General features: G+C 41.3%; 1 protein-coding gene across 1 annotated transcript; it reads left to right on the forward strand.

Annotated features, from left to right (window-relative positions):
• The first annotated feature begins 27,323 nt into the window (after positions 1 to 27,323).
• Positions 27,324 to 44,414, forward strand: sdc4 (syndecan 4). The gene is made up of 4 exons (XM_072684929.1): positions 27,324 to 27,542; positions 40,979 to 41,197; positions 41,706 to 41,871; positions 42,352 to 44,414. Exons 1-4 carry the CDS (start codon positions 27,486 to 27,488, stop codon positions 42,501 to 42,503), a joined length of 594 nt encoding a protein of 197 aa, XP_072541030.1. The 5' UTR covers positions 27,324 to 27,485; the 3' UTR covers positions 42,504 to 44,414.
• The last annotated feature ends 19,170 nt before the right edge of the window (positions 44,415 to 63,584 follow it).

Genomic DNA, 63,584 nt, shown 5'->3' on the forward strand with positions numbered 1-63,584 from the left:
ACACCATTGCACGTTGCAACTATCTAGCAGGCCCAACATTTTGCATATGACTACATTTAGTACAGGAAATCTTTAGGGAAATTAGCTGTTATTTCCATTGTGGCACTTTAATGACGAATTGACCAACAGGTGCTGTACGATCATTAGTACTACAGTGTGTGCAGAATTATTAGGTAAGTTATATTTGAGAGGATTCTTTTTATTATTGAACAACTACGTTCTCAATCAACCCAAAAGACTCAAATATCAAAGCTTAATATTTTTGGAAGTTGGAGTGGATTTTTTAGATTTGGCTATCTTAGGAGGATATCGGTTTGTGCAGGTAACCATTACTGTGCAGAATTATTAGGCAACTTAATAAAAAACAAATATATACCCATCTCACTTGTTTATTTTCACCAGGTAAACCAATATAACACAAAAATTAGAAATAAACATTTCTGACATTCAAAAACAAAACCAAAAACAAATCAGTGATCAATACAGCCACCTTTCTTTGTGTGTGCAGCAGACACCACAGCCTCCCAGACACTGTTCAGAGAGGTGTCCTGTTTTCCCTCCCTGTAGATCTCACATTTCATGAGGGACCACAGGTTCTCTATGGGGTTCAGATCAGGTGAACAAGGGGGCCATGTCATCATTACCCTTACTGGCCAGCCACGCTGTGGAGTATTTGGATGCATGTGATGAAGCATTGTCCTGCATGAAAATCATGTTTTTCTAGACCGATACCGACTTCTTTCTGTATCACTGCTTGAAGAAGGTGTCTTTCAGAAACTGGCAGTACATCTGGGAGTTGAGCTTCACTCCATCCTCAACCCGAAAAGGTCCCACAAGTTCATCTTTGATGATACCAGCCCATACCAGTACCCCACCTGCACCTTGCTGGCGTCTAAGTCGGAGTGGAGCTCTCTGCCCTTTACTGATCCAGCCTCTGGCCCGTCCATCTGGCCCATCAAGAGTCAGTCGCATTTCATCAGTCCATAAAACCTTAAATCAGTCTGAAGATATTTCTTGGCCCAGTCTGGACGTTTTATCTCGTTTCTTGTTCAAAGGTGGTCGTTTTTCAGCCTTCCTTACCTTGGCCATGTCCCTGAGTATCGCACACCTTGTGCTTTTTGATACTCCAGTAACGTTGCAGCTCTGAAATATGGCAAAACTGGTGGCAAACGGCATCTTGGCAGCTTCACGCTTGATTTTCCTCAATTCATGGGCAGTTATTTTGAGCCTTTTTTTCCAACACGTTTCTTGCGACCCTGTTGGCTATTTGCCATGAATTTGGCAATTTCAAGACTGCTGCATCCCTCTGAAAGGGACTTTTCAGAGTCCGTCAAATCTCTCTTCTGACCCATTTTGCCAAAGGAAAGGAAGTTGCCTAATAATTAAGCACACCTTATATAGGGTGTTGATGTCATTAGACCACACCCCTTCTCATTACAGAGATGTACATCAGCTGATTTACTTGATTGGTATTTGGCTTTCAAGCCTGTAGAGCTTGGAGTAGGACAACATGTATAAAAAGGATGATGTGATCAAAATACTCATTAGCCTAATAATTCTGCACACAGTGTATAATTACATTGATTTTATTTTATTTATTGTAAGAAAATCACTTATTTTACATCAAATTAACTTTAAAAGTTTAAAAACTTGTCAATGGATATTAATGTAAAAGCATTTATTTTAAGTAATTTTGGAGCATTTCTATTGGTCATAGTGAAGTATATATCTTATGTAAAGTCGGCCACTGTCAAACACATAGAAATATATTTTAGAAACCATTTGGTGAATGTGTACATATATGTGACACAGACAATATATGATAGCTCTAAACTGGAAACTTAGGATCTGAGAAAATATGACAAAATGAAAATATTTTATTTCTATTGGTCCATTCATCATAAAACTTTGACACAATATAAATATAAACAACTGCCAGATTCACATATGGAGAAAAGTAAAAGTCTGCAAAAATGGAGACAGCAATGCTATATATATATATATTACTTTTCAATGGATATCAATGTAAAACCATTTATCTAAAGTATTTTTGGAGCATTTCTATTGGTCCATTCTTCATAAAAGTCTGGTACAATATATAAATATAAAGAAGAACTGTCAGACTCACATTCTGTCCAAAAAATGTAAAAACAGCAAAAATGGAGAAAAAAAAAAGGTTTTGTAAAAGCATCAGTATATTGTCACTGTCACGCAAAAACCTTCTGAACTTTCAATAATAGATAGATTTAACTTTATAGTCATTCCTCTGTACAAGTACAAGACAACAAAATGCAGTTAGCATCTACTGGAAGTGCAACAGTAGCATTGTGCAAATATATACATATAAATATATAAATATAAATATAAATATATCAATATAAAGATATATATAGAACAGATGCACAGATGGCAGTATTGTGCATATATAGATCAAAGTGCAAGAGTAACTGATGTAAATGTGAAATAATTGTGAAGTCATTTTGGAGCATTTCTATTGGTCCATTCATCATAAAAGTCTGGTTCAATATAAAGTAGAACTTTTTTTCCACATTCTGTCAAAAAATAAAAAAACAACAGAAGTGGAGATAATTTTTTTTTGTGTGACAGCACTGAAAAGTATATACTGTAAATATATATATATTTTTTTTTTGGGGGGGGGGGTGGTTTGCTCCTATAAAGTCTTTCTAACACTTTTCTTTCTTTAGTTTATGAACTCAACTTAACAACCCTGTCAGAGATATGATCAGAACTTTCTGAACCAAACTCCAGGAGTTAAAGAGCAGAATGCCCCTCGAGTCTGAGATCAGCAGCAGGCATTAAGATTTCTAGCTTTGATTTTTGATGATTCGATTGGCTTTTCTGTTCTGTGGCAACAGGTCATCCTGTGCCGTACACACGTCTTCCCCTCAGCAGGAAATTCCAGCCATTCCTCAGAAACGTTCCCCTCTAACAGAGCAGCTCTCTCCAGTTGGCACTCCAGTTTCCTGCCCCCCCCCCCCCCCCCCCCCCCACACACACACACTGACTCACACATCTGACCCTGCTTCAGCCCTCGACCCCCTGTGAAGTTCCTGCTGAATCCTTCAGTGTTTGGGAAGTCGTGACGTCATCTTCAGACGTTTGACGAGGAGAAGGAAGCCAGCACTATCTGCCTTATACGGTCGGCCTTCCAGTAAACAGCCGCTGCAGTCGTGCTCCAGGCTGTTCTCATGGCTCGCAGCCACGGCCGCCTGAACCTCTGGGGAGATGTTTGTGTAAGGGCCAGGGAGAGGCAGGCCGAGTGAGAGGGGACGCTGAGCGCTTTTCAAAATCACTCCAAAGTTCAGCTCTCTGAGGGGTGTTGTGTTATCAGTGGGGAGTGAGTCATTCTGGAAAAGTGAAAGTGCTGTGTGTGAGTGTGTGTGTGTGTGTGTGTGTGTGTGTGTGTGTTGTCCTGGTGGGGAAAGCAAAAGTGCCGCAGGTCTATTTATTCCAGAAATGCTGTGGGTATGGAGCGCAGACTGCTTGAGAAGTCAGATCATTTGAGGATGATAACCTTTAAAGGGATTTCCTTTTTTACTGTTTTGTTTTCGAGATCACACTCTTCAGTGGTGACAGAAACCACGGTCGCCATGACTACAACAGAGATATAGACATTTCATTTACAATCCAAACAAACCAGTGAAGCTACACAAGTCTTCTGAGCTTTATTTGAGATGCAGATGATGGTAGAATAGCGGCTACTCTGCATGTATCCCTCCACCATTTTCATTATGTGATCTTAAAAACACAAAATCGTCTCAAAACTCTGGTAAAACTGTGTCTCAGGCGTCACCCTTATGGAAATCTGATATATGGCAACAAATAGATTTTAATTAAATAAATTAATTTAATAAAATTGATAAATATATTCCCTTATAACCCCCATATATGTGTCACATAGTGAAATATATATCTTATGTAAAGTCGGCCACTTTTAAACATGTGAAATATATTTTTAGACCATTTGGTGAATATGTACATATATGTGACACAGACAATATATGATAGCTCTAAAATGCCAACTTATGACAGACAATATGACAAAATAAGACAAAATGAAAATATTTTATTTCTATTAGTCCATTCATCATAAAACTTTGACACAATATAAATATAAACAACTGCCAGATTTACATATGGAGAAAAGTAAAAGTCTGCAAAAATGGAGATACAGGGTTTTTCAAGTGAGCAATGATTTATATATAAATCAATATATATCAATATATATACATATATATATATATATATATATATAACATTGGCTGCTGTTATCCAGTGTGAGAGATTCATACCTCAAAAAATTGCGTTAAAAGGTAGTTTAAAAGTGGGGGTTTGGTGTGAAATGCTCGGTTCTAGATAACTTTCCCCAGTCAGAGCTGTTCTGTTGACAGTGGAGGTGACTGGAAGCATATATATATATATATATATATATATATATATATATATATATATATATAGTATGTATGATTATGCCTTACAATATAATATAGTACACACACACACACATATTTATATATACCTCCACTGTCAACAGAACAGTTGCTCTGACTGGGGAAAGTTATCTAGAACCGAGCATTTTACACCAAACCAGACCTGAAGTATGTTGTTATATCCCATAGACCCCCCTCCCCCTCCTCCCCACTACATTTACCCTGACAGACTGCTGAAAGACACTGAGATGTAGAAGGCTGTAGAAGGGAAAAGACGAGATCTTATACTTTTCTTAAGTAAAGACATCCGGGTTGAGAAAACCATCAGTACATCAACATGTAGGTTCAACTGAGATCTCTGGGCTCAGGAGACTCCCACTGCTTTCAAACAGGGCTTACCCACGCCTGAGAGAAGGACGGAGTCAGAAGCTCTCTCTAATAAACTTTTGAGTAAACTGAGCTTTGAAACAGTGAGGCCTTCTTAACATTTTATTGCAGCAGAGTTACTTACATCAGTCTGTGTACAGTGCAGCCATTAAAGCTATTAAAACTGCATCTCTGTAGAGAATATTCTTCAGAAAATACAGGATTCGGTTACTCCTATTAAACTAAAGCTCAGCAGGTCTGTTTATTCTGAAAGAGTTGTGGGTGTGGAGTTAAGCTTTCATTAGACAGCTCATTTAAAGATCACAGTGATAACCTTTACAAGGGATTTCCATTTTTAATGTCAGTCATTTGGCATAAAATGATGAACACATTCAGAGCGGGATTTGGTGTGAAAATGGATTTCTTTACCAGTGACGGTAACAGAAACCAGAGGTCACAGTGAATACAGTACAAAAACACCATATATATACACACTGTATTCAAATGTTTGTGGACAGATTAACATAAACCTATTGACTCCATACTGCCTAATAATGCCAGGCGTGGGCTAGAGGGGTATAAAGCCCCCCAGCATTGTGGAGCAGTGGAAGAACTGTGTTCTCTGAAATGATGGTGGTGGAGCTCCATCCAGTACTTGTGATCTTCATCCAACATGATGAACGCAATCAAATCCTCACAACAATGCTTCTCCTCAAAAAAATTAGTCTTCTTCTCTGGACAGTAGAGATAGTTACTCCAACAAAAGCAGGATCAGCTCTTTTAATACCCCTGATTTCAGAGGAAACAGTTGAAAAAGCAGGTGTCCAAATACTTTGGTCCATAAATTGAAATGCATATACCTATTTAAAGGCCTTAGAAACAAAATGTATGTAGTGAATATATCAGAAAGTCCACGGTTGTAAAATTCCATTGTTTGACTGTTGGCATCCTGCAGCATTACAGGATTAAATCCTATGACATAATGGTAACTAATGGTAGGTGTATATTTGTTTAGCTGGTTTCATGTTGCTGTATGTAAATTACAGCCTGTCATAACTCGTTTCTCTTGCTTGTCAGACCATATTTACACCCATGCCTGCAGTGTGACGCATACGGATTACAAGGCTGACTCCAGTCCTGGTTTAGAGCTGGAGTTTCCACTGAAACCCTCTTGATTCGCCTCATTACTGCATGCCATTTCCAAGGCAGGGTATTCATCACCATGTAAAGCTGAACTTTCATACGAGGCAAACTTTTAGAGGCATTAAACTGTGACTCACTCTGAAGTGAGAATTCAACGAACAACCCCACGGCTCGGCAAGAGGCCGGGTCTGAACCTCTGAGCCATGTGCAAATGACCCTGCATGACCTCTGCTCGGACATGCCTATTTTAGCCTAATAAAGGACGTGTTAATGAGCTGGTAAGTTGATTCAGGTGTGTTGGGTGCAGAGAGCGCTGCAGTGTGTGTGCAGGATTGAGAAACACTGGTTTCGTAGGTGACTCAAACCATTAACTGTTCATGTTCAGCTCCTCATCTGCTGCGTTCTCTCTTCACTGGCTTCCTGTAGCTGCTGCCCAGGTCATCAGATTCAGAACCCTGACTCTGGCCTACAAAGACTGGACCAGCCAGCCCCTCCGTACTTGATGGCGATGGTCAAAAGCCGATCTGCACCAAGAGCCCTTCCAGCTTCAAGTACGGCTCAGCTCGACCCGCCATCCTTTAAGATCCACGGAAGACGAGCGTCCAGACTTTTTACTGTCCTGCACCGAAGTGGAGGAACGAACTTCCCCTGGGTGTCCGAACAGCAGAGTCCAACACTCGCTGTCCTCAAACCCAGACTGAAGACCCTCCTCTTCTGAGAGTGCTCAGGCGAAGAGAAGAGTATTATGGTCTCCATATTGACTTGTGTTTAATAGAGTCTAAGATTAGAGGCATCTTTGAATTTTAGTCTATTTAAACTAGCTGAGGTTTTTCTTGGGTAAATAATGAAGCTCTTTTGTAAGTCGCTCCGGATAAGAGTGTCTGCTAAATGCCTTAAATGTAAATGTAAACCAGAGTTGGGCCGAGTGTCAGGAAAATAATGCACTATGCAGGGCAGAGGTATGGGAAGGCTGAGCACAAACTAGTGTTGGGTAAATTTTGATGTGGTTCTAATAGAACCAGCTTTTTTGGACATCTACTCAGGCCCACGTAGCAACATCGTCCAGCAGTTTTCACAGAACTGGGACAGATACTGTATTTCTCCAGATTCCCCCTGAAGCATGTTGGATAATCACCACCTCACCTCATCATCCCCAACCCATCCCAAAAGTACTGAATGGAGCTCCACCACCATCATTCCAGAGAACACAGTTCTTCACTGCTCCACAGCTCCTCAATGCTGGGGGGCTTTAAACCCCTCTACTAGCCCACGCCTGGCATTATTAGGCAGCATGATGCCAATAGGTTAATGTCTATCTGCTCCAGACAGTCCTATTCTATTGGCAGTATTTTTCTAGACAAGGGCTAGACAAGCCATGTGCATATGTATGTATCTGTGTCAGCAATGGATGCGATTTAAAGTAGCTGAATGCATTCATTAGAAAAGGTGTCCATAAATATTTGGACATATAGCGTACCTCCAAAATGGTAACTTTAGCAAAGAAGTATATTAAATGTATTAAGCAAAAAACAAAAAGGGTGTTCCTCGCGGTCTCCAGGACCAGACTCAGAACCGCTGGGCTGGCACGTTCTATGAAAATGCCTTAGATGGCACTTGGCACAGCTGGGATTGTAACACCCGACTCTCTACAACTTTTGGGGTGTCCTCAGAAGTGTGAAGCCAGGCCTTTTGCTGCTGCGCCCTCTGAGTGATGGCCTATTTATCCTGAGTAATTAGCCATAACTGTTAAGATCAGTTCACCTTAACGAAGTTAGCTGATAACTCCATTAACACCATTAGGCTTTTGTCTTCTCTGAAGTAACGCAGTCATCAAATGGCACGAGCACCAGATCCGTCCTTCCACCCAAACACTTGCTTTGATGAGGGTCAGTGTTGAGTAATCTCCTCCAGCAGTCAACCTCTTCACTAGGCGTTAATGAGTGTTAATGAGGCCTGTCATTGTAGCTGTAGTTTCCATTTTATTCATATCCTGGAAAGTGAAAAAAACCTCTTAAATCCAATCAGTATGTAAATAGTTAAATGCAAAAGTTTGGGCACCCCTACTCAAATCACATGTATTTAAATAGGTCACATCCTCTACAGAGACACACTTACTGTGTATTTACTGAATTTAACAACTTGGAAAAATAATAAAACATAAAATGTGTATTTTTATATGGCATGCTTTATTTGTTTTAATATATTAAATTAAGTAAATAAACAGTAGCTGTACATATTTGATTGAATCTGTACACATTTTTAATACATTCTTTGGTTTGCTTATTTAAAACACATCTTTTGAACAGGGGCGTTAAAACTTCTGCCAAATTATAACATTTCTCATGATGAGATTTTTATAGAATTTTAAAATGTATTTAACTAATTGTTATATGTTTTTTACTTATTTACGCACAAAAACCTTGTATCTCCAAAACAGCAAGTTTACAACAGAAAGGAAAACTTCCTTAACTTTCAATGGAAGTCAATGTCAAAAGATTTTATTCCAGGTCATTTTGGAGCATTTCTATTGATCCATTCATCATAAACTTGGGTCACAATGTAAAGAACAACTGCCAGATTCAGATTATGATGATAAGAAAATGAGAAAAAATAAGCATCCAATGTTTTGTGTGACAGTAAAGATATTTTAAATAATTTTACATTGAGAAATGGTCTTATTCTATTGGCAGATCATTTTGCTTACTAATATTTCATTTAAACACCAAAACCTTTTCTTACCACAATCTCAAAATGAGGAACATAACATACCTCCACCAGATTTCTGATGATCTTATTTGCAGGGTAATGGTACCATGGTGGAACATTGTGTACGGTAGTGTAGGTTTATAGATTAGTGACTGGGCTGCCACATGGTCACGCATTTCGTAACAGGGTGGTACCTGTGGTATTAAGAAGTAAACAAAGACGGCGAGAAACAGAGATCAGTTCACAGCCCACAACGAGATGAAGATAAGAGCTGGCTGTGTAGACGGTGCCCCCTCCCCCATTAGCATATCCAGTACCGTTAACACCCGCTTTAGGTGATGGCTGAGTAGATAAGCAGAAAGCAGACGTGGAGCTGTCTGTCTGTCTATCTGTCTGTCCGTCTGTCTGTCTGTCTGTCTGTCTGTTTGTTTTCAGGAAAGACGCTACAGCGGAAGGTGGAGAATCTGAAAATCAGTTAGTGATACTGCGGTCTTAGACCACTTAGAGTTACGCAATTCTTAGGCCAGTACATTTGTTCGGACTCAGACTGGACATGTGAATATTAAATTCTTAAATATTCTTTTGGTCACATTTTGTTTTTAAAAGTCGGTAAAAGTGTTTCTTTCATCTCAAATAACTTTGAATTACTTTGAATTAAATGATGAAAAGCAATGTTTTAGTTTACACTCTTAAAAATCAACGTTCTTCAAAAGGCTCTTTGAGCGACGCTAAAGAAGAACCACTTTTCAGTTTGTAACCAAAGGAAAAGACAAGACAACCATATTTAATATTTGTTAATATTGGGCACATGTGCCCAGAGTGGTGGGCAGCTACCTCCAGCGCCCGGGGAGAAGAAAGGTTAAAAGGACCTTGCTCAAGGGCCCAACAGTGGCAGGAGCTTGCCGAGCCCGGGTATCGAACCCACAACCCTGTGATCAACAGCCCGGAGCTCTAACCACTGAGTCCCCACTACCGCAAAATTAGTTTACATCAAGTGGGCAGTGGCGGCTCAGCGGTCATTTAGATAGAGCACCAGGCTATTGATGACAGGGTTGTGGGTTCAAAACCCAGGCTTCTATACCGGGTGAAGGCCCTTCACCCTCTAAGCTCCCCGGCTGCCGCAGCAATGGCTGCCCACCGCTCTGTGTGTTTATTGTTACTGTGTGTGTTTGATCACTAGTGTGTGTATGGGGATGCTGAGGTGAGGTGGGGTGGTGGTGAACATACACTAATAAGAGTCCTTGGGCAAGACTCCTAACACTACATTGGCCCGACTCTGTAATACGAGTAACCTTGTAAGTCGCTCTGGATAAGAGCGTCAGCTAAATGCCATGAATGTCTTGTTGCAGAATGCAATCAAATCCTCACAGCAATGCTCCTCCAAAATCCAGTAGAAAAGCCTCCTTCTTCTCTGGCCAGTAGAGACTATATTAACCCCAACACAAGCAGGATCAGCTCTTTTTCATAGCTTTGATTGATCAGGTGTCCAAATACTTTCTAAATCAGTTATGTTACTGTAGGTTCATTTTGGGTCATTTTCATTGGTCGGTTCATTGTTTAAATCATCACAGTGTAAAAGGTAGCTGTTTTATATGCACAGAGATAAAAGAACAATACTGGAGATCCACGGTTTGGTTTTGACAGCAGCGACACATTTCTCTTCTGACGCACATGAGCTGTTTGGTGGATTTCCATCTTTGGGTAATTTGAGAGCTTCCAAGGCACAAGGTCTGTTTGTGCCGTTGCTGCTCAGCTGCCTCGTGTGCTCAGTCAGTCAGCGCAGCCTTTATTTCGTAAGATGTCTGAATGCACGCCGGCTGATCACACGTTCATGGCTTGTGTTGCAATGCTTTCAGGTGGGATGAAGGTTGTCTCTGCTTGCCAGAGTTCTGGGCTTCCGCTGAAGTCTGGCCAGCTTTGTGCCTTGATCACTCAAACATGCGTCTGTAAGACCGCCCACTTTAGATAAACAGTCATTACTGAGTGCTTGACTGAGAGGACTAAATATAGACAGATAAACAAAGCCAAATGATTTCTGACACAGATAAAGTGACTAGTCTACTGTAATGGAGGAAACACGGTGTCTCTGCAGGCCTGTGGGCTCGGCCTTGTTATTTTAGTGGCAGGAGGAATTTACAGTAAACATTCGGCATAATTAAATCCCTGAAACAGCGGCAATCAGAGTGGGGGGCTGGTGTGAAACTGGGGTTCATTGTAGAGAACTCTGGGTGTAACTGGGAATGGGCATCACCATGACAACAACACAATTATAGCCTTTTTATTTCCCGTCCGAACCCAGAAGTTTGATGTTGGGTTGATAATAGCTATCTAAAGTGCTACACACGGGCAACAGGTAACACCACTACCTGCCAGTGAGCTGCCACACCACATGGGAGACTGGGGTTCGATTCCCAGTCTGGGTGACTGGGTGCTGCGCTACACCAATAAGAGTCCTTGGGCAAGACTCCTAACACTGCATTGGCCCTCCTCTGTAATACCAGTAAGCTTGTAAGTCTCTCTGCATAAGAACATTAGCTAAATGCCATCAATGTAAATATCAATAAAGGAATTGACCAACCATGAAACTAGTCAATATGCCCAATGTTATCGGAGTATTTACCCCATTTTTTACCCTAGTTATTGATTTGTACCCATTTTCTTACCAATTGCCAATTACCCAACCCATACATATTCTGCCCCCATCACATGCAGCACCCCCGACACTAGTGAGGGCAAGAACAACAAGGCGACATCACCAGAAAACCAGCGCACCTGGAGGGAAGCGCTGTATACCTGACTCTGACACACCTGGCTAGCAGACGCCACACTAGTCTGATGTGGGGGATAGCGCCATCTACCCATCCTAGAGAGAGCAAGGCCAAATGCGCTCTCTCGGGGCCCTGGCTGCCAATGAATATCTGCATTTAAGTCATATCAAGACAAATGGTCTTATTCTTTTGGCAGACAAAGACATTTGCTTGCTTTATTTGTTATCTCTCAAAACAAGCAAAGTTACCAGCCAGTGGCATTGGCAATACTGCCAATGCCACCGGCAGCAACACAACCCCAAAGCATGATACCTCCACCCCCAGGCTTCACAGTTGGTAAGGTGCTCTTGTCATGAAGTACAGTTCCTTTTCTTTTCTGCCAAACCTACATTTGCTGATTGCAGCCAAAAACTTATTATGACTTCATTAGTCCTCAGAACTCATCGGGCTTCTCTAGATGTTCTGTAGTCTTTCTATCAGGTTTGTAAGAAGGTCAGGAGTAAGGTTTCCTTCTAACGACTCTTCCATGAAGGTTATGTTAGTGGAAGCACAGAACCACCCTTTCCACTCTAAAGCTAAACCTGTCTGCACAGCCGTATCTCTCCAGTGAAAATGCCCACACTGGCCGTTTGTTATCGGCTGGTAAGACAAACCACTGCTACATTCAGACAAAACATGACCTCCAGAAGAAAAGTCCTCTCAGAGTCGAGTCACAAGTGAGAATCATCTCACAGCCAAGAGTCGACTCATCAAACCCAGCGCTGCTGTAGCCAAGTAAGAACTAAAAAATAAGTAATTTAAGACCTAAACCTAAACCATCACCTTAACCTAAACCTAATCTTAACCTACACCTTAATCTACACCTAAACATCACCTTAACCTAAACCTAATCTTAACCTACACCTTAATCTACACCTAAACATCACCTTAACCTAAACCTAATCTTAACCTACACCTAAACCTAATCTTAACCTACACCTAAACCTAATCTTAACCTACACCTTAATCTACACCTAAACCTAATCTTAACCTACACCTTAATCTGCACCTAAACCTAATCTTAACCTACACCTTAATCTACACCTAAACCTAATCTTAACCTACACTTTAATCTACACCTAAACCTAATCTTAACCTACACCTTAATCTACACCCAAACCTAATCTTAACCTACACTTTAATCTACACCTAAACCTAATCTTAACCTACACCTAAACCTAATCCTAACCTACACCTTAATCTACACCTAAACCTAATCTTAACCTACACCTAAACCTAATCTTAACCTACACCTAAACCTAATCTTAACCTACACTTTAATCTACACCTAAACCTAATCTTAACCTACACCTTAATCTACACCTAAACCTAATCTTAACCTACACCTTAATCTACACCCAAACCTAATCTTAACCTACACTTTAATCTACACCTAAACCTAATCTTAACCTACACCTAAACCTAATCCTAACCTACACCTTAATCTACACCTAAACCTAATCTTAACCTACACCTAAACCTAATCTTAACCTACACCTAAACCTAATCTTAACCTACACTTTAATCTACACCTAAACCTAATCTTAACCTACACCTTAATCTACACCTAAACCTAATCTTAACCTACACCTTAATCTGCACCTAAACCTAGTCTTAAGCTACACCTTAATTTACACCTTAAACTTACTTTTTACCTTATTTTAACCTACACCCTAATTTACACTAAAACCTATTCTTAACCTACACCTTAATCTGCACCTAAACCTAATCTTTACCTGATTTTAACCTACACCTTAATCTGCACGTAAACCTAATCTTAACCTACACTTTAATCTGCATCTAAACCTACACCTTAATTTATACCTAAACTTAATTTCTACCTAATCTTAACCTACACCCTAATTTACACTGAAACCTATTCTTCTACCTATTCTACGCCTAAACCTAATGTTAATCTACACCTTAATCTGCACCTAAACCTAATCTCAACCTACACATTAATTTACACCTAAATCAAATCTTAACCTACACCTTGATATACACTAAAACCTAATCTTAACCTACACCTAAACCTAATCTTAACCTACACCTTGATATACACTAAAACTTAATCTTAACCTATACCTAAACCTAATCTTAACCTACACCTTAATCTACATCTAAACCTAATATTTACCTGAATTTAACCTACACCTAACCTACACCTAAATCAAACCTTAACCTAACCCTTAATCTAAACTTAATGTTAACCTACAATCTTAATCTGCACCTAAATTTAAACTCAACCTAATCTTAATCCGGAGGTGAACTGTGGGCCTATATGGAAGTTTCTGTATAGGATCATGTTGTTCTGCAAGTTCCTGACCGTCTAACGGGGGTTTTGATTTGCCAACACTTACCAGCATACAAGTAGTTCCTGCCAAGGTTTTTCTTGGTCTTCCAGATCTCATCTTAACCTCCCCAGATTCCCAGAACTGATATTTCTGCATTCTAGAAACCACAGACTGAAATCTTCGTATTGTCTTCTCCCGCCTTCCAGGAATTGATTACTTTCAGTTTCTGATCTTGAGACAGTTGCTTAGAGGAGCTCATGTTTGCTGAGTGTTAGCGTAAGGACTGAGGGGATTTAGATATATGATTCAGCTGACAGTTCCTAACTATGATTGGTGACCCTGCCTTAGGCCTGATTTGTTAATCAAGGTCTGAGATCATTTTTAAATACAGAGTAACTGTGCCTTCACCACCACTGTAAACACGTCTGACTAGGCAAGTTTCTCTTAAACAAAGCATTTCACACCAAACCCAGTCTGAATGGAAATGTGTGAGCTCAGCAATCGCGTCCATGCAGCTCAGAGTTGAGTGGGGTGTACACCGGAGTTTCCCAATCCTGGTCCTACACACTTCAAGCGCTCTGCTCAAACACACCTATTTTAGCCTAATAAAGGACGTGTTAATGAGCTGGTAAGTTGATTCAGGTGTGCTGGGTGCAGAGAGAGCACTGTAGTGTGAAGTGCAGGGTTACTCCAGGACCAGGATTGAGAAACACTGGCTTCACACAATCCCAGATAGTGGCTTACTCAAAGCAATGAACTATGTGAGGCTATGCTGGCTTCTTAGTATGCTGGCTTCTCAGTAGTTCCCAAAATTCAGAAAACCTCAGCAGGGGGAGAAGCCTTTTCTTATAAAGCCCCCCAACTCTGGAATAACCTTCCAGATAATGTTGGGGACTCAGACACAGTCTCAATCTTCAAGTCAAGGCTGAAACTCATCTGTTCAGTTCAGCTTTTGGTCATTAATGTTTCACCTTAGATAAAGGTTGCAGGTCCAGGGGTTCGCGGAAACAGGGAATTGTAGTACACTGAGATGCTGGAGCTGTCGTCTCGCTGCTTACACGCGATCACTCAGGTTTGTGGACGGTGGAGCAGATGGACGCTAGAGTTTCAGGGCGCTTCTGTGTCTGTGTTACCTTCTGGCTCTCTCCTTTTAATTAGACTGTTATAGTCAGACCTGCCGGAGTCGTCAGACACACTCTGATACTGATCAACATTCTCTGATCTCTATAAAATCCTCTCAGAACTAACTCTGTCTCTTTACCTTCTCCCAGTAAATTATCACCCAGTCCAACATGCAGGCCACTGAGGTCTCCTCTACCTGCATCAGACCAGCTGCCACCTACCAGTCCAACCATCAGGCCCCCCCACCCAACACCACCCATACCAGAGCTGCACACCCTCCTACCACTGCTACCTGTTTGATGATCATGCTAAAACCTAAATGGACTCTTAACTATCTGCCACTGTTAATATCACCTCTATTAACTATCTACACCCTGATTATTATATTATGATTATGATCAGAGCAGTTTAACAGTATAGATGGTTTGGTAATTTTTATCAATAATTTATCAATAGTTCTGATCAGAGGAGGACGGGTCGGGTACCCCTTGTGAGTCTTGGTTCCTCCCAAGGTTTCTTCCTCCAGCTCTGAGGGAGGTTCTCCTTGCCACTGTCGCCGATGGGGCTCACTGGGGGTCTTAGATCCTTCATGTCTTACGTTATTTCTTTGTCTCTGTCTTTTACTGATTACTAATTATGTAAAGCTGCTTTTTGACAACAACAGTTATAAAAAGCTACACACATAAACTTGACTATGAGAGTAGAGTTCACGGGACACTCACATGCCAAGTGTCTACAAATGGTGTTCTCTGGAGTGATGGAACTCAGAACTTCAGCATCAACATCCAGCATGCTCTTGTAGAGCGAAACACAATCCTGACAATGCAAAGTTCTAACATCTAACACCTGGTGTAGCTTTCTCAGAAAAGTTTAAAGCTCACCAGTAGATAGACAAACAGAGAGACAGACAGACAGATAGATAGATCCGGTCCGTCCATGTGCCTGCCACTGAACTTGCTCCTTGGTGCATAATGATGGTGTGCAGTGGGTGACCATCATCGTCCATTATAAAGAGCAGTTTGAGCAGTATTGGGCTGCAGGGTTCTCAGGAGTGATGGAGCTCCGTCTAAACTAATCATCCAACATCAGCACCTGATCTCACTGATGATCTCAGTCTTGTGCGGCTGAATGCAATCAAATTCACTCAAACTCCTCACAGCAGTGTTTCAGTATCTAGTGTAAAGCCTTCCCAGCCAAGAATAAAGCCCCTCAAGCTTTGGGTTGAGGAGCAGTTGAAAACACTGGGTTCACACAATCCCAGAGCGTGGGCGACTCAAAGCAATGGACTACGTGAAGGTGCGAGAGTAGAGTTCATGGGACATTCAAATGCCAAGACTGTTAAATGTCCTTGCAAAACCGTGTCTGTTGTGACAATAAAGCCTTATCTGTTATTATAAGTACGTTTGTAGTGTGTTTGGACGCTTGAGGAGGACGCGGCCTTGTGCTACAGCGGCTACACTCTTAATCTTAAAACAGGCATAAACAACAAAAATCATGTGGCAACTGTGGGACGCCTCTGTTCAAACCACTACAGGTGCAACCTTGTGTGAGTGACCATGAGGAGGAAGTGTAAAGGACACACTTTGCAGTTTTCGTACACCAGATCTTAATGTTTCACCTGTGGTCAACAGGTGTCACAGATTCGTACGAGAGAAAAAAAATTAAATAGGAACATTAGAACACAGAGGCATCTGTATCAGTGACATGCTGGTTTTTCATCCATTCAGTGTATGTCCAAAAGTATCTGGACACCCCTTAAGATGAGTGACTTCAGCTACTTTGAAGTCCATCCATAGAAAAGTATTACCAATAGAACAGGAAGCTCTGAAGCAACCACACATGAGCCTAAGGTCATTGGGCTAGAGCAGTGGTTCCCAACAGTGGACCCCCCCCCACCCGTTCTGCACGTTTCAGTGGGTTGCTCTAACGTACCACCCTCAACTCAGGAAGGGCTTGTTGATTTGCTAATCTGCTTGATCAGGTGTGTTGGCAGCATGATAAACAATAAAATGCGCAGGGCAGAGGGCTGACCAGTATCAGGGGTGAATGCAATCAAATTCTCCTCACAGCAGTGTTTCATTATCTAGTGTAAAACCTTCCCAGACAGGAATAAAGCCCCCCCCCCCCCACACACACACACACACTCTTAACCCCATGCACTGTGCTGAGGAGCAGTGGGACGCCAGTTCAATACCCTTGGGATGAGTTGGATTGTCAGAACTAATCAGCCAACATCAGTGTCTGACAACCTTGTGCGGCTGAATGCAATCAAATTCTCCTCACAGCAATGTTCCAGCATTCAACGAGAAGAGTACAGGCTGTCACTCCAGCAAACAGGGATGAATTCTCTATAAATACTCTTGATGTCTGAAGAAACACTGGACAAGCAGGTGTCTACATACTTTTGGACATGTTATGTATCTCTAGAGAGATTGGTGGTGGGGTATTGGTGGTATATATATATATTCCAGGCTGTAATAAAAGGCACTGCAAAGCAAACACACGCCAGCATGCAGACAAAGGCCTTCATTGTTGTGCTGGAGGTGGAATGTCTGTCAGGCTGTGTCAGAGGTTGGGTGGAATTTGCTTTTTTTTTTCGCTTGGAGACAAAAGACAGACTATGGCTGGAGGAAAGTCAAGGCAGTGATGAGGAGAAGGGTAGTGTGTTTCGGCTTGGCAGGCTTCTCTAATGCAGAACATGTGGATCTGATTGCTTAACGGACCGAGCCAATATACAACACGCTGTTTACCGCTTCTCGAAAACAGTCTTCGAGGTCGATGGTCGCCATGGTGATGCAGAAACCAGAAGGTGTTTGGAAGGGCATTGGGCACCTTCACAGATCTGGGACCTTTAAACTGATTCATGAAGACCATGAGTGCTCTGAGGTGATTCCACCAGGGTTCTTGCGTAAAGGAACCAGTGGAATGCATAAAGTGTTCCTTGGCTGGTTGCATTTATCTTCACGTGAGTCATGAAGATGCTTTCATCAGTACTCTCAGGAACGCTTTTTGGAACTCCACCAGGCCTCTAAAAGTATCCTGTGGTATCTGGACACCTTCAGACATTAGCTGCAGATCCGTCAAGCCCTGTAAGTTCTCTGAGGTGGGACCTCCATAAGCATCGAGAAGCTTTGATGTTCTGATCCAGTTGTCTAGCCATCACAGTTTGGTTCTTGACTGTTTTCTTGCTGCCAAATACACTATATGGACAAAAGTATTGGGACACTTGCTCGTTCATTGTTTCTTCTGCAATCAAGGGTATTAAAAAGAGTAGAGAGTAACTGTCGCTACTGTCCAGGGGAGAAGACCTTCTTCTAGATTTTGGAGCTGTCTCCAGGTCTAGGATCAGAACCGCTGGGCTGGCACATTCCAGGAGATTCACGTAACCACCTGCCCCTCTCCACCAACTGCACCATCAAGGACCTTGTCATTGATGGCACTTGGCACAGCTGGGATTGTCCCCACACCCAGATGTCCCCAGAAGTGTGAAGCCAGGCCTTTTGTTGCTGCGCCCTCTGAGTGATGGCCTATTTATCATGAGTAATTAGCCATAACTGTTAGGATCAGTTCACCGCAATGAGGTTAGCTGAATGCATTCATAAAAGGGGTGTCCACAAACATTTGGACATACATTATATATGATATAGCACCTGAAATCAGGTGAGCTGCTGGAGTACACAGAGAAGATCAGCCAACTTAATAACTGTACTGACCAACAGCTCATTCTCCTCTAGTGTTTCTGATGGTATGTGGAGCGAAGTCCACTCACTGCTGGGTTAAATAGTTCCATGACTCTCTAAGACTGTGGAACCACACACTACTATATAACTGCTGTGTTCCAGCCAAACACTAACCACTGTTTCAGAAGTATCTGCTGTACTGAAGCAGAGGCCGAACGCTCGGTTATAAATTCTCTCAGATTCTGCTTCTGTTGCCAGCTTTCAGGTCCAATACATTAGTGAACAGTAAACAGGCTAAAAAACATTACTTAGGGTCCAGATGGCAAGACAACGCTCCTACTAACGTTCCAAGAGGAACAATTTCATAAACATATGGTAATAATACACTGGTTTTCTATATGTTTTCTACACCATACAAAACATGGGCTCTATATGCTACTGAAAAAGGCTTATGTGGCACATAACAATAGTGGGACCCTTTTTGGTGCTACATAAACCCTTTAAACCAGGAAAATCCTTTGAAGTGTTTTTTTCTTGTTGTGAATCCTTTAATCCAGTTTATCTTATTTCATAATTCACAGAGTTCCCCTATAGGAATAAATGGGTGCAGTCATGGTGATACAAATACACTAGTAATACCCAACCAACTGTAGGGGGTACCACATCAACCATTTGACAACTGGCTAGCTACCATCTAGCAACACCATAGCAAGCACTTGGCAACACCCTAACAACCACCTGGGACATTAAAGCAACCACGTTGAAACACTACAGAAAGAAATTAGCAACTATCACCTGGGATACTGTAAGGACCATGTAGCGACACCATAACAGCCACCTAGAAGCACCATAGAAACCACTTGACAACACCATAGAACCAACCTAGGATACCATAAAAATTGTGCAGTGACACAACTGTGACCACTTAGCAATTCCACAGCCACAACCTAGCAGCACCATAACAGCCACTTAGCAACAACATTGCAAACATATGGGATATTATACCAATCATGTAGAAACACCATATTAACCACCTAGCAACACCATAGCAAGCACTTGGCAACACCATAGAAACAACCTAGGATACAATAAAAACACTTTGTAGTGACACAATAGCAACCACTTAGCAATGCCAACGCAACCACCTAGCAACATCATAGCAGCCATTTAGCAACACCATTGCATACGTCTGGGATATCAGACCAATCATGTAGAAACACCTTAGTAACCACATAGCAACACCATTGCAAGCACCTGGCAACACCATAGCAACCACCTGGGATACTATACCAACCATGCAACCATGTTCCAACACCATAGAAAGCAACTAGCAACACCATAGCAACAATCTTGCAACATCACTGCAACCCTGTGGGATACTGTAGGAACTGTGTAGTAACACCATAACAACCATATAGCAACACTATAGCAATCACTTGGCAACACCATAAAAACAACCTAGGATACCATAAAAACTATGTAGTGACACAATAGCAACCACTTAGCAATGTAACACCAACCACCTAGCAGCACCATAGCAGCCACTTAGCAACACTATTGCAAACATATGGGATATCATATCATGTAGAAATGCCATAGTAACCACTTAGCAACACCATAGCAAGCACATGGCAACACCATAGAAACCACATGGGGTGATATAGCAACCTAGGATGTCATAAAAGTGACACAATAGCATCCTTCTGTAAAATACTGTAAGAACCATGTAGTGACACCATAGCAACCACCTCACAACACCATAGCAACAGCCTAGGATACCATAAAAAAACTATTATTGGACACAATAGCAACCACTTAGGATTGCCACAGCAACACCAGGCAGCCATATAGCAACAAGATCGCAAACATCTGGGGTAACATACCAATTGTTTAAATAAATACTACAGCAACCATGTTGCAACACCATAGAAACCACCTAGGATATCATAAAAAAGTAACACAGCCACTTTTGAGCAACACAGCCACGGCAACCACCTAGCAACACTGTAGCAAACACTTGGCAACAACATAGCAAACCACCTGGGATACTATAGCAACCATGTTGCAACACTATAAAAAAATTGCAACACCATAGCAACAATTATGCAACATTACAGCAACCCCCAGGAATACTGTAAGAACCACGTAGGGACACTATAACCACAACCTAGCAACATTGTAGCAGCCACTCCCACACAGCATCTGGGATACCATACCAATAATGTAGAAACACCACAGTGACCACCTAGCAACGCCATAGCAACAAGACTTTCATCCCAGTGACTATATTAACAGCCAAGCAGCAGCCTGGAAGATAGGAACCACTTTAGCTGTGGAACCGTTCTGTGGACCTTTAGATAGTGTACAGGTCTGGATTAACCCTGAACTCCGAACTGAAGGTAAATACAGTAACTCTATATTCTGGACCTGAAAAACTGATTTCAGATCAGTTCTCCTATTCATGAGTCGTATTCATAAATACAAATCGATCTCTTACTTTTAAAAGCCAGCCTGTTTTCAAACTGCTGCCTATGAGGCAAACTGCTCCTGTGCCGGCCAGCATTGCTTTAGGAATGATGAGCAATGAGTGATTTACCCACCTGGACAGAGCGCAGCAACTGTGCTCTATTAGACTCCGGCTGCTGATGGCAATGCGGCATGGCTCGGGATTTGATCTCATGACCCCTGGGCCGTAATGGCTGCATTATATTTCATATCAATTCTGCTGTTTTTTACATTGAAATAAATCTCATTTGAATTAAAGGAGGATGGAAGTCTCATGATGAACCTCTTGCCTTTTATAATAATAAAAAAGGTAAAGGTGCACGTATTTGTCACTGTACAGCAAAATGTGTTTTAATGTATTTAATCCATCTGTGGTAGTAAACACACACTAGTGAGCTAGGGGCAGTGAGAACACACACACCCAGAGCGGTGGGCAGCCAACTCCAGAGCCCGGGGAGCAGAGAGGGTTAAGGGCTTTGCTTAAGGGCCCAACAGTGGCAGCTTGCCGAGCCCAGGACTCGAACCCACAACCCTGTTATCGATAACCCGGCGCTCTAACCGCTGAGTCACCAATAATAATAACAATAATAATAATAATAATAATAATAATAATAATGAGAAGAAGACAAGGCTTAATGTAAATAGCATATTTCTCACATCCTAAATTGCTTAAAAGAAGCATTACTCCAAAAAAGAACTAAAACAAAAAGATTACCATTTTAACATAAGTTCCTTAATTCATTACAACCCCACTTCAAATCTGTTCATGTTTTTTTCCCGATTTAAATTCCTGTCAAATTTTTCTGTTTTCTGTATTTTATTGTACATCACAATGTAGCGCTGGGAATACAATTTCAGTTTCCGGGGGTTAAATAATGAATAAATAAATAAAAAAGTAAAAAAGTAAACAAATAATCTTGCTTGTGAAGGACAGTGTTTTACTAAAAAAACAAGTCTGGGATAAAAATAAATAATGCAATAAAAAACTGAAACATGGATCCAACCATTTCCCCCATAATATCACCATATTGTGTCGTATAGATTTTTTTTCCTGGCTGGATCACTGTCGTTCCCACCTGTGGAGCAGCATCAAGATCTTTAGGGCAGTCCTCGTCTGACCCTTACACACCAAGATTTATGTCTGCTGTGAGTTGCTTCACATCAGCTCCCCACCCACATGCCTATCCAATAAGAGAAACTGCTAAACTGGTGGAAAAACAACAGCCTTAAAACCACAAGGCTTCAGGCCAGGAAGCCTTGAGGATCTCAGAGAACAACTGACCTTTCATTTATCTCCATTTCACTACATGTCCAAAAATATGTGGACACCTGCTTGTCCAGCATTTCTTCTCAAATCAAGGGTATATGAAGTTTGTCCCATTCTACTGCAGTAACAGCCTTTACTCTTCTGGGATGCCTCTATACTAGCTGTAAGGACATTGCTGTAAGGACGGATTGATTGCACTCAGCCAAATGAGAGCATAGGTCATGTTGGGGGGGGGGGGGGATTTCTGATACTCCAAATCATCCCAAACATATTGAATGGAGCTCCATCACTCCAAAGCTCCACTGTTCCACAAACCAATACTGGTGGTTTTGGAGCCTACATTTGGCACTGAATAGAGCCCGATTTCCATGCTCTAACAGACCTACTTAACCTGGCAATTAACAGTTGAGTTGAATCAGGTGTGCTTGAGCAAGGAAAGAAAAAAAAACTATGCAGGAATCTGGTCCTGGAGAATTGCCCACCCCTGCCTTAGGCTCATGTGCTCAGGGCTGCTCCAGAGCGTCCCGTTCTATTGGTCATTGCTTTTCTATAGAGATTATACAAGCTGTTGTTATACACCATCAGTACAGCTTAGTACTAGAGTAGTAAAGCTTACTCCTTACATAGAGTGTCTGGATACTTTTGGACAGGTACATATTTACATCATCCGTCAAAGCTATTGTATAATAGGGGACCCTGTCCCATTAAAGCATTACTGCAGACTGTACCACTGTTGCTTTCTCTCTCCCTGACACGGTCATGTTTAGACATGTGAGACAGAGTTTCAAAGCTAGTGAAAAAGCTACCCTTAGTAATGACAGTATAATCCTACTGTGTTTATTTCCCATTATTAGCCTACAATCCTTCTGGGGTCTACGTGACGCCTATAAGTGCAACTGCATGTTGTGGAAACCCCCTTTTTCGTTTTGTCAAACCACAATACAAAACAAAGTTATTGGTTTTGTTTAACAATTTAACTCAATTAAAGAGCTGAAACTGTACTATAGTGAAAGTATGGTACTGTATCCCAATCTAACTCAATTAAAAGAGCTGAAACTGTACTATAGTGAAAGTATGGTACTGTATCCCAATCTAACTCAATTAAAAGAGCTGAAACTGTACTATAGTGAAAGTATGGTACTGTATCCCAATCTAACTCAATTAAAAGAGCTGAAACTGTACTATAGTGAAAGTATGGTACTGTATCCCAATCTAACTCAATTAAAGAGCTGAAACTGTACTATAGTGAAAGTATGGTACTGTATCTCAATCTAACTCAATTAAAGAGCTGAAACTGTACTATAGTAAAAGTATGGTACTGTATCCCAATCTAACTCAATTAAAAGAGCTGAAACTGTACTATAGTGAAAGTATGGTACTGTATCCCAATCTAACTCAATTAAAGAGCTGAAACTGTACTATAGTAAAAGTATGGTACTGTATCCCAATCTAACTCAATTAAAAGAGCTGAAACTGTACTATAGTGAAAGTATGGTACTGTATCCCAATCTAACTCAATTAAAGAGCTGAAACTGTACTATAGTAAAAGTATGGTACTGTATCCCAATCTAACTCAATTAAAGAGCTGAAACTGTACTATAGTGAAAGTATGGTACTGTATCCCAATCTAACTCAATTAAAAGAGCAGAAACTGTACTATAGTGAAAGTATGGTACTGTATCTCAATCTAACTCAATTAAAGAGCTGAAACTGTACTATAGTGAAAGTATGGTACTGTATCTCAATCTAACTCAATTAAAGAGCTGAAACTGTACTATAGTGAAAGTATGGTACTGTATCTCAATCTAACTCAATTAAAAGAGCAGAAACTGTACTATAGTGAAAGTATGGTACTGTATCTCAATCTAACTCAATTAAAGAGCTGAAACTGTACTATAGTGAAAGTATGGTACTGTATCTCAATCTAACTCAATTAAAAGAGCAGAAACTGTACTATAGTGAAAGTATGGTACTGTATCCCAATCTAACTCAATTATATAGAGAATATATAAAGAGAAAATAGTGAAAGTAAGAAAAGGCATCAACTGTAAACACCTTTCAAACATAATTAATGTTCTTTTGTTCAGTGGTCTTTGATGTAGTGGCGTTTGATGTGGTTGTGTTTGATGTGGTAGTGTGATGAAGTGACTAATTATCTGCAATTATACAAAGATGAATGTTTAGTTTTACACTGGTATGAATTTGCAGTGATACTCTGAAAACACATTCAATTCAAACATGAAAGAATCAAAAGACTGGAGTGAGAATGAGGTAGGTCTGATATCTGGGGTGTATACGAAGTGCTTTGAAGCCTAAATGAAAATTATTACATTTATATATATATATATATATATATATATATATATATATATATATATATATTTTTTTTTTTTTTTTTTTTAATATAATTTCAGTAATTGTTTTCAGATATTCCATAATAATTATGAAGTTTAATAATAATAAATAATTTCACATATGATTAGTTTAATGTGCTGTAACTGGTATTCTAATGGATCTGCACTCATTTTTTAATGATAATTCCATTGTCAGTAAAACCAGTTCCATCAGTCTTATTAAGATGAATCTCCTGATCCTCTCCTCTGGGTTTAGTTGATGGCGTTGTGCTGGTTCAACTCCTGCTTTACTTCAAATCACTGCTTAGGAAACCAGAAGGATCTAAAATTAGAGCAAACTTCAGTTTCTGTGCAGTTCTCCAGGAAACCCAGCAGGTACTGCAGTTAGGCCTGACTGTTTTGTGCAGCTCAAGCTCATTTCACTTCCACTTTTCTCTTTACTTCATGATGAGAGAGAAAATAGAGGAACCTGCTGTTGCTTCACCGTGTGACTGAACACAGGACGGGACTGCACAGCAGTGTGGTCATTTCCGTGCTGTAGGGAAAGTTGATGACGCTGATGCTCGAGGGAGGATTACTTCCTTTATTCAACTTTCCATCAAGTTCGTAGCTGCCCAGTAGTTCCTCATACATCATACCGAAATCTCCATGCTCCTCCCGCTCAGTTTCAGTGCTGTAAATACAGCTGTGATCACTATTGTTCAGCTGAACTGGTTAATCAGCAGTTTACACTGCTTTACTGTTTATGTGTTTTTAGAGTTGACTGTTGAAACTGTGGATCTTTGAGAAACTGTGTCTTTCTGTCTTCTGCTCACTTTCACTTAATTTTACAATTTCTATATTCATCTACTTTACAATATTTATTTATATACGTTCTCTCAAGATATATGTTATATACTTTTTATATCGTGTTTAGTATATACACATTTTATTTGATCTTTTGTGTTTTTTCTAACTACACAAAGTTGTAGTAGTTTTGAATCATTTAATAATCTGAACGTGTTATATTTTGTTTGTTGTTGCTGTAAAGAAGATTTTATTTATTTGCTATTTTTAATCAATTTATTGTAATGTTGTAAGTTTGAAGTTGTTAAGTATTTACGGAGTATGTATGGATATAAACATAAGACATATTTGCTTAATTATATTATTATATTATATAATGAGGATATGCTTTGTTGTTATATTATTTGTTTATTGTGTTGCTATTACTACTACTTAATAAAATAAACAGTAATAAATAGGGTGTAGTAATAGTAGTAGTAGTAGTAGTAGTTGCAGTAGTAGCAGTAGTAGTAGCAGTAGTAGTAGTATCAGTAGTAGTATCAGTATTAGTAGCAGTAGTAGCAGCAAAAGTAGTAGTAGCAGTAGTAGTAGATGTAGCAGTAGTAGTAATAGTAGCACTACTACTGCTACTACTACTGCTACTAATACTGATACTACTACTAATACTACTGCAACTACTACTACTAAGACTACTACTACTACTACTACTACTACTGATACTACTACTAATACTACTGCAACTACTAATACTAATACTACTAATACTGCTACTACTACTGCTACTACTGCAACTACTACTGATACTACTACTGCTACTACTACTGCTACTACTGCAACTACTACTACTACTACTACTACTGCTACTGCTACTACTACTACTGCTACTACTACTACTGCTACTACTACTGCTACTGCTACTACTGCTACTACTACTACTGCTACTACTACTAAGACTACTACTACTACTACTACTGATACTACTCTTGCTGCTACTGCTACTACTACTACTACTACTGCTGCTACTACTGCTACTACTACTACTACTGCTACTACTGACACTACTGCTACTACTACTACTGCTACTGCTACTGCTACTACTACTGACACTACTGCTACTACTACTGCTGCTACTACTGCTACTACTACTACTACTGCTACTACTGACACTACTGCTACTACTACTACTGCTACTACTACTGCTACTACTACTAAGACTACTACTACTACTACTACTGCTGCTACTACTGCTACTACTACTACTGCTACTACTACTAAGACTACTACTACTGCTGCTACTACCACAACTTCTACTACTCTTGCTGCTACTACTACTACTACTATTACTAATACTGATACTACTACTGCTACTACTGCAACTACTACTACTACTACTGCTACTGCTGCTACTACTACTACTACTATTACTAATACTACTACTACTACTAAAACCTGTTATTTTATTATAAGTAGTAGTAATAGCAACACAATAAACAAATATAACAACAAATTATATAATTATTATATAATACTATAATATAATTACGCAAATATGTATATTATATTTATATTTATATCCATACATAAACTTCGAACTTACAACATTACAATAAATTGATTAAAAATAGAACATAAATACGATCTTCTTTACAGCAACAACAAACAAAATATAACGCGTTCAGATTATTCATTAATAAACTCTAACATTAATAAAAACTCACATATAGAAAACACTCACTTCGTTTTCGACGTAAAAAATTCCAGCGTAGATTTCCCGTAAGCTGAATGACGTCAGAAAGAAAGTGGGCGGAGCCTGTGTACAACTGCTCCTCAGGAGCAGAGACCCGAGTGGCGCAGTTGTGTGAGAGACAGAGCGCTTGTAGCGAGGTGGTGGACCGGACCGCTGTAGTTCAGTTAGTTAAGCTACGACTTACGAACCCGACCTGAAGGAGTTGTGCTTGTGGATCGTTGGTGGTGTTCGTGTTTATAAGCTACTGGTGTTTGAAGATGATGAAAGTGTACCTCACCCTGTTTTTCTTCGCTGCTGCTGTCTTCGCCGAGTCGGTAAGTGAACTAGTGTCGTTACGCTCAGCTAATCCATGCCAGGGTTTTGTTCCAACTGCCTGGGCAGCTCTGCTGCAGCGGAGCTGCAGCAGAGCTGCCCAGGCAGTTGGAACAAAACCCTGGAGTGGAGTTCAACATTCCGGACCTGGATCTGCCACATTTTCGTTTTATTTACAATAAATTAAGTATTAATTAAGCTTTACTGTAATGTAAAGTTTTTAAAAGTAACACAGTCAACTTTTTTAGGTTTTAAATTAGTTCTTTTTTAATTAGAAAATGTTTATAAACACTTGCTACTAAAACAGTAAATAAACATTACTGATTACCTTTATTATATATTATTATGTATAAAGTTTAGTGTCTACAGATAATTCTAGAAAAAACACCACTTTCTAAATTATTTATTTATTATTATTTAAAAAAAATTCTGTCTTGTCCATTAAAGTCTTTATTGTAATGGAAGGGTTTTGTATATTATAGCTATATTCATCAGCATGGTCCAGTGCTAGGGACTGTCCAGTTTGGGCATTTTTTGGTCGATGCAGGTCCTAAAAGACAAATATTTTGTATTTTAAGACTATTAACACCATTAGTTCTAGGTAAACCCTGCTGTTCTTTATTGCCACGCTTGTTCTTCAGATAAGAAGTCATGTTATATTGATTATAGTTATTATAGGTCTCTTTCGGATCAGTACCCCAGCACTAGTTAGTCAACATTAGGAGGCTGTGTATATGTTAAATAACTCGATATGTTGCCTATTGGCAGTTTTGCAGCAATTCTTTAGCATTTCCCCCGAGCTGCCTTGCATAACAAGGCTAAGTAATGGCTTTTAAATTGTCCAGCATTGTTTGGTCAGAGTTTAATGGTCATTGGCTGTACTGGCCTGTAACTCCAAAGGTTATTTAATATGGTAAAACAAACCCCCCCCCCCCTTTTTTTTTGTCCTCCTTTTCTCTTTTTTTATTGAGTAATGAGGATAAAGGGTCATTAATAAAGGCCCCAAACCTTGTCACAGGCCTTTCATTCCTAAGCTACTGTCTGGTTCTTGCGAAGGAATGTGAACAGGAACCACAACATCTCTTCATCTCTTGAGCTGGCCTTGATTTTACTTTTCTTTGGTGGTCGAAACACCTGCGAGTGGCATGCCACGCTTCTGTGGCGTGCTGTTTCTTTTTCACAATAGGAAAGAATGGCCATGTGCAGATGTCTGGGAGCAGGCTGGAGTAGAATGGAATAGTGGTAATAAGACAGATACCACCCAGTGTGCGCGGTCAGCCGGCCACAAACGCCCAGGCAAAATGCAAATGTTGTGAGTGGAGGACTTTTGGGATTCCTTTCGGGGCCTTGGGATGGGATATGGGCAGTCCACCTATTATTAGATGGGCTTAACCTTCCTTTTGTTTGATCTGTTTGAAGATGGACAGCAGATACAACTCCTGACCTGAATTGTCTTCTTGTGTTCTGTCTTGCACTATAGAGAAGGTTCTGTATAGTGCTGAAAAAAAGGGTTCAACCATATATAAGAGGTTTTTTCTCTATACACAGAATCAATTGACCAGTGATAGAAGAGCCATTTGTTGTGGTTCTATTATATATATATAAGAACTTTTTTCTGAATTTATATCTAAATATATCATATATATTTATTTATATGATATATTTTCTGAATATATATCATAGTATTTTGCTGTCAGATGATCTTTAAATTGACATGATCATGTGCTCTACAATCCTAGCCTTGCTTGTTTTGATTGGCCGGTTTCTTTTAGAATCACACCAACATGAATCTTACAGTGTTGTAAAAGTTAAACGGACAGAACGCACATTTACAGACAGAAAACAGAAATGTTCTTTCTAATATTTATGCATTTTAAACCAATTATTGAAAACATCCTGAAGCCTTCAGTAAACTAGACACGTCATTGTTAATAATCACCCCCTGGAAACCATAAATAAGCACAATAAATAGAATTAAAACACTGAAATGAAATAGAAAAGCAATATCACAGCATGTCAGTATCACAATATATCGATGTATCGTCCAGCCCTGGTGTTACTGAAGCGCCACATTAGCAGAGCTTCTGCTTCCCTGGTAAAACATAAACCTGTTGACGGTAAACCGTAAACCAAAGGGGGCGAATGTGGGCGGACGTCTCAGAAGTTGTCGAATTCGACAGAGGAAGCCTCAGCGTTCCTCAGAATCATACATAAGCATCTCCCGCTCCCTTTCATCCCCCCTCCCGACTCCTCCTATAGTATTTTTCAGTGGAATTTGACCCCTTATGACCTTGACCAGCCCTCTTTTGGGATTTCACACACTTGGCTGGATTTAAATGGTCCAGTGCTTTCATTGCGCTCCCTTCCTCCAGCCACTGGACTAGAGGAAGGTTGAAACTTAAGGTTTTTAATCAGTGGAGAATCATTTTTCTTTACTTCCGTCGGAGTGTGACGCATGCAGATCCAGCTGCAGAGCTATGGGCTGTGAAATTCGATATAATGTGGGCTGGGCGGGGAGTTGGTGTGTAGGGAAGAAGGTTGAGGAGGCATGTTTCATCGTATTCTGCCTGCTTTCTTTCCATGTAGGCAATTTAGAGGCATTCAGGGCTCGTATGGATGACTCTGATACATGGCCAGTGTGTCGAACTGGCAGGAAGACGGCCTAAACTGACCATGCTGGTTTATTGGTCATTTGCACAATATACCAGGATGCATTGAAATGCTTGTGGTGAGGCTCAGAAATACTTACAGCAGCAAGATGGCACCAATATAGAACTAAATATAGTCTAAATATACAGAAATATACTGCATATACTGACCTGAATGTACTGAACATGCATAAAAGGATATAAATATAGTCTAAATATACAGAAATATACTGCATATACTGACCTGAATGTACTGAACATGCATAAAATTATATAAATATAGTCTAAATATACAAAAATATACGGCATATACTGACTTGAATATACTGAACATGCATAAAATGATATAAATATAGTCCAAATATACAAAAATATGCTTAATATTCAAAACGTAATACATACACAGAAATTGTGCAAACCTACTTCCTGGTACTGGTACAGCATGTATGTGTAATAGCGTCACATTCCATGAACCAAATTGTACTTGGAAGGAAATACTCCTGAGACCTTAACAGGAAAAGCTGCTTGACTTTTACAGGGCGGCTGAGCTCCTCGCTCCTCTTTTGGGAAGAGACATCATGTTCTGTTCTGTGTGGTTAATCAGCATTTGTGTGGATCCATGTGATTCGCTGTGAATGTCTGCTAAGGGTCAGAACAGGTCTGCGTCCACTATTATGTCTGTTGTGTCTTGGTGGAGTTGGTTACTTTGACTTACTTTAACGTGGAGTTCCGACATATTTTCCCACATTTTCTGCTTAATTCAGTGTTTTGAGGTGAACGCAGTCCGAGTGGGCCTGGTGTGGGAAGCTTACAGACTTGGATGGAACACAAATATAGCTATTTTATGTACTGTCCAACCCCACCAGTGTTATATGGAATGTTAAAGTTGGTAAAATAGTGGAAAACATCTCGCAAAATAGTTTTCTTTTGGGGTTTTTTTGCCAGACCACTCCCAGCATGTATCCCTCCACCACGATTTTGGACCCCAGATCTTCTCAGATGTTGACCTGCCTCAGCACAAACAGCCATTTCACGACAAATGGAGTCCGTAGATCCGTCTGCTGCTCTGTTTAACAATGCCAAGACCATCATAGCTGTCTTTTTAAAGAGAAATCACACAGATTTTCCAACATAGCTCAGTGTTTGAGGAGTAAACAGTCACTCAGAGTGGGGTTTGCTGTGAAATGGTTCACTGTAGAGAAAACCACTGACTCTAGAAACCAGGAGTCATCATAACTAATCCACATGAAAGTGTTGAATCTAAAATATCCTGACAATTGTTTTGCTATGCGTGTATTTCATACTTTCATCCTTGGATGGATTTTAAAAGCAGGTTCTAGAGCCGAACTCTTCTCAGAACTCTGGTAGAACAGTGTCTCAGACTTCAGGCCACCGTTAGGTGAAGAACTTTCTGTGAGGAGCTTTTATTAGAGCTTCAGACGTCTTCAGACCTCATTCACCTCCACTGTAGAACACTGTTCTGACTGGGGAAGGTTATCTAGAACCAGTTTCACAGTAAACCCACCAACCTCCCCATTCTGAATGACTCTGTTTACATCATACAGAGAATTTTGTAACACCATTGAAATTCACTTGTATAAAAGTGTATGTTTGTGGTAGATGGAATAGCTGAATAGCGTGGTCAGTCAGAGGCTGAGTGCTGAACATGATAAATACTTTCACCGGGATGTAATAATGCTTTCTGCATTGCTGTCCACTGGCCTATAAAATCCCTTTGGTGAAAGGAATGTTGGCGCTGAGAGAGGGGGTTTTGTTTGCTGCTTGAGTGAAAGAAGTTAAGAATTTTATTTATTTATTTTCTGTCGCTCTGGTCGGGCTGCGAGCTTTAATATTTGCTTCGAATCTGCTCATAAAAACCTATTTATTTTAAAGTTAGTCATCACATCTGTGCACTTTACTATAGGCAAAAAGAGCTCTATATAGTGCTGCCCATTTATAATGCTGTAAAATCTTCTACAATAGGAAGCAACCAGATGAAGTCCAGACTAATGAACAGAACTATGGAGAAAGCTGTAGAACAAAAAGACCGAAGCTCTAATAGCATAAATACCTGCAGTTCATCTCATTTCAGCAGTATTCCTCATATATTGAGGCATATAAACGAACAAAAGTATTGTAACCAGATAATTACAGCATATTATCATTTCATTTGAATATGTAATAACCATTTATTGATCCTAAAATATCAAACACTGTAATTATTTCAATATAATTTAATATAACAAATGTATTAATTAATAAATTGAATATGCACAGTAATTCCAACCCGTTTAACAGTCCGTACTGCAGTTGTTCAGCAGCTCCTGTATGTAAATCCATCGTTCCCGTGTCCAGACTGAGCTGATAAAAGTTGGCGTTGGGGATGAATATGATTTATGATGTTTGTAATAACATGAACAGGTCAGAGATGCTGTGGGAAGGTTTAAATAAAGGCCTTTCATATTTGGCCTTTGGGCTTATTAACCTTTCGTCACCTCAGTAGCGGTTGGTTGCGGATATTTACTCACCACCTGTTCTCTTCAACGGCTTTTTGAAGAATGGTTCCCTGATCTGCTCCTGATAAGCAGGCCCACGTCTTCATAAAAGTGGAACGCATAGGAAACTGTGCTTTATTCAGATCATTTACTCGGAAATTAGGCGGTATGAATATATGGAAAATGGAGGCAAGGTGGAGGGGTACATGCATGGCAAAACAGCCCCAAAGAAAAGAGTCCTGGTGAACCGTGAACCACAACGTCCCACCGAACCCCATTCCGAACTATTGTATTCTCACACACTGAGCTTTGTTGGACCATCAGTGTGATTTCCTGATGTTTTAAAGACAGGAGCTTTAGGAACATTATCTATATGATGGTCTTGGTATTGTTAAACCAAGCAAACTCTGGATCTCTGGACACCATTTGTTGTGAAATGGCTGTTTGTCCTCAGGCTGGCAGGCTCACCACAAAGTCTCATTTCCATACCCTTTTCAGTTTACTTGCTAATTGTCCTCTGTAAAAGTGCCTTCTGACCCCCTCAGATTGGATTTCTTTCTGTCTCTTTTTGTGTCCTGCTCCGACAGTGCACTACCAGTTGTTTGGGATTTACAGCCGGCCTCTGTCTTCCTCCATTGTGACTCAAAAAAGGCCCTCACTTAATAATGAGCAGCTTAATTAATGAAAGCCAGTGGCAGGCAGAAGAATGGGATGAATGCTTTGCTTTGAAGTGACAATGCAGGCAGGGGAAGGCAGCAGTTGCTGCATAATCAGGCTTTCTAAAACATATTATTTTAGAGATGTGTATTAGAAACAGTTAAAAAAAGTGAAGTAAGCCCTGCCACATTACATCATACTGGCCCATACCAGACTGAAGCTCGTACGCTGCTAATGCCGAAGCCGAAGCCAAAGCCTTGTTTTGGGACAGCACATCATATAAGCAGATTAATGCAAAGTATGCTGGTTTATATGCTGGCTTACATGCAGGGAAATACCATAGATCTAAATGTAAATGATTGTTTGAGAGGTAAACAGTCCTTTAGAGTTGGATTGGTGTACAATTGTGCTTCACTGGAGAGAAACTTACCAGCGTAGAGAATTAACGACGTCTTTACAGTGGTGGTGAATGGATCCAGGCGTTGGTCTCCTTGACTACAACACAGATATAGCCATTTTATTCACAGTTTAAACCCATCAGTGAGGCTACACATGTCTTCTGAGCTTTATATGATATGTTGATGATGTCAAAATATCAGCAAATCTTGAAAAATAAGTTTTATTTGGGACTATTTTTTTTGCCACACACCATCCTGCATGTATCCCTCCACCGTTTTAATGATATGTGGTTTTAAAAGCTCATTAAAGACCCAAAACCTTCTTAAAACTATAGGAAACCCATGTCTCAGACATCAGGCAGAGTCTTCACATTCCATAAAGATTAACTGTAAACCAGACGACTGGTTCCTTTCACCACTACCACTACTTTCACCACAGTTTCTCACCAACCCCACTCTTAATGGCTTCAATGATGCACCCTAATGATTTAATTACGAATGATCCGAATTTTGGGTGGAATTTCCCTTGAAGTTGAAGAGAAGCGCCTTCATTGACTCTGACAGCTCAAAGCCTGCAGATTATGGGCCGCTGGGGGGCTGTGGATTGGCGTAAGCCACAAGCTATGTCCCAGTGGCTTGGTTTTGAGTCTTTTCATCTCTATGCTGTACAGGTACGGGTTCGCTCTGGCACGGGGGGAAAAGACCCTATAAATAGTCGATGTGAAGGTGGAAAGAATCTGGAATGTTCCTGCTGCATGTTTTGCCTCGGAGTCTGGGCGTGTGAGAGTCAGGAACTGGTCTTTCATGGCTGAAGAGCATATCTCAGATTCTGAGGTCATGTTTATCAGATATGTCTGGAGCTCTAGGTGGTGGTTCAGATTTTTTGTTCAGGTACAGTAATGTGTGTTTAGCTGATAGCACTTCTAAATGTAAGTCATGACTGTATGATGAACGCTAGAGTAAATACAAGGCAACCAGTACGACATGCTGTATCTCAGGGCTGGGCAGGTAATGGAAAATGAATTGAAAACCTCATTCTTATACAGTCCCAGTACAAACATGCTACTGGGTGAGTAGTCACATGACTCCACCCAGTCCAGTCTACGACATGGACACGACATGGATACAACATAGAGGAGAAAATGTGAATACTGAGCTGACTGAGCAACCCCATTAGCTTACATAATCGCTAAATTCAATTCAATTCTCATATTAAATTCTCTAATAAACATAAAAATGGAAACGCTAACTGTAACATTAGGCATATTTTATATTATCTACTATCTTATGTTTGCATATTGAATTAAGAGTGTGAAATTGGGACACTGTTGTATTGTATAAAATCTAATTCTACAGTTTATTTAAAAAATTAAATGTAATTTAATTAAAATTTTGCTTATATATATGCGGATATATGCGGAAATATGCGGATATCTTACTAATTATTGTTGTAATCAATGTTGCCATTGAATTGTCACATCAAACAAATTTGTTAGGAAGCCTTGCTACATTTTAATACCTATATATCATCACTGTTAGACAAAAATAATCCTCCGAACTGAAGGCGTTAAAACTATATTAGCTTGTAGTGGACGTTAATTTAATGAATTAGACCGCCCAGAGTAATTGCAGGTCAAAGGTTTGCGTATTCCATTTACAGCATTTAGCGGACGAACTTATCCAGATCTCCTACATGTGAATGATGCAACACAGGTGGGAGAATGTAGAGTTAGGAGTCTTGCCCAAGTACTTTATGCTGGTCCAGCTGGAGGATAGAACCCCAGTCTGCCACAAGACAGAGCAATGTTGTTACCCACCATGCTACACCAACCTCCAACCTATTACACAGTCCTACGTCAGTCGTCTTCAGACCTCCAGGCTGCCAGAGGTTGATCTCGTCCTGATTTCAGACAGAAACCTGTTGGCAACACCTGCAAAAACATCCAGTATCTTCAGTCCAGCCCAGCCCAGTCCAGTCAGCCATCCTTAACGTGAGCACCACACCGAGAGGAGGCACATTCTTCAGCTGTGACTCACTGCTCTTTGTTTTGAAGGAAAATCATTAACCTCTCCTCTGCAATAGAGCACTTTTAGGCCACGGATCAAATCCCAGAGAAGACTGTACACATGAGCACATTTACAGCCCTGAATAGCTGCCTCCCGGGAGATAAGGAACCGGCGTCCGTGTCCCAGACGACACGCAGAGGCAATTTAATCAAATAGGCCGAGATAAAATAATGGAGAAAAAAGGTTCTTGCTGAGAGAACGTTGTTATGGTGGATGTTAACGGAGTCTAATTTTAAATCCGGGTCCATCCTCGCGGTATTTTTAGATGTGCAAAGCTAGCAGTTGGGTTATCTGGCTCAGTAATGAACCCGGCAGCGATTGCGAGGAGTGCGCTGCCATTCCCTCAGCTTAATGGAACAGGTGCTGAGCCGTCCGCTAGCAGATGGTGGGATTTGCTGCCTGCTTTGCCAGTCTTGATTGAGGTCCAGCTTAGCCGAGTCTACCAGTTCACGCAAGCCTCAGAGCTTCCCGGCTCTGGAAGGTTGAATGGAAGGTTGAGGAGCATTGGCATTGGCATCGATAAAGCGAATCAGCGAAATCAGATGTTAAACACATAACACCATGCAGAACATCTCCCCATGCTGTAGGCCAAGCTATAGTCCCGTCAGAGTACCGCCAACGTCGGCCATACTGATGTTGTTTCAACAGGAAGCGGTTTATAATCTGTTAAAGTGTGAATTATTAAACCTGCGGCAAGAAGGATCAAACCATACCAAGAATAAAGTTAGTCTGCAACTCTCTGACCTGAAACACGAGCAGGTTTTTATGTTATCCGGTTTAAACAGGCTCCTCGGGAGCGCTACTCCAGAAACGGGTCACTGGAGAAAGGTACCACGAGCGTTACGAGGCCTGTAGTTTAGAGTAAGGATTCTGGGTTCGTTTTGGAGAGGGTCCCAAATATCGGGTGGGCAATATGTCTATTGTTTCACATCCTGATACAGTTTGTTATAGTGATACGCAATATACACGATGGACAAAAGTATTGGGACGCCTGCTTATTGTTGAATTTAATTCATTCGCGCAACAAAAGCAGAATCAACTCTTTTTAATATCCTTGATTTCAGACAAAACAGTGAATGAGCAGGTGTCCCAATACTTTTGTCTTAAAAAAAAAAACTGTAACGTAATACTGCTATGATGAGTTTTTTATTTGCTCTTATCATACGTCTATTTTATTTACAGCAGCAACATTATATATTGAAATATAATAAATATTAATCTGGCTGTAGGTGGACGAGACGAGAAGCTCTTCTGCTCGCCGTGTTCTGGGCTGTGACCTACATGGCCATTCTTTGTGTTCGGGAATTCTTTGTATTGTAAAGCAGTGGCCCATTGTCTCCTGGCACTTCTCAGTTACGGAGTTTTGTTTAGGGAAAGTCTGGTAGAGGCTGGTTTGCAGTAAATGTTCTGGATGATCCTGGAATTTCCAACTTCATACAATACCTTGAATGTTCTTCTCAAGGGGACTTTTCAGAAATCGGGAACCTCCTGCTGCAGCATTAAAAGTGAGGGTTCTTCAGAGGTTCTTTGGTAGAGTTGATGGGTTTGTGTATAATATACATTCATATAGAGCATATATTCAGATTATAGATCATATCCTCTGCTCTTCTGGGTCTCTTCTGGTTGGGTCTTTTTTCTGTTTCCAGTAAACTCCTCAACCACTTAAGTGTTTTTATTTTTTTTATTTTCACTTCTGAACCAGTGTGGTTGTCCGTCTTTGTTTCTTCTCAAGGAGTTATTTTAATTTTATCTTCCTGCCCAGAAGACGAGCGCTCAACTGATGTGGGTGGCAGAATAGGCTGGGGAGTTTTTGAGGGGGCTTCCACGTTCCTCTTGTTGTCTTTTACTTTCTCTGTGAATGAGGACTCAGACCGTGTCGACTCTCAGTTTCATCTGCATTCGAGATCCGCCGATACTGGGCTGAATTCTGGGCTGAATATACCCCAGTTAAAAAAAAATTACAAATTCCGACTCCTAATCTAATTATCATGGTAATGCTGAAAGGACATGGCAGAGATAAATAACCTACACTACATGGACGAAAATATTGGGTACCTGTTCATTTGTGGTTTATCTTGTCTCTATTGTTCAGAAAGTGCTTTGGAGCATTGCTGTGAGAATCTGATTGCAGGTGGCAAAAACCTTAGTGAGGTCAGGATATTTGATGATGATGATCACCACCCCACCACTCACCCACAACTCCCTAACATATCCCAAAAGTACTGGATGGAGCTCCACCACCATCATTCCAGAGAACACAGTTCTTCCACTGCTCCACAGCTCAATGCTGGGGGGCTTTATACCCCTCCAGCCCACGCCTGGCATTAGGCAGCAATGGGTGCAACTTAAAGTAGCTGAATGCATTCATTAGAAGGGGTGTCCACAAACTTTTTTTTTTTAATATATATATATAATGTTGGAATGTTTGGTATAGCATAGCATTGTGAAGAAGTGATGTTTTAGTATATACACCTACAGATACTCTGGTTTTAGAGTTTGATGGAATACACATCTCTAGGCCTGCCTTTATTGTGTAGTTTGTGTACTCTGTGACGCCAGGAACGACCTACAGTTGGTTGTTTGTGATTTCTCGGTATGTGAGTCTCAGCAGAGTGTTAGTCTTGATGGCTCTATCTGTGCTTGACATTTGGCAGCAAGTCAAGAGAGATAAAGACCCCCATCTCCCTCCCGGCCTACAGGTGTGCCTGTGCAAACACGCAAGCTCTGTGATCCACTTCCAGGCAGGGGTGGAGTAACTCCAACAGTAAACTGAGGCATGAAGCACTGGGGAAATGTGCAGTAGGAAGGTGTGTATGTGTGATGGTGTAATTGCCTGGAGAGGCTATTAATTAGCCTCCTTTGCCAGACCGTATGACACAGGGGCCAGATGGTTTGGGACCCTCCCCCTCCTCTGAACTGTGCTTGTAATTCAAATGAGGCACTCGGCATATGAGTGGTGCGGACACACCGGTTTACACGTGATTTTTGTTTACCTTGGGCGAGTCCGGGGTGTTTCGCTCTGTGTTTTGAAACCTGGCTGTTTTGGACTTGGGCCGAGCAGTGTAGAAATATTTCTGCTGTATTTGTGATGATTGTTTTGGAGCAAATTAAGCAACATCACGATCCAAGTGCATCTGATTACGTATATTTTGTTTGGGCTGTTGTTTTTTACGGCAACAAAATAGAAGCTTGAGTGGTAATACAGTATGTGAAGGGTGTGGACAGCATGGTATATTACACTGTTATGATCAAGAGAGTAAAAAAGTTAAATTATTAAAAACATCTCTCAAACAGTTTTATTCAAAACTGAACTTTAGATAGAAAGTTTGAATTATAGAAGTGTGAATATACAAAAAACCCACATTAGAAAAAGGACCTCCCAGTCTGATCCAGTGGATTGCGATTGGGGCCGATCCAGACTTATTTTAATGGATTGGGTATCGGCTAGTTTAGGCCTGATCCAGTTCCGATCCTTTGTTTTTACCACTGTGTTCCAGCACAGCACCCTCTGGCTGGTCTCTAGGCACCACAGTGATCTTCTAATGCATGTGAACTGTGGGTCTAATGGGTATCGGTTAGCTGCAGAGGTTGGGACGCTCAGAGGGACGGCAACATGAGGAATAAATCGGTTGCCTGTCTGAGACTGGAACTGTGGCATTCCAGGGCGCTCCCTCTCTCTCTTGCTCTCTCTCTCTCTTTGGTATTTTGGTCGTTTCAAACAAAAAGGGTCTGAAAATAATCCCAGACTCAGTGAAGTATAGGTAGGCCGTCCCCTCAGGGGGATACTAGTGATACACTTCATGTCCAAACGTTTGTAGACACCTGCTCTTCCCAGCATTTCTTCTGAAATCAAGGCTATTAATAGGGAGTTTGTCACAGTTTGCTGCAGGATGACCTTGGGGTCCTTGGGGTCATGTGCTCACAGCTGCTCCTAACCCGTTCTACTGGTCAGTGCTTCTCTATGGAGATCACACAGGCTGTCTACACAGCTGAATTCTTGCGTAGCCAAATCTGCTCCTCATAAGGTGTGTCTGGATACTTTTGGACACATTTGTACTTGTTCGTAGGGTTAGACCATGGGTGGGCACTTTTGGTCCTGGAGGGCCAGATACCTGAACAGTTCAGCTTACCTGTTTAAGGTTTAGCAGGTCTGCAAGAGCAGGGAGCTCGAACGCGAACTGTGCTGGACTCCGACCCCCGTTGCCCACCCTTGGCTTAGACTGTCTCTGAGGACCTACGTCTAAATGTTATCCAACCTAGACGTTAATGTCAAAGATCATGCCACAGTTGAACAGTCATCCAAATCTAGCAAAAGGTCAGTCTGCTGAGTTAGATGAGTAATACGTGAGTGTGTCCATAGTCCCGTCGTTGCAAGATCTCCACCCATTCTTGTACACATAGAAACCTGTCAGGTGTTTCTCAGCTGCTTCCAAACCAGACCAGTCAGCTCTTAGTCACATTGAAACGTAGATCTAGCAGCCTGTAGGCCAGGAGGTGTAGTAAGGTTAGATTGATCAATACTTCAATACTACTGTCCTTAAACTTTTTTCAACTGATCTGTTTTCTGTAGCTGTTTGCCGTCTAAAATTAAGCTTGGGAAGCCAGCGACGCCTCGAAATGTGAAAAAACAAGGCTAAACTGCTGTCTTCCTTGCTTTGTACAGCAAAGTAGCTGTTTAGTCCAGAAGGTCATCAGCAAATCCAGTTATCGGAGGCTTTTGCTGACGTGGCATGGCCTTTTCCCCCCTCCCCCATTGTTTAAGGAACAACAGAAGCCCATTGTGCTCAGGGTTGATGTGGTATCAGGCGTTTCCTGAGTAACATTAATAATAGAGGCGATAAGGACCAGGGTGAGCACTTCCTGTTCTTGCCTCCAAGGTTATCTCTGGCAGTCACCAACCTTCGTGAACTGGCATATGGGGATGTTTGGGTATTGGGCTGATATCAGCAGAAATATCAGCAGTCTTGAAACAGAACACACTCACACATGTTGTTGGTTGAGTGTGAGGTGTTCAAATACGATGGTCTACTTTTAGATGCTCAGGTTAAGTGAATAGTTTAATTCAAAACAGCTCATTCTGTATGATACCAGTTATGTTGTTAGATCTGACTCACACAGATTTGTAAAAGGAGTCAATTAAGGTCTAATTAATAAGGCCTGTGTTCACTTGCAGGTACGAGAGACCGAAACATGGGTGCGCTCAAAGAACGTGGAGTCGAATGATGGCGACCTGGAGTCATCCGGTGATTTTAACTTCAACGAGGATCTTACAACCATTGATGACGAAGATGAAGACCTGGGTGATGACGACGAGGACAGTTACGATGACTATGAGGAGTCAGGCTCTGGTGACGAAGATGATTACCAGGACAACTCATTTGTAACAGTTAAGGTAAATAACTCCAGTATATTAATAGTCATTTACTGAGTCAGTATGGAGTCATTCAGTCAGAGCTGTTCACAGTGGAGGTGAATGATGGTGAAGCAGACGTCTGAAGCTCTAATAATAAAAGCTCTCTGAGTTCTGAGAACAGTTATATAAACATATATTCCTATGAATCCCAGTCATGGCATGGCAGTGCTACTTTACCACTATTTTTTCATGGCACAGTGCTACACTATTTTTAAACCTCAGAAGACGCATGTAGCTTCACTGGTGGGTTTGGATAGTTATTAAAATAGTGGCTATATCTGAGTTGTAGTCATGGTGACCGACACCTTGTTCTATTCACCACCACTGTAAAGAATCCAGAGTCTACAAGGTTTCCCTACACTGAAGCTCAGTTTCATACCAAACCCCGCCCCCCTGTTTACAACTTCACAATTTATGCTGAAATTATTCAAATAAGGTGAAATATGTAAATAATTTCTGATTTTCTCTCTCTCTCGTTCTCTCTCAGCCTGGTCTGAACGACAACTTCATCCCTGACATAGAGCCTTCAAGGCCACAGGTAGACCCAGAAGATGAACTGGACCTAGTGCGACAAAACGAGATTGCTCGCTCGTCCGTTGTCCTACAGAACAAAGCAGAACAGAACATTTTCAACAAGACAGAAGTTCTAGCAGGTAAGACAGACCTCAAGAATCGTATTATCAACTCTTTATCTCTGTATTTTAAATATTTGAAAGTTTAGCCACATCCCACACATCCCTCAGCACTATGTTAGCCAACACGACATTATATGTCCAAAAGTTTGTGGACACCCCTTCTAATAAATGCATTCAGCTACTTTAAGTTACACACCTGTGCAAATGCACACACACACACACAGCTTGTCTTGTTCTTGTAGAGTAGTATTGCCAATAGAATAGGACTCTCTGGAGCAGATAAAGGAGCCACCATGCTGCCTAATAATGCCAGGCGTGGGCTAGAGGGATATAAAGCCCCCCAGAATTGAGCTGTGGAGCTTCTTTGGAATTATGGTGGTGCTTCATCCACTTTTAGGATGAGTTAGGGATTAGTTAGGGTTGTGATCACCCAGATACTTTCTTGCACCCCTGCAGTGTACGTATGTGTATCTCACCAGCCCTCTTCTCCTTTTGCAGCTGTTATTGCTGGCGGGGCTGTTGGCCTGCTCTTTGCTGTCCTCCTCATCCTTCTCCTGGTCTACCGCATGAAGAAGAAAGACGAAGGCAGTTACGACTTGGGCAAGAAACCCATCTACAAGAAAGCGCCCACCACCGAGATCTATGCATGAGCTCAAATCGAGCACACGCTCTCGCAAGCAAATCAGAAATTCTGAACTCTAAACTCACGTAGTGCCTCAGACGCACGGCCAACCTCGCTCTCTCTTCCGCCTGAGAAACCACAACCTCACAGTTTTCGGAGTGAATGCGTGATTTACTCTGACTGGACATTTCAGTACAACTTCACAGCTTCAGAGTTGTCAGGAGAGGAGGTGCTCTGTTGCCAAACTGCACTGTACAAGTCTCGATGTTATCGTTATTGTTTTTTTTTGTTTGTTTGTTTGTTTTTTGATTGCTAGCCTCTGCTGCCCTCTTTTTTCGCCCAGAGTGAAACCACCTTAAGTCCCTTGCCTTTAAGCTTCCCTGGTTTCTAAACACTACAAGACACAAATGGGCCTTTGCAGGTTAATAACATGGATTAGAACCTTAAGCAGCCCAAAAACACAACACAAGACTTTTATTTTGACACGTCGGTGCCGATAGTTGAGGGGATTGTTACTGTAAACGTGTTTCGCTTGTTGTTAAGAAATGTAATTTTGCTTCGAAACCCTGTGATTGATGAATCTACCCGTTCTTGGTCGTATCAGAGGTACAGATTGAGATTGCAAACCGAGAACACGGCGTAAAGCTGAGCGTTGGGCATTGACATTAAGCTGGTGAATGCAAGGCTTAAAAGCCTCAGTGTGTTCAATTTTTTACACAAAGCTAGACGTTCTTACTAGGGATGCACGGTGATATCGGAGTCGTATCAGCATTGGTGTGAATCAGACCGCTATTTGAAGGTGATGCTGGACTACTGTACTAAATGATCTGCTTTGAGAAGCTCTATTAATAAATTAAGTGTGTGTGTGTATTTGTGAATGTGTTTATCTCATTGACAGATGTGATAACACGACAACAACGTCTGAGATTCCCATATCGGTGCATCCCTACGTCTTCCTACATTCCACATACATTCACATTACAGTAATTCTGCATGAGTTTGAGGCTCAAGTCATGGTGATTAAGCCGTTCACTTTTTTTGGTTTGTTTTTTTGTTTTGTTTTTTTGTCTTCTTTGGTCATTTGACTGACAGCCAAGCCCAGGCATTGTTACTCAGAACTGTTCTCCTGTTCGCTAAGCTCATTTAACAGGTACACGTCTTTTGCTGCTGGCCGAGAGACAGGCCTCCGCAAACAGACTTCTAATTTCCAGGGATGTGTATATAGCCATTTGAATAAAATGTTTTTGGCAGACGTTTATTACCAAATATTTAAATGCCAAAACGTTTCGTATCACTTTTTCGTTTTCCCGGTAAAGAGTTTGTAAATGAAACATGGAGTGATCAAGTTATGATTTATTAGTATTATTATTATATTGCTTCTTAAGAAGTTTAAAGTTTAAAAGGATGACCAATGCTAATACTAACTTCTCCTTGTTTGTGTTTTCCTAGTTAACTTTTTTTTTCCTGTCTCTTATTAAGTGTTTCATAGATGAACTTCTTTGTTATTTTTTTGTATTAATTTAACTGTCAAATAGCTTATTTTATTGCCTTCCTTCAGGTCGAGGGGTCCACCCCTCTTAAGCTGTACATGTGATTTAGTTTAAAAAAAAATCTATACTATACAGTAGTGGAAGATTTTTCTGAAGAGTTTTGAAGCATTTTGTGTGTTTTTTTTTGTAAAAGTTTCTATTTCTTTAGACCTTTTTAAGCGATATATATTTATATTTTGTAGAAGGATGCTCATAGTAGTGCCAGGGGGAGTGAATGAGCCATGTTCTCTGCATGAGGGGGAGGGGGGGAGTAAGAAAATCTGCTGCTTGTTTCTACATCACATGATGTGAAATCACCAATCCAGTCGAGAAATCAATGAATCATTGGTTTCTGCCTGCAGGTTCTAATCTGATTGGAAATAAAGCAATTTTTATGCACATTAATGTTATGAAGGCGTTGTCTGCTTACTTTCAAACAAATCTTGTTCTGCAGCGGATGGTTCAGAACCTGCTCCTGACCAATCACAGCTCACTAAAGCGTGTTTATTACGTTCGTTTTCCTAAATAAATCTGGATGTTGAAGAGCTCTTGGGGGTCTCAAAATTCCACACATGGCTCTGACTGAAGTTTTTGTCTTGAGTTATGTGGCTCTTGGTCCGGACCAAGGTTTGAACTTGTAACAGTTCAGTTGTTTACAATTTTTCTGTGTGGGAAAATATTTATGCCACTTTCAGCCATAAAATCTATTGAAATATGTAAAAGAAATAAAATAATGATATATATATATATATATATATATACAGCTCTGGAAAAAATGAAGAGAGCCCCCACATGATCAGTTTGTCTGGTTTTACTGTTTATAGGCAGTGTGTTTAAGGAAAATTAACATTTGTGTTGTCTTTCATAAACCATGGACAACGTTTCCCCAAATTCCAAGTAATATTACTAAAATATTTACTATTTAGAGCATGTATTTATTTATTTATTTATTTGCAGAAATGACAACTGCTCAAATAATGCTAATAAATGATGATAATAATTATAATGTAAAGAAGTTATTATTCAGATTTAAGCACAGTATTATAGATGCTATATATAGATGCTATACTTATAGCATCTAAACGGCTTTTATTTATCAAACAGGATTTTATATATTTTTTTCTTTCTTTTTATGGGGGGGTCTGGGTTGACTTTGTTGCGGTCTGCGTGTGAAGTTAGACCAACCGTTGGTGTGGTGACTGACAGAGGTGTGAAAAGTATTCACATGCATTGCTCAGGCAGAAGTGGAGATACTAGGTTTTAAAAGACTTCAATAGAAGCTGAAGTATCAACTGAAGCTTTTTACTCCAGTAAAAGTGTAAAAAAATGTAAAAGTACTGGTTTCAAAACGACTTCAAGTAGAAAAGTAAAAGTAATGGAAGGAAAACAAAGGCCGAAAGCTTAGGCCGCGCCACAGGGGTCTATAGTGCACTACCCCCCCCCCACCATTCCCCAAAACCCCATTTCTCTAAAAGTCATAATGAGGAGAATGATCTATTAAAATGTTGGTGTTAAAAATGTTGGGCTGCACTAGGCTCCTGTTTCAGCTGCAGATCTGCCCATTGAAAATGAAGCATTTCAGTAATATCAGCTCTATTAAAGGAGCGTCTCTGTGCTCTACTGAGCATCAACATGAGCTTCATGGAGGAAAATATGAGGAGTCGTTGTCTAGAAGTTCTGTAAAGCTGCAGAAAGTCAGACTTCAGAGGCGTGTGATCAATAAGCTTTATTGGAGTGTAAATGTGGGGCTCAGTCGGGACGTTTCACTGCAGCTCTCTTGAGTCTCTGCCACGGACACAGTCTTCATACTAGACTACAGACGTCTGCTGTGAGCTCGCTGGAGAGTGACGGGACGTGTGCAGGTGTGATGGATCTCTTATAAACCAATAGGGAGTCAGAATGGTGTCTGTTTATACTTCTCATCCAACCATGATCAGATTCACACCATTTATCTGGAGAGGGTTTGTTTTTGTTTGTTTTGTTTTTTTATTGATGACGAGCCGGAATGAAAACAGAGGGAAATGAAAGAGGAGGAACGAGGCTGTTTTTCAAATGTAAGGAGGAGAAAGTTCAGATAATTGGGTGAAAATGTAAGAAGTAGAAGTAAAAAGTCGGCTGAAAAATAAATAATTACTCCAGTAAGGTTTAGATAAACAACATGTCTACTGTAGTAAAGTTACAAAGTATCTGTGCTTCATTACTTGACACCTCTGATGGAAGAAAGGGAGGATATTGGGTGAAGGTGGATGCGGTGTTGACTGAGAAGCAGGGTTATATAAGGGGCTTTAGGGCCAGGAGGAGGGTTTAGGGCATGGTCCTTCTCCCAAAATGTACATTATGTCATAACTCCACATATATATATATATATATATATATATATATATATATATATATATATATATATATATATATATGGGTGTTATGTTACTATAGCTGGGCATTGCTGGGTTTCTGCTCTAATTAGAGTCGTCCTATCTGGATATAAATGCCCCATATACCTGAACCATAGCTCACATCTCTCGTCAGCTCAGTAAAGATGTTAATCTGATTGGATTCAAAACAGGTTTGGACTCTATCTGATGAGCACAGCGATGCTCACGACCCATTAAAAAAGTTTCCATCACCAGTCACTACAGGTCAGCAGGAAACTGGACTCATATCCTATTAAAATCTATTTATTCACAGTTTTTATTTATACTAGTAATCTGCACACCTCTGCTGTTGTGAATGTATATTTCCCATTATTCTTAATCAAGTCTCTCAGCAATAAGAGAGTAAAACAAAAAACAAAACAAAACAAAAAAAAAACGGATGGTTGTGCTCCATCCAGTACTTTTAGGATTGCTAAATGCAATCAAATCTCAAATCCTCACAGCAATGCTCCTCCAAAAACTAGTAGAAAGTCTTCTTCCTTGAACAAAAGAAAGACAATACCCTTGATTTCAGAAGAAACAATAAATGAGCAGGTGTCCCCATACTTTTGTCCGTATGGTGTTTGTAGTGTCAGCTTCAGGTCACTCGGCCTAATGCCAGGCGTGGGCTAGAGGGGTATGAAGCCCCCCAACACTGAGCTGTGGAGCAGTGGAGTGATGGATGTGCTCCATTCAGTACTTCTGGGATGGGTTGGAGGGTCAAAAATAATCATCCATCATCAGTAACATCAGCATCATCAGCTTCACTGATGCTGCAGTGGGGCTGAATGCAATCAACTCTCAAGCCTTCTTAGAAGAGTAGAGGCGGTTACTGCAGCAATGGGGGACAAACTGTGGGCTAACAGCCCTGTTTTCAGAAGAAACTGTGGAGCAGCAGGTGAAGACACACCTTTAGTGTACCACATGCTGTAGGTGGTGTTGGTGGAATACCCGGCCTGTCCTCTATCTGGGTCGGGACTTTTTAAGACAGGACTGACTGCTAGTAAACTTGGGGAGAGTTTTAGTGTGTAAACAGTCTGGAAGGGAAAGTCCCCACCACAGGCTCACACTTTTTTTAGGCAGCTGTGAGAACAAACACACACACACATACACACACACACACACACACACACACACACACACTTTATGGGTAGGCATGCTGATACCTGCCTTAATCTACAGGCAGGAGTATTTGTTTGAGGGAAAACAGAGCAGATGAATCAGAGGAATCAGTTCTGTGCACCTATCTTATCACCTCAAGCTCAGATCAGCCATATCAATAAAACCACTGACAGGTGAAGTGAACTGGTTTCGGTGGCTTCTATCAAGAACTGGATCCATGTATATTCGGCAGCAAAAGAACGGCCAGTTCTTGAAGGTGTTGAAGCAGGAAAAATGGACAAGTGTAAGAATCTGAGACACTTTGACAAGAACCCAACTGTGATGTTCTAGACAATGACTGGGTCATCAGAACATCAGGCAGGTCTTATGGGATGTTCCTGGTATGCAGTGGTCAGTACTGACCTACCAAAAGTGCTCCAAGGAAGGACAACTGGTGAACCAGCAGCAGGGTCGTGGAGACCCAAGGCTCATGGATGCTCATGGAGGTCTCACCCACCTCACAACTTACAGGACTTAAAGAATCTGCTGCTAACAACTTGGTGCCAGATAGCACAGCAGGACAGAAGGCTGGTGAAGACCATGCTGCAGGTCAGGCATTTGTCATTTTGCTAGATAATGTAAGCCTAAAGGTCAGGACTGTCCAAAAGGAATGTCCCTCGGCTATCCCCCTACTGGACAGGCTAGAGTCTGGGCTTAAGTTAGCTATCTGGCTACACTGGGAAATCCTGCTTCATCCAATACCCCCGGCTTTGAGACTTTGAAGAAGTATTGCTGTGAGAAGGATGGAGCTCCACCACCATCATTCCAGAGAACACAGCTTTTCCACTGCTCCACAGCTCCTCAATGCTGGGGGGCTTTATACCGCTCTACTAGCCCACGCCTGGCATTATTAGACAGCATGGAGCCAATAGGGTCATGATGTTTACTATCTGCTCCAGAGAGTCCTATTCTATTGGCAGTACTTCTTCTCTACAGGGACTAGACAAGCTGTGAGTGTGTGAATTTGCACATCTCTGATCGTGCTCTTCAATACTAAGCAGAGTTAAAGGAGAACTGAGAGCTGGAAGAAGTCAAAATGTCTGAAACAGGAATTTCCCAGCCTGCCGGGTGGCATGACGCAGCATGGATGAATACTAAACAGCTGATAACAGGTGACATTTACAAGGCAGAATGTTTCGACACCAGCTTCCTTATTTCTCTTTTAGGTGAATAACCTAACCTGATGAACCTTCCTCCTCAACCAGGCCGAGTAGAACGAGGCGCGAGATCAACGAGGCCTTTGTATCCGACTGGTCTGGAGCTGTTGGAGCTGTTTCCAGTCGGCTGCTAAAGGGGACGACTGTGCGAGACGTGAGCTGAGGTTTTGCATGGCTGACTCAGAGCTGTGTCACAACAAACCCTGATGAGGTAAAGGAAGCGAGGCTGATAGTTTGGGTCAGTCTGACCCAGTCAACCTTTCTGCTCTTATCTCACCCTGAATCACTTCACAAACACCTGATGCTGTAACCCATCCCAACATCTGCAGACCTCCTGAAAGGAGCCTTGATCATTCCAGCCGTTTCATTTGGCTGTTTATTACATGAGTGAGTTAAACCTCCTCTGGTGGCAGCTAGTGCCCTCTGCTGGTGTTCTACACGCTGTGGCTGGATCTACTGCACCATACAGAAGGCCGAGGTCATCCAGACCTAAATCCTTTGAGGTCTCTCGACCAGTATAGGGTCTGCTGCGGTTTGAGTTTGATGGTTTAACTGGTCTCCAAGCATGATCAACCTGACCAAGCTAAACAAGCTTGACTATGCTGGTTGACCAGCATGACCAGAGAAAAAACAAGCTGGTTGATCACAATGACCGGCATCACCAAAATCAAACGCAGCGTACGTTATGGCCAGCTGGTCGAGAGCTGATTAACCAGCTAGCTTGCCAGTATATGGCATGTTTGCGTCTGGATGGCCAGATTTTGAAGCAGTCCTTCTGAAATCACAAAATCAGAGCTGACTCTGCTGAGTGAGACAGGTAAGCGCCCTCTGGTGGTCATCTCTGGACTCACAGACCCCAACACTGCCAACATCTGGTGGTCTCCCTCAGAAGTCGTGCATGTTTACTCATCAGATGGTCTAAACTGATGCATGAAGGAGTTAGTTAGGGCCCACCGAGCCACTTTGGGACCCTAATCTGGGTTTTCCCCATCTTGCTGTAGATATTCTGACCCATAGGGCCTGTTTACGCCTGCCATTAATATGCGCTTGGTACTGGATAGGATCTTGATCTAATTTGGCCGTATTCTGTTTACACCTGTCATTAAAATGTGTCAGCAGATCAGATCCAATTTTACTCTCCTGGGTAAAAAGCCACACCAACACGTACATCACTTCCATTTGACTTCCTGTAAACAACAGATTCTCATCAGAACTGTCCTGCTTCAGGAAACTGTGAACAGGTTAGAGGAACTTTGGGGGTTCTTCTACACCACAATAGAACAATAGAAGGTTCTCACTTTCCTGTGACGGCTTTGGGATGGACTATTTAAACCACAATGGAGCAAACACTGTAATCCTGCTCTCCCCTGAATATGGAAAAGAAGGACGAGGACGAGCGCAAACATCAGAATCCGATCAAATTCCGTTTACACTTGTATTAAATGTGGAGATCCTTCCCAGTCCTCCCCAGACTCTTTCCCAGACTCCTCTACAACAGGATCTGGATCTGACCATGATGGTGATCTTCACCAAGCACGTTCTACTGGAACCTGCCTGTAGAGGTCCGGTTCTGCTGTTGCTGCTCTCCCCTGAATACGGAAAAGAAGGACGAGTGCGAAAGCAAACATCAGAATCCGATCACATTCCATTTACACTTGTATTAAATGTGGAGATCCATCTTTGACCACCTCAGAATTTAGCTTGATTGATCTGATCGTAATTCAATCACAGTGCGTCTTGGGGGTGTTTACATCTGGAAGTGAAATCTGAACGTGATCCGATCACCAAATACACTGTGAATGCAACAGGTTCTTTTGCAGATATGTCTAGAACGTAGGAAATTCTAAGCAAGTGTTCTAGACAGGCCTTAAAAAAAATGTGGAACCCTTGGAAACCCACAAGGTCACTGGTTTCATTTATTATCACTAGAAGTCCATCCTTACCAGAGCTGACCCAAGGCATATTCAAATTACTAGGCCACATAGGGCCCCAAGGCCACCAGGGGGCCACAAGATCATCAAGATATCGTGATAAAAAACATTGAATTATAAATGAAATGGTGTTACACAGGCAAAAGACATTTTTATATTAATTTATTTTCATAGTTGGGACACTAATACTAGGTTAATCGATTTCTGCTGTTGGCTGCTGCCATTGTTGGGCAAATGCAGGCATGTGCCACTTGGGTGGTCGATAAAGGCCCAGGTGCTTCAGCGTATTGTACGATATCTCTCTCTTCCTATGAAATGATGAAGCAGCTGGTGCTGAGGTGGTGGTATAGGAGGTCCCAATTGATAATATGCTTCGGGCCCCATAAAGGCTTGGGCCGGCCCTGTTTGTTACTGAGAGATTTGGTGAAATCCTGAGACTTCTGAGACTTTCTCTGAGATTTTGGGTTTATTTCTCACTCTTAGGCCCTCGTTCACACCTGGTATTAATATGCGTCTCAGGTGATCCAATCACAAATGATTGCCAATACACATAGCCGTTTACACCTGGCATCTGGTTGCACGTTAATTGGATTCTGTTTACGTCTCCTGTGACCCCCTGTGATCGGATTTCTCACATCATTAATTCCTCTGAAGGACGGGCATGGCGCACATTAACGCCGTCACTTCCCTGCTAGTCTTCCCCTACTAGTCTTGCTATTATCATACTGTGATAACTTGTGCGGACGGTGGGCGGTGTGGTCTTGCGGTTATTACGTATTTCCAGCAGGGGGAGTGACGTAGTTGATGAGGGCAGTGCTTTGCTGTCTGAGATGCACTGAGACGCTTTGGCGTTCCCAGGACAAGAGCAATGTGGTTTTTGTGAATGCCTGACCTCTGAATGCGGTCTGAGAGAGTCCTCGAGATGCCCTGTACCCCGCTCACACCTGTACCTTGTGCTGGCCACTTATGATCAGATCACCAAGGATGGCTCTGACAGCTAACAGGAAGGACAGCGCAGCATTTTTCTTATTTTCAAACACTGTCTAATCCTGCTTAATTTCCTCAAACCTCTAGCACCCCCTAAAGACTGTATATACAGCTCTGGAAAAAACAAACTGAAGAGATCACTTAATTATTTTTTGTAAATCTGTATCTCTATGTGTATGGCTTTATTCCAGACATTTCATCAAACAAAGCTAAGTTAGCTGAATCTGCAGACTATGAACGGCATAAAGTCCCAACAGCAATGTGAAAGACTAGTGGAGAGCCGGCCGAAACATGAGAGCTGTGATTGGCCGTTGAGGTTATTATTTCACCATAGTGATTTCGGAATGCTCAGATATTAGTACTGTGTTTAAATCTGAATAATAACTTTATATTATAATTATTATAATTTGTTTGTATTATTTGAGCAGTTGTTTTTGAGCAGTGGTCATTCCTACAAATAAATAAATAAATAAATAAATGCTCTAAATAGCAAAATGCTGGGAAATTTGCTTGTGAATTGAAATGTTTTATAAACGGTTTATGAAATCCGTTTCCCTTAAACACACTGCCTATAAACAGTAAAACCTGAGAAACTGATCATGTGGCGCTCTACATATACAGTTGAAACCATTACATACACAATATAAGTAATAAAAAGTAATTAAAATTGCCTTTAAAAATCCCTCTCTCATTATTCTGGCATTTAGCAAATAGAAATAATTTTGGTAATCCTAATTGACCTAAAACCTACAACCTACCTAAACAGGAAAAGTTTATTATAATTATACCTTCATATATATATATATATATATATATATATATATATATATATATATATATATACCTTCATAAGATTGGATGGCATTTATATATACAGTCATACAGCATCTGGTGTTTGGCCTGGCAGAGCGTCTGTGAAGACAATTAAAATAATTATGTAAAACATTGTACATACAGATAATACATTTCTTCAGTTACATTACATTTCAGAATGTGATACAACTAAACTCACACAACTGAGGAAATGTCTTCAATCAAAATTATTAAATAAAATAGAATTAATAGAAATGTCATGTTCATGTAAGGAAAAAGTTAAAAAATGCCCTGGCTTTTCTTCCTTTGGCTGAAATAACCTCAATCAGACGCTTCCTATAACAGTCAACAGGTCTCTGCCATCGACTGGGAGACATATTTGCTCTCTTGTCTTTTTCTGATGGTAGATGCTGTACTTGAACTATGGACATCAGCTGTGGTGAGATCTACCTGCTACCATGAAGACCTTTTAGGACTGTTGGAGGCTTCTTTACTCATCCTGTGGTTCTGCTGTTGGGCTGAACTTGCTAGAATGGTCTGATTTGGTCATGTTGGTCAGCTGTTCCTCTTGTAAATGATTTAGTGGATGGTGGAACAGTGGCGGATCTCTAACTGTTCTAAGATCTGTTTAAACCCCTTGCATCAACAGACTCCTCTACAACATCTCCACCCTTCTTTCTGAAGGCCTCAGAGAGCTCTCTGGATCTGGCCATGATGGTGATCTTCACCAAGCACGTTCTGCTGGAACCTGCCTGTAGAGGTCCGGTTCTGCTGTTGGGCTAAACTTGCTAGGATGGTCTGATCTGGTCATGTTGGTCAGCTGTTGCTCTTGTAGATGATTTAGATTTCTAACTGTTCTGAGATCTGTTTAAACCCCCCTTCAACCTCCAGACTCCTCTACATCTCCACCCTTCTTTCTGAAGGCCTCAGAGAGCTCTCTGGATCTGACCATGGTGATCTTCTTCACCCCTCACTTCAACTTCAATCAAGATCAGATCAGACTAAACGTCTGAGGTTTAAATCAGACAGACTCCTCCAGAATAATCCTCTCCAACCATGATCTGATCATCTGCAGCTGATCTTCTGCTCCTGAGTCTGATTCTACACATTAGAAGGAGGAATAGATGTGGGTGTTGAACTTTCTCCTCACAGGAAAATTACATTTCTATTAATTCTGTTTTATAAATGATGATTAAAGACGTTTCTTCAGGTGAGTAAGTTTAGTTAGATTACCTCCATCTCTCAGTGCTAATCACATGAAGATCAGACCTCCAGATGTTTAATTATGTTCAAAAAGACAAAGGTTTTATAGTGGAGATACAAGGTTTTTGTGTGTCAGTGACTGTATGTAACATTCAGAATTAGCCAGTGGGTGATACTCAGTGTGAGGTAGTTGAGGTGAACTGTACTCATCCTGCCTTTGAAGAAAACAGAAGCGTATAAATAATATCACGTTTAAAGAAGAAGAGAGATTTCATTGGTCAAATTTGCTCCATAGAGAGGAAGCTAAGCTCTCCATCCCCAATACAACCTGAATGAGGCCTGACCACTTCAAACCACAGGCACGCAACTTACAGCACCTCCACACCAGGTGGAAACACAGGCCTATAAACCTCTCTTTCTTCCTCCCACAACCATATGGACACACACACACACAGTGTCTCCATGACGGGAATGGTAGTTTGGTTGATCTCAGCCAGGTCCTTTTCCTGGCTCTTTCCCAGATTACTGCAGTTCTATATGTTTAGTCAGGATAACTAAATAAATCCAGTGGGCAAATTACCCCCAACCACCAAACCTTTCCTGGAATGCCTCATAGAGGAGCGTCTGTCTGGGACAAATCGCTTCCATGCTTTAGCCGCTCACACTGTTAGCTTTTGATAAGACTGCAGCGGTTAATGAACTGGGTTTATTTGATGTTTTACTGAAAACTGTTTAATAATTTGAGCAAGATTAATAATACTTGCACACCTGTGCTGCTACTCACCATATAAGCCTTGTTTCCAGCGCCAACCACTACTGAACAATTCAGCTTCATGAAGCAGAGTGAATGCAAGTACATTACAGCTGTACCAGCCTGAGGGGGGCGCTGTATCAGTCTCTAAACAGTCTGGTAAATCCATACAGACTCTATTAATTCAGTACAATTCTACACTGTTTGAATCAGACCAGCTTTCCCACCTAAATACATCAGAATACCTGCATCCAAATACTTATGACCAGTGAAAAAAGGTTGCTACTGATCCACCATCACATCTACAATACACTCCTGACCCACCATCACATCTACAGTACACTCTTGACCCACCATCACAATCACATCTACAGTACACTCCTGACTGACCCACCATCACATCTACAGTACACTCCTGACCCACCATCACATCTACAGTACACTCCTGACCCACCATCACATCTACAGTAAACTCCTGACCCACCATCACATCTCCAGTACGCTCCTGACTGACCCACCATCACATCTACAGTACTCTCTTGACCCACCATCACAATCACATCTACAGTACACTCCTGACCACCATCACATCTACAGTACACTACTGACCCACCATCACATCTACAGTACACTCCTGAGCCACCATCACATCTACAGTACTCTCCTGACCCACCATCACATCTACAGTACACTCCTGACCACTATCACATCTACAGTACACTACTGACCCACCATCACATCTACAGTACACTCCTGACCCACCATCACATCTACAGTACACTCCTGACCCACTATCACATCTACAGTACACTCCTGACCCACCATCACATCTACAGTACACTACTGACTCACCATCACATCTACAGTACACTCCTGATCCACCATCACATCTACAGTACACTCCTGACCCACCATCACATCTACAGTACACTCCTGACTGACTCACCATCACATCTACAGTACACTCCTGATCCACCATCACATCTACAGTACACTCCTGACCCATCATCACATCTACAGTATGCTCCTGACCCACCATCACATCTACAGTACACTCCTGACCTACCATCACATCTACAGTATACAGTATACAGCCCCCCAGCATTGGGTTTTGGGGTTATCTGGAGGAATTATGGAGCTCCATCCAATACTTTTGGGCTGAGTTGGAGTGGCAGAACTAATCATCCAGTATCAGAACCTCACCTCACTGATGTTCTTGCTCTAAATGCTGTAGTTAAAATGACTACAAAAAAACACATTACAAATATTACTTATATAAATAATTTAAGTGACTTTATTTACAGCTGTTTCATTTTTGTAGTAAAAGTAGATAAATAATCTCAAAACAAACAAATTACAAATTATTCTTATAATATTAAAATGAAGAAATATTAAACATATCAGTGAGATTTAAGCTGGTATTATTGGCCACATTTGTAAGCCATAGGGTCCATCTCACAGACTATGGCCACATTCACCACAAGAGGGAACCGTGTTCAACCAAAAGCTCCTCCACTCATCAGACTGTTCCCCTGAAAGCAGTCCATGTTTGCTAGACTCTGCCAGTGGACACACTGCATGTAACTGTAGCTCCGACTGATATTTTCCAAAATAACAGCATGGCTGAGGGGCAAACAGGTGTATGAACACAGCTCCAGTGGGTGCCCGAGCCTGCTGCTGGTGATCTACTCCAGAGTATCCTAATTTAACACACCTGATCCAGATAATCAAGGTCACTGAGACGCTGTGTATATTAAAGCCAGGTGTGTTAGATTAGGGCCCGAGACTAAACTCTGCGGGGTTGTACACCTCACGTCGAAGAGTCATGTTAAGCGCCTCTGGCCTAGATCCCTCCTTCTAGCCGGCAGAACTTAGAGGTTCCAAAAGTCCGTCCTGGGTTCTGCACAGTTTTCTCCACTCTAGCACACCTGAGCCAGCACATGAGGAGCTCGTTAGGAAGGTAATGAGTTGAATCAGGTGTGCTGGACCAGGAAACGCACAAAAATGTGCAGAGTGAGGACTTACCAGGACTGGGAAGCTGGCTGAGCTCAGCTGTTGCTCGTTATTGAACATGCTGCTCTGTCTGATTCCAAAATGATCTATTGTGGGAATCATATTCTGATCAGATCTACAGTGATCTCAGATAGTTAAGACGGCTAGGGCTTGAATTGGGACTCACCGGTGCCGGTACCGGCGCTCTGCAGACTCTGTTATCAGCCTCCTCATTTCACCCTGTTTGTTCTTCAACGGTCAGGACCCCACAGTGGTGGCTGACCACCACAGGCCAGACTGTAGTATTTGGGTGGTGGGTCAGTCATTCTCAGCACTGCAGTGACACTGACTGACATGGTGGAGGTGGTGTGTGTGTTGGTAGTGTGTGTGTTGTGCTGCTGGTACGAGTGGATCAGATGCAGCAGTGCTGCTGGAGTGCTTAAACACTGTGTCTGTCTGTCCACTCCCTTTCCACTTTCTATTAGACACTCCTTCTACCTAGCTGGTCCAGCTTGTAGAAGTAAAGTCAGAGACTGAAGCTCTAAGATCTGTTGCTGCCCAGTTTGTGGTGGTCATCTTCTACTCCTACATCAGTGCCCACAGGACGCTGTTGTCTGGGTATTTCTGGTTGTTGGACTAATCTGAGTCCAGCAGTGGTGCTGAGGTGTTTAAGCACTCCAGCAGCACTGCTGTGTCTGATCCACTCGTACCACCAGCGCAACACACACACACATGCTATTAACACACACACTATTAACACACACACCACTGCAGTGCTGAGAGTGACCCACCACCCAAATACTACAGCCTGCTCTGTGGTGGTCAGTCCTGTGATTAGATGGAGCTCCATCTAATAACTTTGGGATAAGTTGAAGTGGCTAATCATCCAACATCATTCCATGACCTCACTGATGCTTATATCCTGCTGAATGCAATCAGATCCTCACTGCAATGTTCCAAAATGTAGTGTAAAGTCTTCCCAGAAGAGTAGAGGCTGTTACTGCAGTAAAGGAGGGGTAACATGCTTGCTAATAGAAGAAACACTGGAGGAGCAGGAGTTTACTGCTTGCCTTTGTACCATTTGAGGTCATTAGGCGTTGAACTGCTTAAATGCCAATATTAACTGGACAGATTGGTGTGTCCTAAAACTTTTGACTCGTAGTGTACCTGTAATCTTATTACTTTAATGGAACTTTAATGGAATACAGTTATTTATAGTGGCGTCACCGGCGCCTCTGCCTGACTTACCTCTATGGCTTGTTCCCTCAGCAGCGCCAGTGTGGCCTGCTCAGATCTGCCGCTGGCGTCACTGATGGAGGAGGTGAGGAACATTGGCACAAAAGAAATGTTCTTGCCCTCATCTGCTTACAAGAGAGTGGGGTAAACCACAGGCTAGGGCACATTTCCTCCCCTCTGTTCTCAAAACATCCTGAGAGGAGAGCACATCCAGGACGGTCGGACAGAGAATGTGCTGCGTTCACTGTTCTGAGCGCCGGCGCTGAGGTTTTCACCCCTGGCTGAGTGTGTTTATGTGTACGTCCCGACTTTCACCTAGGCGGTCCAAAATGGGAGCGCTCATCTCTCTGAACGGCTTGGAAACCAGTGTGTTTCTGGCGTAAACACTCCCGGTCCTGCGCGTTGTTCCTCTCCTGAGGTGGGGCTCGGCCTTTTGAAGTATTGGAGTTATAGTATGGGCCCTGGTGTCATAAAGGAAGAGACTTGGACTGGGTGTTTGCGGGCGTGGGTGTTTGCAGCATACCTTTGCCAACAGCCCATATGGTACAGGAGAGGGACCAGCCCTGCAGACTGCAGAGGCTGTAGCTGGAAACGTCATTTTATGGACCCTGTTTGAATGAACAATGACACGCCATTCTTTTTATAGGACTGAAATCTCAAGTGAAATCTTTGTGAAATAAAAGATCCGGGGCCAGATTCACAAATGTGAAGAAATCCTTCTGTGCTTCTTTCCCATAACGTCTTACTTAAGAAAAAAAAAAAATTCTTCAAAAAGTTTATTAATTAATTTCTCAGATTTAAGTATGAAGAACAATCAGTTCATAGCGGCTCACACTGGTCTCAGAATTCTCTCTAAAAAGAGTTCAGAAGATAGGCCTCTAAAATGATCAGTTTAAATAGATACTATATTTCATTTTATTTTTAAACTGCTAGAATTAATTTCTAATTTAACAGAATTGAAATTGAAGATTGGGCCTCCTAATTCAAGAAATTCTTAAATACGTTATGGTGAAAAGTCCTAACTGTCAGGCCCTCGTTATTGCGCCCTCCCCCGGGGCAATCCCAAGCCGCCACCCGCAGGCCCATATAAGGACTTCCGCCTCACTTCCGGTTCATTTGTGTTCGTTTGTGTTCATGAGTTGCACCTGGGACTGGGAGCATTTAAGGAGCTCCATGACGGCCACTCCTTGCCGTTAACTGAATCTCCAGGAATCTCCTTGACGCTCTGTAATTCCCCACGTGTTGGTGGTGTGTTCAGGTCGGCAAGTGATCCGTTCTTAGTCAAGAGATATCAGAGTCTGATTCGAGAGATTCTGTTAGGTTCGCTTCCTGCTCATGCTCCTAGGCGACCCCAGCTCGAGGCAGTCGAGGCAAGGTTTGGCTTGCCTCGTTTTCTAGTCAGGCAGCTGGCTCTCCAGCTACCCCTGTATGTTCACAGAGTGCGGGTCTGGATCTAGTTTCTGGTTACCCCTGTAGCCCAAGCTAGACTTGCGGCTTTACGTTCTACCCCACCTTAATTTTCCCTCTCGTTATATCTCGTTCTGTTGTGTTCCTCGTTGTGAGCCTTAGTTACTGCGCTTGGTTTTTCATAGCACCTTGTTTTGTGTTCTGTTGAGTTTAATAAACGATCGATGATTTGTTCCATCTCTGCAAGTGTTCATCCCTTCTTGTCTGGCTGTACATGCCATGACACTAAAAAAGTCTCTGCTCTTATAATGATGGATCCTATTGTCCTCGTAAACTAACACATTTCAGGGTTTCAGTAGGAAATTTCTTCTTAAGAACAGCTGGTAGACAAAACCTCATTTGTAAAAACCCAGTTTTTAAAGCACTGTTAGTTTTAACATAAAGAAAAATAATATCTGTCTTGCCAACAAGAGTTCCTAAAAATATTTGACTATTTTTCAATTCACACAAACAGCTCTCATACACTGGTGGCGCTGTTTTGCCAAATACACACCAAAGCTAAATTTTTAAGGAATGAATGGACAGAAACTCCTGCAAAACAGTAGAAATTAAGCTTTAAATGCAGGATTAGAGTAAGGGAAGGGTTATGCTAAGTCTAGGTCAGGTTAAGGTTTGGATTGGGTTCAGCAGGTTTAGGTTAAAGTTAATAAAATGTAGTTTACAATTAGAGTTAGGGTAAGGGTTAGGTTAAGTTTAAGTTAGGATAAGGTTAGAATTAGGCTTAGGTCTAATAGGTTTAGGGTAGAGGAGTTTCCCTGTTGGTTTCCTCCACCATAGATCTTGTTTACAAACATTGAAATGCTTGATTTTGATTTTCCTCCATTTTGCACAGATTTACCTAAACAGCTAATGTACGATTTTGCTCTTTTAATTGAGTTAGATTGAGGTACAGTACCATACTTTCACTATAGTACAGTTTCAGCTCTTTAATTGAGTTAGATTGGGATACAGTACCATACTTTCACTATAGTACAGTTTCAGCTCTTTAATTGAGTTAGATTGGGATACAGTACCATACTTTCACTATAGTACAGTTTCTGATCTTTAATTGAGTTAGATTGGGATACAGTACCATACTTTCACTATAGTACAGTTTCAGCCCTTTTAATTGAGTTAGATTGAGATACAGTACCATACTTTCACTATAGTACAGTTTCAGCTCTTTAATTGAGTTAGATTGGGATACAGTACCATACTTTCACTATAGTACAGTTTCAGCTCTTTAATTGAGTTAGACTGGGCTACGGTGTCCATGCTTTCTTTGGTATGTCCATGTTGGTTCTAGACTGAGTTGAAGATAAACACCAAAACAACGCTGTGGTCTAAAACGGGCTAATGGGTTTGGATCGCAAAACGTTTACAACAAATCACAGTCCTGTATGTTTTGTTAAAGGTTAAAACAACATCACGCTCCTACCCTCCGCCACCTGATAGAGTGGAGACCAGCAGAGCTGTTTTACGGTCAGCATTCGTTATGCAGTGAGCAACGCTCAGCACATGCAGCATGGGAACGTTTCCACCAATAAAACATAGTTTGTAGTTTCTGTTTCAAAACACAAGAGACACAAGCGCCTGCCAAATCTCAAACCTTAGCCTGGCTTCTGGCATCTAATTATTTCTGCAGTGCGGTTCTGTATTTATGCCTCCAGTTAAAGCAATCAGATTAATGGTGCGATAAACTAATGTGCCTGGATTTCTGCAGCGTGAGATTTATGTGTGAAAGAGTTACAGAGACAGAGAACACGCTGATAACATCCATCTGATACCACATCCAACCACACACCTGTAGAGACTGCTTTATGAGGTTTGTGAGAGGGCTTAATTTGACATAATATGACATGATATAACAAAACTTTGAGTGTGAGTGGAATTTAGTGACCGGACCCAAACACGAAGGACTGGCTTTAAGGAAAATTCCACCGATTTTTCTGCATAATTAAATTGTCAGAGTCAGAATTGTTTACAGTGGTGGTGAAGGTAAGCAGACGCCTGGACCTCAGAAAGCTCCCTCACATTCATGGATTAAACCTGAAGCCAGTTACATAGGTTGTAAAGCTAACAGTGTTGTAAGGCTGAAAAGAAGATAACTATATATATATATGGATAAAATTATTGGGACACCTGCTCATTCACTGTTTCTTCTGAAATCAAGGGTATTAAAAAGAGTTGATTCTGCTTTTGTTGGAGTAACTGTCTCTACTGTCCAGAGAGGAAGACTTTCTACTAGATTTTGGAGGGTGGAGCATTGCTGTGAGGATTTGATTGCAGTCAACAACTAGAGCATTAGTGAGGAGTATTAGTGAGGTCAGGATGTTGGATGATGATCACCACCCCACCTCATCCTTCCCAACTCCACGACTCATTCCAAAAGTCCACTCCACAACTCCACTGCTCCACAGCTCAATGCTGGGGGGCTATATACCCCTCTACTGGCCTACACCTGACATTTTTAGGCAGCATGGTGCCAATAACTTCATTATGTTTATCTCCTCCAGAGAGTCCTATTCTATTGGCAGTACTTCTCTACAGGAACTCTACAGAAGCTGTCATTAGAAGGGATGTCCACAAACATTTGGACATATAGAGTGCATTTATGAATGAAGAAATGTAAATTCCTACTGATGAAAACGATAACGCTCGGTCAATCCCTGACATCCTGGAGGAGCGGCTTTTCCCACTTCTCCAAGCAGAATTCTTTCAGATGTGCGATGCTTGAGAGGTTTCTGGGCTTTGACATTTCCTCCTTTTTGCTACGAGGAGCTTCTGCTCATATAAATCACTGCCTTATAATCAAACTCGCTCAGTCTCTTTCTGATGGTAGAAACTGTACTTTGACATTAACTGTGGCGAAATCTACCTGTAGATCCTGTGATGACCTTTTAGGACTGTTGGAGGCTTCTTTACTCATCCTGTGGTTCTGCTGTTGGGCTGAACTTGCTAAGATGGTCTGATCTGGTCATGTTGGTCAGCTGTTCCTCTTGTAGATGATTCAGTGGACAGTGGAACAGCAGCTGATTTCTAATTGAGATCTTCTGAGATCTTTTTAAACCGCTTCCCAGACTCCTCTACAACATCTCCACCCTTCTTTCTGGAGACCTCAGAGAGCTCATTAAGAATTCATATTAATGCAAAGGCTGAACAGTTCTATAAAAAAGGATAAAAGAACTAAAGATGTTGGTATAAGTATAAATGGTTGATGGTCTATTTGCTGCATTTCCACCAACCTTCTGAGAAATTTATGAGAAGAACAAAACATGACTTTTTTCAATAAATCTCTTTTACTAACATTTAAATTTCCTGCTTAAAGACTGGTTTAGTCTCGGGGTGTAAAAAGTGGTGTTTGATGTGTTTCCATCTCTCATCTCATGTGTGTGGTAAATTGGGCTTCATGGGCTTCCCTGACGTCTCCATAATCTACTGATCAGGACGTTCTGTTCATTTGATCGGATGTTTCTCCATCATAGTTGCTGGGTGAGAGATATTTCCATTGGCAACTGCAGCCTTTTCAGGACCTCTCTCTCTCTCTCTCTCTCTCTCTCTCTCTCTTTCTCTCTCTCTGTAAGAGCTGAAAAGTGACAGCGTTATGATGTTGGCATGTGACGTTTGGAAGATGTTGGAATTTCACGTTGAAAGAACATTAAAGTTGAAGATAAAAAAATGTTGTTGACATTAAAATCCAATGTCACACGAATTTTGAATTTTGGTTGAATTCTAAAGTCACATGTTCATCAAAAACATTGGGTTGATGTCAAGCCCTGACGTTAGATAGATGTTGAATTTTGGTTATCACATCATGACTTTCAACCAAAAATATGCTGTATCTGCAGTTGTGTTCGGGATTAATAAGTTACTTCTATTCTATTTTATTCTATTCTCTATATGACATTGGAATTTGACCTTTTGAAGATGTTGGATTTTGGTTATCTGACTTCTCAATTTAAAACCAACAAAATATCAACATTTAACATTGTTACAATATCACGTCAAGTGGATCTAAATTTGTAAGATTTTCACACTTATCAGACGTTGGATTTTGGTCTCAATATACCTCACGGATAACTGTTGGTATTGTATGTCAGTATGATGTTGGCATGTAATGTTCGGAAGACGTTGGATTTTGGTTACTTAACATCGCGACTTAAAACCAACATCAAATCGTCACTATTCAATATCAAATTGATGTTGGCATTAAACGTTGACATCGATTTTTGTCACAACCTACAATTAACTAGTTCACATCTATCAATGTTACGTTTTGGTGAACCATAGTACCATACTTTCATTATAGTACAGTTTCAGCTCTTTAATTGAGTTAGATTGGGATACAGTACCATACTTTCACTATAGTACAGTTTCAGCTCTTTAATAGAGTTAGATTGGGATACAGTACCATACTTTCACTATAGTACAGTTTCAGCTCTTTAATTGAGTTAGATTGAGATACAGTACCATACTTTCATTATAGTACAGT

The sequence above is a fragment of the Salminus brasiliensis genome, chromosome 7 (assembly GCF_030463535.1).
Source record: "Salminus brasiliensis chromosome 7, fSalBra1.hap2, whole genome shotgun sequence".
NCBI lineage: Eukaryota > Metazoa > Chordata > Actinopteri > Characiformes > Bryconidae > Salminus > Salminus brasiliensis.

Excerpts from the sequence above, each read along its gene's own strand:
- sdc4 (XM_072684929.1), top strand. The coding sequence starts at position 27,486 with ATGATGAAAGTGTACCTCACCCTGTTTTTCTTCGCTGCTGCTGTCTTC. Across the intron at positions 41,198-41,705 it reads ACTCATTTGTAACAGTTAAG|CCTGGTCTGAACGACAACTT; the intron begins GTAAATAACTCC and ends GTTCTCTCTCAG. Across the intron at positions 41,872-42,351 it reads CAAGACAGAAGTTCTAGCAG|CTGTTATTGCTGGCGGGGCT; the intron begins GTAAGACAGACC and ends CTCCTTTTGCAG.